General features: G+C 40.1%; 2 protein-coding genes across 2 annotated transcripts; both read left to right on the top strand.

Moving 5' to 3' along the window:
- Positions 1–49,327: 49,327 nt before the first annotated feature.
- LOC107781299 (calcium-transporting ATPase 4, endoplasmic reticulum-type-like) lies at positions 49,328–56,735 on the top strand. Its single transcript, XM_016601986.2, has 9 exons — positions 49,328–49,633; positions 49,918–51,401; positions 51,810–51,882; positions 51,974–52,095; positions 53,179–53,460; positions 53,569–53,946; positions 54,449–54,558; positions 55,554–55,782; positions 55,895–56,735. The coding sequence occupies exons 2-9, from the start codon at positions 49,986–49,988 to the stop codon at positions 56,471–56,473; spliced, it is 3,189 nt and encodes a 1,062-aa protein (XP_016457472.2). The 5' UTR covers positions 49,328–49,633; positions 49,918–49,985; the 3' UTR covers positions 56,474–56,735.
- Positions 56,736–58,456: 1,721 nt separating this feature from the next.
- LOC107805087 (chitinase 1-like) lies at positions 58,457–59,657 on the top strand. Its single transcript, XM_075236407.1, has 2 exons — positions 58,457–58,463; positions 58,899–59,657. The coding sequence occupies exons 1-2, from the start codon at positions 58,457–58,459 to the stop codon at positions 59,537–59,539; spliced, it is 648 nt and encodes a 215-aa protein (XP_075092508.1). The 3' UTR covers positions 59,540–59,657.
- Positions 59,658–72,089: the final 12,432 nt, after the last annotated feature.

Raw genomic sequence — 72,089 nt, 5'->3', positions numbered from 1 at the left:
AAGAGGCCTAATTCCGACTTTCTTTATATTTTCGCTCTCTTTTCTTCTTTTATTTCTCTAAAATTAAATTATAAAAATACTTAAACTATTATTAAGAACTAAATTAAGTTATAAAAGCGCAAATTAACTCCCAATAACAATTAACGCCCAATTAAGCAATAATTAAGCATAAAATTGTATATTTGGACATTAAATGCTAAAAATGCAAATGATGCCTATTTTTGTAATTTTTAATTTTTGTAAAACAAATTTAATTACTAACAATTGTAGAATTAAATCCTACATGCAAAATGCGACATATTTTTGTATTTTTTATTAATTTAGCAAATAAACACGCACAGACAAATACAAATAATTATTCAAAATATCACAAAATATCACAGAAATTCCACACCAAGGAAAATTATTTTATTTTTGAATTTTTGGGAGTAATTATCATATTGGGCAAAAATCACGTGCTTACAGCTGCCCCTCTTTGCCCGAAGACACGAAGGGTTTTCGTGCAAAGATAAAGCGACCGATTTTTGCCCATCCGAGTACTCCGTGTGAAGCATTTTTTGAAAAAGATTTGACCGAACCTTTGCTTCAAAGGTTTCCTACATATCCTGGGCTAAACAGGAATCAGGTCAATGTAGTTCGGGAAGTTTTGGTAGCTGGGACTACCGTGGGACTGCAATGTTACTATTGTTGCATGCTATTACCATTGCTTACCGATCTCCTTGTTACACCATGCTTAAAAGAAAACAAGAAGCTAGGCTAGAGTACAATTTGTTTTTGTTGCCTTGCTTCCTTGTCTGCTTGCATTTCTTCCGGTGCTTTTCTTCTTTTGACACACGTACTTGAGTTTGTACTGTGACCTCTTGTTGCAACCTTCTGTTTCCCGGTGCCGGGGAATTTTATTGTTTCCTGCTGGGGATTCCTATTGTAACCCTCTGTTTTATTGTCCTTTGACTTGATCTTGAAATGTATGCCTCTGTTCTATGGGCGGGCTCCCAACTTCAATACTTGAAAATTAAAGACTGAAATGTATTCCTCTGTTATATGGGCGGGCTCCCAACTTCAACACTTAAAATGAAAATACTGAATGTATGCCTCTATTCTGTGGGCGGGCTCCCAACTTCAACGCTTGAAATAAAAAGACTGAAATGTATGCCTTTGTTATATGGGCAGGCTCCCAACTTCAACACTTGAAAGGAAGAGACTGAATGTATGCCTCTGTTCTATGGGCGGGCTCCCAACTTCAACGCTTGAAATGAAAAGACTGAAATGTATGCCTCTGTTCTATGGGCGGGCTCCCAACTTCAACACTTGAAATGAAAAGACTGAATGTATGCCTCTGTTATCTGGGCGGGCTCCCAATTTCAACGCTTGAAATGTAAAGACTGAAATGTATGCCTCTGTTATCTGGGCGGGCTCCCAACTTCAACGCTTGAAATATAAAGACTGAAATGTATGCCTCTGTTATCTGGGCGGGCTCCCAACTTCAACGCTTGAAATGTAAAGACTGAAATGTATGCCTCTGTTATCTGGGCGGGCTCCCAACTTCAACGCTTGAAATATAAAGACTGAAATGTATGCCTCTGTTATCTGGGCGGGCTCCCAACTTCAACGCTTGAAATATAAAGACTGAAATGTATGCCTCTGTTATCTGGGCGGGCTCCCAACTTCAACGCTTGAAATATAAAGACTGAAATGTATGCCTCTGTTATCTGGGCGGGCTCCCAATTGCTAACTTTGAAATGGAATATCTCTATTCTCCAGGCAGACTTCTGACTTTTAAAATTTAAACTATGTGTCTCTGTTTTTCAGGCGGACTCCTGACATCAAACTTGAAAAGTATGTCTCTGTTCTCCAGGCGGACTCCTGACTTTTAAAATTTAAGTTGTATGTCTCCGTTTTTCAGGCGGACTCCTGACGTCAAACTTGAAAAGTACGTCTCTGTTCTCCAGGCGGACTCCTGATTGCTAAATTTGAAACGAATGTCTCTATTCTCCAGGCGGACTCCTGATAACTTGCATTTTATCCTGATTAGTGCTTGTTTTTCCCTCCTGGAGAATTCCTCTTCAACAACTAACTTTTCTTCCCCTGCTCAATCAAAGAAAATTTTGTCAGTTTAAAACGGTGGTTAGTTGATGGCATTCTTACTGAAAAATCCTTCCACTGCCTTGCTTTGTGTTGACTAATTTCCACGCACTGACCCTGAACCGCTTGACTTTCTGACCAACTTTTAAATTTCCCAACCTCTGGCGACCTAAATGTTTTACACTCCTACCGTTATTTCGCTTTTCTGACCTTTTTGTTTGAGCTTTCGCCTTTCCCACGACATTCCCCAATCATTTCACCGATGAAACTTCCGTTAATTCCCTGTATTCCACTTGACATCAAGTTATTTTTGATATGCTCTGACCACATTGTGCTTTACAATTCTAGAAGTTGGTAGTGAACTTTGAAGTCCTTTCTGCTTGCATTGAACAAAACTGGCACTGAAACATCTTAGCTAGATAAAACCCTCAAAAGAAAAATGAAATGCCATGATTCTTGAGTTAAGGATAAGAAGAATCCAAAACCAGATGACTGTTTGAAAGGAGAAGGAAAATAAACTTATATGAGCGAGACAAACTAGTACCAATGGTCATGACATGCATTTTGGATTAATCAGCCCAATCTGTCCAACCAAAAAAACTCTCAATTATCGTACCTCATTACCCAGAACTTCCATCACTTGTTTGATTTATCCAGACCTTAACCTTGTTTCCCTGCGGTACCGCGAAACGATTTCTATCAACAGACCTTTCTCAGTTTTCCATTTCTTATCTCACCTTCGCCTTGAGGTGCCCGTAAAGGTTTTCACTAACAAGACTCTCTCATTTATTTTTCTCTCAGCTCCCGTCGCCTTACGGTGCCCGTGAGGGTTTTCACCCATAAAACTCTCTCATTTATTTTTATTCTTCTTGCTCGAACCAGAGTGTTGCCCCTGTCATGGGTTATTCCTACCTATTCATCTTGGCATTTCTCAAAACTGATCATAAGGTCTTTCTTTGGTCCGTAATGTAGGCTTTTGGATTGATTTAGAAAGAAAGGTATAAAAGGCTCAAAACAATTCAAATGGGGTTCAAATTACAACTTTCGGAATCCCACTTTCATAACAATCACCACTTCTGCCCCAGTTTCTTGCTTGGGGATTTTTGGATTTCTATTTGATATGACTGAACCTCGGAGTAAGGCTGCCTACGTACCCTTTCGGGATCAAGTCAAACGTAGTTCACTTTATAGAGACTACGTTGTTATGTTTCTCTTCTTTCCCTTTTTTTCACTTTTCTTTCTTTTCCTTTTCTTCTTTTCTTTTTCCTTTTTTTTTCTTTCCTTCTTTTCTTTATGTTCGTCACATGTGTTCTCTTATAGTGCCGCTGATTCCGAAAGAGGTGTATGAAAAATAAGTAAGGCTCGAAGGGGATAACAAGGGATAAGAGTGTTTGGATAGCAGAACAAAATGCCTTCATCATTTCAATCTTTAAGATATGCCAAATACGAACAGATACATTCAGAAAATAAAGAAATCATACATAATATCTCTTGACCGCATCGGAATTGATGGCCATTTCTACACATTCTCCTTCCATATCTGTCAAATACAACGCTCCGTTAGACAACACTCTGGTTACTACAAATGGTCCCTGCCAGTTTGGGGCAAATTTTCCTTTTGCCTCAGCCCAATGAGGCAAGATCCGCCTCAGTACTGATTTCCCGACTTCAAATTTCCTTGGACGTACTTTTTTGTTGTATGCTCTTGCCATTCTTCGTTGGTACAGTTGGCCATGACACACTGATGCCAATCTTTTCTCATCGATCAGACTCAACTGCTCAAGACGGCTTTTCACCCATTCATCATCATCGATCTTAGCCTCTGCAATGATTCGCAGAGATAGGATTTCCACTTCTGCGGGTATTACTGCCTCGGTACCGTATACCAATGAGTAAGGAGTCGCCCCTACCGAGGTACGCACGGTGGTGCGATATCCTAACAATGCAAAAGGCAATTTCTCGTGCCATTGTCTAGATCCTTCAACCATCTTCCGGAGTATTTTCTTTATGTTCTTATTGGCCGCTTCAACCGCACCATTTGCCTTGGGACGGTACGGAGTAGAGTGCCTGTGAGCAATCTTAAACTGCTCACATGTGTCCTTCATCAAATGGCTATTAAGATTAGTCCCATTATCTGTGATGATTACCTTTGGGATCCCAAACCGACAGATGATATTTGCATGCACGAAGTCAACTACAGCCTTCTTGGTCACAGACTTGAATGTATTCGCTTCCACCCATTTGGTAAAATAATCTATAGCTACCAAGATAAACCTGTGCCCGTTTGATGTTGCTGGATCAATTGGCCCAATAACATCCATGCCCCATGCAACAAAAGGCCATGGCGCGGACATCGTATGTAATTCTGATGGTGGAGCATGAATCAAATCTCCATGTATTTGGCATTGATGACACTTACGCACAAAACTGATACAATCTCGCTCCATCGTGAGCCAATAATAACCTGCTCGGAGAATCTTCTTTGCTAGAACATACCCATTCATATGCGGTCCGCAAACTCCGGAATGCACCTCAGTCATGATAGTTGTGGCTTTCCGTGCATCTATACATCTCAACAAACCGTGCTCTGGCGTTCTTTTGTACAGTACTCCCCCACTAAGGAAAAACCCACTTGCCAACTGTCGAATTGTTCTTTTCTGATCACTGGTGGCCTGCGTTGGATATACTCCCGCTTTGATGTACTCTTTGATATCATGGAACCACGGCTCTCCATCAATTTCCTCTTCTATCACATTACAGTAAGCATGCTGATCACGGACTTGAATCTGCAATGGATCAACATAGGCCTTATCTGGATGGTGCAACATTGACGCCAAAGTAGCCAAAGCGTCAGCAACCTCATTATGAATCCTTGGAATGTGTCTGAATTCTATGACCTGAAAACGCTGGCAAAGCTTATGCAGAAACTGCCGATACGGTATAAGCTTCAAGTCCTGTGTTTCCCATTCCCCTTGAATCTGGTGTACCAGTAAGTCCGAGTCACCCATGACCAAGACTTCCCGTACACCCATATCCACAGCTAATCTCAATCCCAATATACACGCCTCATATTCTGCCATGTTGTTTGTACAGTAGAAACAAAGCCGAGCTGTAACGGGGTAATGCTGACCTGTTTCCGAAATAAGTACCGCACCTATTCCTACGCCTTTCATATTGGCGGCCCCATCAAAGAAAAGTTTCCATCCCGACTTCTCATCTTGTTCTAATTCTTCAATGTGCATTACCTCTTCATCAGGGAAATAAGTTTTCAAAGGCTCATAATCTTCATCAACGGGGTTCTCAGCCAAGTGATCGGCTAATTCCTGTGCTTTCATGGCAGTCCGTGTCACATAGACAATGTCGAACTCTGTAAGTAAGATCTGCCACTTTGCAAGCCTTCCTGTGGGCATGGGTTTCTGAAAAATATACTTCAACGGGTCCAAGCGAGATATAAGGTAAGTGGTGTAAGATGACAAGTAATGTTTCAATTTCTGTGCCACCCAAGTTAGGGCACAACATGTCCTTTCCAGATGAGTATACTTGACCTCGTAAGATGTGAACTTTTTACTGAGATAGTAGATAGCCTGCTCCTTTCTGCCCGTAACATCATGCTGCCCCAGTACACAGCCGAATGAACTGTCCATAACTGTCAGATACAGAATCAAAGGCCTCTCTGGTTCTGGTGGGACCAACACAGGTGGGTTTGACAAATACCCCTTTATCTTATCAAAAGCCTCCTGGCATTCATCAGTCCATTTGACCACGACATCTTTCTTTAACAATTTAAAAATTGGTTCACACGTTGCCGTGAGCTGAGCAATGAACCTGCTGATATAGTTCAGTCTTCCTAACAAACTCATCACCTCGGTTTTGTTTCTTGGAGGTGGCAACTCCTGAATAGCTTTGATCTTTGACGGGTCTAATTCAATACCCCTCCGGCTAACTATAAATCCCAACAACTTCCCAGATGGCACCCCGAAAGCACATTTCGCAGGATTGAGCTTAAGATTGTACCCGCGAAGCCTTTGAAAGAATTTTCTCAAATCTCTGACATGGTCGGATTGCTGTCTAGACTTCACGATCACATCATCCACGTATACCTCGATTTCTTTATGTATCATATCATGGAAGATAGTTGTCATGGCCCTCATATAAGTTGCCCCAACATTTTTCAAACCAAACGGCATGACCCGATAATAATACGTTCCCCACGGCGTGATGAATGCCATCTTTTCTACATCTTCCTTATCCATTAGAATCTGATGATAACCCGCATAACAATCCACAAAAGAGCCAATATCATGTTTGGCATAATTGTCGATCAGTATATGGATGTTGGGCAGTGGGAAATTATCTTTTGGGCTTGCCTTGTTAAGGTCTCGATAATCGACGCACACCCTGGTCTTGCCATCTTTCTTTGGCACATGCACGACATTGGCTAACCAAGTGGGGTACCGTGTAACCTGAATGACCCTTGCCTCAAACTGCTTGGTGATCTCTTCTTTGATCTTCACACTTATGTCTATTTTGAACTTTCTCAACTTCTGCTTGACAGGGAGGAGTGCTGGATCAGTGGGCAATTTATGAACCACCAAATCGGTGCTTAGACCCGGCATATCATCATATGACCATGCAAAAACGTCTTTGTACTCATGCAATACTTTAATTATCTCCTCCTTGAGTTGTGGCTCCAAATGAACACTTATTTTAGTTTCCCGTACATTGTCTTGGTCCCCTAGATTAACTGCTTCTGTGTCATTTAGGTTAGGTTTGGGTTTTTCTTCAAAGTGACTTAATTCTTTACTAATTTCCTCATAAGCTTCATCATTATTACAATCCAACCCATCATCACACTCGATCTCTTGTATTATTACTTCTGAAATAGATTGGCTTTTAAAACTGGGCCGAAGATTCCTCATGCATGTCATGTCATTGATATCAGCATAAAAAGAACTGTACAAAGAAAAGAAAAGAAAATGGAAAGAGAATTAGGGACGAAGAAAATTGCATTTCATTAAACGTAAAGACAACAAGGTTTTAAACTCATCCAAATGGACGGAACATAACAACTGGATTACAAACCCTGGAATAATCCAGGTGACAAAAAAGGAAAACAAAACCCACTACCACGACTCCCTCCGAACTGGAAGAGGAGTAGCTTCCCAATTGTTGATGTTAGCACGTGGTCCGATGTACTGTATGTCTGCTCTGCTTGACCCTTCCCCGGCCTCAACCATGTTTACTTCAGCAAATACTTTCTTAAACACCTTATCCAAATTCCCATCCGCCTCAATTAACGAACCTGACATCTTTGCCAATGATTGTTTCTTAATACTCGGTCTGACGAAGGACCTGGACAATCGAGGAATTGGTTTAGGGAGCACCCAAGCTTTCTTCTTCAATTTACGGGCCTTTCTGACATCTGCCGCTGTTGGTTTGAACCCTAACCCGAAGGTGTCCAGATTTTTGGGCAAAGACACAGGTTGAGTAATGCCCTGCAGTTCAACCCCCAAACCCTTCCCGGGCACGAACCCGTTATTCAACATTTCTGACACTACCATGACGGTCGCAGCTGACACCCTGGGACATGGCATGCTTTTACCCTCAGGCACCCTGCTCACCGGAACCGTGTCGAGGATCTGATACACCCATGGCCCCTTATCATCTTCGGTCTCTATAAAGGGTACAATGGCATCATTCATGGCGCATGTGGGATCTTCCCCATGTAACACAATTTCTTGTCTGTCCCACTCGAATTTGATCATTTGGTGCAGTGTGGAGGGCACGGCTTTTGCCGCATGAATCCACGGTCGACCCAACAAAAGATTATAGGATACTACAGCATCCAACACCTGAAATTCCATCGTGAACTCGACTGGGCGAATAGTCAATTCGAGTACAATATCTCCTACCGTGTTTGTTCCCCCTCCATCGAATCCTCGAACACAAATGCTATTTTTGCGGATTCTATCCTCATCAATCTTTAACTTGTTCAATGTGGATAACGTGCAAATATTAGCGCTCGACCCGTTATCGATCAGTGCCCGAGTAACCATTGAACCTTCACATTTGACCGTCAAATAGAGAGCCTTGTTGTGTTCTGTGCCTTCCATAGGCAATTCATCATCAGAAAATGCTATCCTGTTCACTTCAAAGATCTTGTTGGCAATTGTCTCTAAATGGTTTACTGAGATTTTGTCTGGCACATGAGCCTCATTCAATATCTTCATTAAAGCTCGGCAATGCTCATCAGAGTGAATTAATAATGACAACAATGAGATTTGGGCCGGTGTTTTTCTCAATTGCTCAACAATGGAATAATCTTGTCCTTTCATCTTTTTCAGAAACTCTTCTGACTCTTCTTCTGTTACAGCCTTTTTAACTGGTACCGGATTGTCTTTTGCGCCTTTAGCTTTTCTCAACTCTTCGGGGGCGAAACAACGTCCCGACCGGGTCAGTCCCTGTGCTTCACAACTTTCTTCCTCAATTTCCTTTCCTTTGTATGTCACCACTACTTTGTCATATTTCCAGGGTACGGCTTTGCTATCAACCATGGGTAACTGGACTACCGGTTTTATGACAATCGGTTCTACATGGATTCCCTTCACAACCACCACGGGCGCGGATACTGACCTTGGTACCACTATCTTGACTGGCTCCTGCTTTTTCTCGGCCGCAAACGGTCCCTTTCCTATTACTAGCACTGGCTTGTCTTTTATTGCTTTCAACTGAACCACTGGCCTTGCACTCACTGTCTTTTCTTTGGTTTCCGTAGAACGAATCACCATAACCACCTGCGAAGGTTTCTTAGGCTCTGCCCCCTTATGTATCAGTTCGATCATGTTGGCCTCATAATGCGCTGGTAACGGATTTTGATTGATGTTCGGGGCCTCTGGAGCCTGTACCTCAATACAACGATTATCAATGAGCTCTTGGATTGCGTTTTTCAACTTCCAACATTTTTCAGTATCGTGCCCCGGCATCCCTGAGCAATACTCGCAGCTAACAGAGTGGTCCAGGTTTCTGGGAAGAGGATTTGGTGCTTTGGATTCGACTGGGGTCAGCATCCCCAACTGTTTCAATTTGTGGAAGAGAGAAGTGTAAGATTCTCCCAGCGGAGTAAATGTTTTTTTGTTTGGGGCCTTCTCATTTCTAAAAGATTGGTTTGGGCGGAAGCTGGTTCCTGGTCTGTTAGCCCTAGGAGGTGGATAGGTGTTTTGTGGGTGTGGCTGTGTATTTTGGGGACTTGGTGTACGCCATTGCGAGTAAACTGGGGGTTGAGTGTAGGTTTGAGCGTGGTGAATAGAAAAGTGTGGTTCTAGTGGTGGATAATAGTGTTGTGGTGGACCATATGGGGCATATTGATAGTTTGGGTGGTGGGGTCTGGGTTGGTTGTAGTAGAGTGGACGATTATTGTGCCTGGACCAAATATTAGCTTCAACTGTAGCAACTTCTTCTTTCTTCTTCTTCCCTAGCACACCACCAGTACCGCTTTGGATGGCCTGGGTGGTTGCTTTCAACGCAGAATAGCTCAAGATCTTGTTAGATTTCAATCCTTCTTCAATCATGGCTCCCATCTTTACCACTTCATTAAACGACTTCCCGACAGATGTCACTAGATGACCAAAATAGGTAGGTTCCAATGTTTGCAAGAAGTAATCTACCATCTCACTCTCCCGCATGGGAGGATCAACCCTTGCAGCTTGTTCCCTCCAGCGGAAACCAAACTATCTAAAACTTTCCCCAGGCTTCTTTTCTAGTTTCAACAATGACAGACAATCAGGGACTATCTCGAGGTTATATTGGAAATGGCCAATGAATGCCTGGGCCAAATCATCTCATGTATACCATCGGCCGGGGTCTTGCCTCGTGTACCATTCTAGTGCTGACCCACTCAGGCTTTGCCCGAAATATGCTATCAATAACTCATCTTTTCCCTCGGCCCCACTCATTTTGCTACAGAAACCATGCAGATGGGCTACTGGGTCACCGTGCCCCTCATATAAGTCAAACTTCGGCATTTTAAACCCCGCAGGCAACTATACATCAGAAAAAGGGCACAAATCTTTGTATGCGACACTAACTTGGTTTCCTAAACCATGCATGTTCCTGAAGGATTGCTCCAGGCTTTTGACTTTACGAATCACCTCCTCTTGTTCTGCAGTCTTAACCGGTTTCTCAACTTCTCCCGGGATTTCAAAATGGGGAGAGGAGGTATATGGCTCAGGCGCTTTGAAAGTGGGTTCGGGAGGGTAATATTGGGTGTCGTGGGCTTGGAATAGCGGCTCACTGGATGATCTATGTAGTGGAGCTGGGGGAGGTGCCACAAAGACGGGAACCATGGGTGGTGGAGGGTTTTGTTTGGAGGGTGGAGCTGGGGGAGCGTATGACGTGGTACCATAACCCTGGGCCTGATAAGGGAAAACTGAAGATGCGTGGGGAGTGATAGGCTCCTGAGCTTGAGCCAAGGGTGGGATGTAAGATGGGTTGGCAGGATATAGTGGTGCTGGGTGTCCCTGCGACCATGCCTGATGCATTTCAGCCATTTGTGCTTTTAATTTCCTCATCTCTTCTTTCATAGCACCCACATCTGTTACCTCAACCTCATTCGAAGGGTCTACGATGCTGATTTCCGAATCCTGCCCTGTCATTTTTACTTGATCTTTCGACCGGGTGTTGTATGGATGAGTTGCCAGAATTGCCAATCAATTAACCACCTGCCTGGTATCACACATTTAGACAACCACTTTGTTAGCGATTAGGTCTTAACAGATTTAACAACCACACGTTGGCATGAATGCACTTATACAGTTATTCCTTTCTATTATGCGTTTACCCGATTGCATGCGTCATCCCGTCATTTCATTCCTTGTTTCATTTTTCTTCTCCTCGCCTTATCCCTCTCTTGTGCTTTTTCTTTTCTCTCTCTTGTTTTTCCGCTCTTTTCTTTCTTTCTATTTTTCTTGGTTTTCCTTATATTTTCCTTTTCATTCTTTTTGTTTCCTTTTTGGTTATGGTCGAATCTTATGGAGATTGCCTACGTATCGTGACCCCGCACGAATCAAACCAAGCATAGTTCATGAAGATAAATGTAAAAATAAGGGTGGAAATAAAATGCTCAACTTTCATTAATAAACAGACTCTTACAAACTCGACATCTTTTGTTTTGGAAAGAAACTAACAAACGCAATCTGAAAGCAAACAAAAACTCTAAGTTGCAAACATACTCAATCCAGAAAGATAACGGACGTACAAAAGACTGACTCGAAATGGTAGACACTCACAGACACGGACTATGCATATTCTAGTGCTTCAAACTTAGGTATCCGCGGGGCGTCGTTCGGCCTCGCCGCGGGTCTAGGATCCAAATCCCTTTCAAGCTGCTCTAACTCATTCATGGTTCGCTTCACATAGATCATCACTGCTGAGATAAAAGTAGTACGGGTCATGTCTTCACAAACCCGGCATCTCCTGACAATAGCATGAGCAATGGCTCTAATCCTATCTTTTGTTTGCTTCTTTTCTATGAGAAAGCGTCTTATCTGATCGCTGTACGTCTTTAAAGCTCGGGAGTCTTGCAAGTGCTGGTCTTGTAGCTGTTGCACTTCTGCCTCCATTTAGGCTAACAAGTTGTAACAATGTCCGCTTTCAGTTTCGAAGTCTCTAGCCTGCCTAACCGCTCTACCTTCAAGGGCAACTACTTTTCTCTTTAAATTGGCAACAATTTTCTCATGGTCCCTTTTCAACTGATTCAAGTATTGGCGACGCTCTTCGGTTCTTGTCGCCCATTGTGCTTTAAGTTCTGCCATGACATTTTCAGCTTTTCCTAGCTCATCCCGCCATTCTCTGACTTCGCTTTCCAATCTTTTTACCAATTGTTCATCGGATCGGCTCCTCGGTTGCTTATCGATGGTTATCTTCAACTGTCGGACTTGGGCTTTAAGAGCGTCATTTTCTCTGGCTAGTCTATTCTTTTCACCTTGATCTTCGGCAACCTGTACACTGCTCTCGAATTTCAGACTCTCGACTTGTTGCTTTAATTTACCAATCTCAACTCGATAGCTTTCTTCCTTTGCTAACCAATCCCACTGCTCTTGGGACGACTTGGTGAAATCTTCGAGATGAGGTCTTTTAGCCGGTCTTCCATATGCCACGTCACCTCTGAACCATTCGTGATACCCTGGAGCAATTTCCCCTCTGACCCTATCAGACACACAAGTGTTTGCCATCAGATATTGACACTCACTCCAAATTTGACGAACCTCTTCCTCGGGGAATCGACCGTCAGGACTAATTTCGACCACTTGGGTACTTAAATCTTCATCTCTTGGTATTACTTGATATCTACCGAGTTGCCTCAGAACCCGATACGGTGCATAAGGTTGTATGCTTTTGAGTCCCATTAACAAAAAATGCGGTCGGGCTGCTGGCATATATATGACTTCCTCGACAGCAACCATCCAAGCACCCACTGTATTTGGATAGCCTCGAGGTTCCGAAATAATAATGCCCAAGCCGTGACTCCTTCAGGTAGACTAGCCCCTTTGATTCTCGTACAAAATTCTCCTATACAAGTTTTCTCAGCCGAGCCATAACTCAATAACTGAGAGCGCGGGCACAAATGCTCAATCATCCACATTTGTAACAATAAGTTACATCCCTCAAAAAATTTGCCCCCAGCTTTGCACGCAGTGAGAGTTCTGAAGATATCAGCCACAATCATAGGTGCTAAAGTGTTTTTCCCCATGGTTTGCAAAGTACTGACGACGCCTGCTACTTTCAAATCAATATTACCATCTTTCCTTGGGAATATTACGAGACCCAAAAAAGCTACCATAAATGCCACTCGCCTGTGTTTCTCCCATTTTTGTCGGTTATTTCTGCTGCAAAGTTTAAAGTCTGGATTATTGAACCCGCCCATATGGCCATATCTATCATACACGAAGCGGAAACTGCAGAAACCCTTTGCAAAATCTGGGTGATGAACTGTCCGGGGTACTTTCAAGGAATCCAGGAATCGATGTATGGTAATGGCTCTAGGAGCAATCAAGTATTTGAATCTCAATGGAGCTTGGTCACTTCCAATGTACCCCACTATTTCTTCTATTGTTGGGGTGAGTTCAAAGTCTGAAAAATGAAACACATTATGTGCCGAATCCCAATGGGCGACCAATGCCCTGATGATATCCCCCTGAGGCTGAATGTCTAATAAATCCGGAAGGTCTTTCAAATATTTTCTCACTTCGTCTTGCCCTTCTTTGCCCAAATCATTCCACCACAATTGCAGCTCAAAAGGGATTTTGGTCATTATTGAAAAAGGCTCATTTATTGTCGTGCTCATCCTGCACATTTATTAAAGCGTTTAAGCAAAAGAAAACTTTTATTTAACTCCAAAAACTACTATCTATATTATCGACTCAAAATTAACCCTATATTTCAAATGAAGAACTCAATTCTTAATTCTAATATTTTTAGATAAAAGACCCGATATTGCAACACGACCTTCCTGCGCCTCAGGGGCGAAAATTTTAAGGCTGTGAGGGTCAAAATCAAAATACGACCAAAGGTGGTTGTTTATGCAAAGTCAGCCCTCCGGTGCCCCGTTTGGGAATATTTGGCTATTTATGACATAACAACATCACCTGACTTATTTATGACTCTTTTTTTATCGTTTTTCAAATTAGGAAACTCAATATTGCAAACACGGCCTTTCAACGTCTCGGGGATGAAGATTTTTAAGGCTGTGTAGGTCAACTAGACCAAATCTTAAATATGACCCAAAAGTGGCTGTTTATGCAAAGTCAGCCTTCCGGCGTCCCCTTCGGGAACATTCGACTATGTCTTCATAAAACAGCGTCACCCGACTTCTTAGAAATTTGACATATATATTTTGACACCACCCGACTTATTTATGGCAAAATTAAAATTCTTGACATGTTTTTTTTTTGTTTTGTTTTTTTTATTTGTTTTTTGGCTTTTTTTTTTAGCAAAAAGGGGGGTTGGACCCGATGAGGGTTGCCTACGTATCTCACATCCGGTGAGAATCAAACCCGCGTAGTTCGGGCAAATTAACCGAACTATTTTAAAACATGACTCTTTTCCGTTTTTATTTTTTCCTGGCAAGACAATCTATTTTCCTTTTCTATTTTTGAAACAGACAAAATAACAATTTTTTTTTTCATTTTCAACAAACAATAAAACAATCTATTTTAAAAAAAAATAAAAGACTCTTTTTTTTCTATATTTTTTAGTAAAATAAAATATTTTCCTCCTTTTTTTTTCAAAATTTCGGCAGAGTTTCGCCAGTAATTGGTTATTGATTTTTTTCTAAAATAATCAATTAATTCCCTAACTGATATATTCTTTTTTCCTTTTTTTTTCCTTCAATTTTCCAACATTCCAGAGATTCAGAAACCGGTCAACATGCAAGTTCGAAACAAATATATGTACAGAGCAAGTAGGATGCATCAGAATGGTCTTTTCATTTCAGGTTGCTAGTCCTAGACGGACCCAACCCCTGTGTTGAGTCCCCTAAGTTAAATGCAACGTGATGCAAATAAGCGTTCCTACTAGTGATCCGGCATGAAGTCACGTTATTCTATATTCAAAACCTGGGTCAGTGTACTAGATTGTGTACCCGAGCGGACAACTCGAGTCGAGGAGGGGGCAACTTACCGAGAACCAAAAGGCCATCCGGCTTCGTAACTTGTCCGACCTCTTTTTTATTTCAGGGTATAACACTAACAGAATAGGGAGTCTCAACCAGTAAGCACATCCCCGGAGGTGAAGAGAGAAGGGTTCGGCACAGTTTATATATACAGTCAAATAATATCAAAGCGGAAAAAGCAGCATTTAGCACATTAGGCTCAAACATGTAAAAATCAGATAAAGCCAAATATAACAATTTATCTAAGCTCGAATCTCTAACCCCGAACCAGTGGTTCTGGGTTACCACACTTTTGTCCCCAGCAGAGTCGCCAGAGCTGTCACACCTCCTTTTTCCGCCCCCGCGAGGGTACAAGGGAGTTTTTCCAATTAAAGGACGATCGAAACGGGATTTATTTATTTATTTCAGAGTCGCCACTTGGGAGATTTAGGGTGTCCCAAGTCACCAATTTTAATCCCGAATCGAGGAAAAGAATGACTCTGTATTACAGTCCGCGAACCAGAAATCCGGATAAGGAATTCTGTTAACCCGGGAGAAGGTGTTAGGCATTCCCGAGTTCCGTGGTTCTAGCACGGTCGCTCAATTGTTATATTTGGCTTGACTATCTGATATAATACGTATTATAAACTTATGTGCAAATTTAACTTTTAAAAAAACCGCTTTTATCATTATTTATTTTATACAAAATTGCAACGTCGTGAAAACGCATCTCGAGCCACGCCACAACCAGTGCACGCGTGATTTGTTGATGCATTTTGACTTCGTCAAGATCGTGATTTGGGTTACATAAATGTACACCCGTATTCAAGAAAATAACCTTATTAAATATGCGCCAAAATACTACGCGTTATGATATTATTAGGTAAGACCGTGAATTTTACTAAATCGCCCATCTTGAAATCTAGGTAATTTCTTATATAAAAATAAATAAATAAATAAATAAATAAATAAATAAATAAGATTGGAGGACTGCAATTTTTTATATTATTTATATGTATTTATTTGTTAGCGAGATCCACCCTTATTTTATGAATACCCTTTAATGACTATATCTTTATTATTACTAAGTTTGTCCATAATTATGAAGTCAATCTCTACATACTTAAAAATAACATATTAATTACTAATTCAAAACAAATATTAATGGAAAGTAATATTACTAAAATGATAATTACGAACAACATGGAATTGCCCAAAAAGTAAAAAAAACTAATTATCCCATAGTTGGATTAAAACATATTGTTAGTATGACTTAAGCTTATTGAAATTAATTATTTACAAATACTGAAAATTAAAAAAAACTTGATTACTAAACCATATTTCTAGAAGTTAAACAATTTAAACTTAACTAACTTTGTTTTAATTCACATCATGTCTTAATACTTGATTCGCAAACTAATTCATGTTTTAACTGAAATTAACTACATGATTACAATTAACTTAATGTTGACAAAAAGAAAACCTTATGAATAATGAATTAATCAATTTTTACCCAAACTGATTCAATAACGCCATTTTTACGTTATTTCTTCTATTTTGATTATTAAACAGTTTTAATTAGTAATCCGTCTTGAATATATTTCCTAATAATCCGGTTAAGGCGTTATTTAATATATCGCTATAACATGTCTAATTATGCCAAATGACAGTGATTGACAGAATAATAATACATGAATAATCTAAATACAATACAAAAAAATTAAAACTAAATTAAAAATTTAACATTCCGTTCTTCATTTCAGCTTACAAAATGCCAAAATTACAGTTGTGTACCTGGTATTGCCAATATAAGAAGAAGAAAGTCAGCCACGCAGTAATAACAATACAGCACAACAACAAAAGTCCAATAGCAGTAACAACCCAGGAACAGAGTTTGCAAACCGGTGGAGTATTAATCTCAAAACAAAAGCTTCAAGCTTTGATGAAAAACAATTAATTCTGATTTCAAACAATGAAAGAAAGCAAAAGATTTTTTTTTAGTTTTTTTTTTAAAGTTTAAATATTTTTCGGAATTTTCTCTCTCTTAAATGTTCAGCCCCTTTTTTTCTCTCTCTTATTTTCTTTCTGTTCAGATTCGTTCTTTCTTTTCTCTATTCTCTCGTATCTGTCTCCTTATTCAAATTTCAAGACTTCTACTTATATCTCATCCCATAAATCTTTTAATCAATTAAAATCAACCCATTTTCTCTACCCAACCCATTATCTTCTCACTCATCCCCATTACATTAAATAAACATATCACACCACCCCATTATATTTTGTCCCTCATGCCTAACATAAATAAATGCAAGATTCCTCCCCACTAAATTTTGTCTTGTCCCCCCTTTATATTAAACAACTATATCACAACCCACCCCATTACATTTTGTCCCCCATGCTTCATATAAACAAATACAAAATGTACAATTCCTAAACTACCCCTCCGACCTTATTACAAATTACTATTTTACCCCCGAAAGTACTATAAAGTACCAAACTACCCATCAGCTATAACACATCAATTAATCAAACTTAACCAAAATATAGACAATATGATTAATTTCTAACAATGTTCAAACAACAAATTTCATGAACATGATTTCTTCAACATTTCAACAACAAATCACATGAACATGATTTCTTCAACATTTCAACAACAAATCACATGAACACAAATTGAACAACAAAGAACAACTAAAATTTGATTGAACAATATTTTAGCAACAAACAATCCTATTTTCGGATTCAACAACAACAACAAACAAGTATATTTAGATTTCTAAATTCAATAATATTGAACTTAAAATCAACTACTCTAAAAACATTACAACAAACAATTCCTATATTAAACTTAAACAAGATTATGAGACAAATTCAAGAAATAATCATAAATGATAAACAAGAAATCAAACTATACAAAATTCGGATTCAAGATCATCCAAACAAAGTATGAACATGAATGAATCTATTTTAACACAAAAAACATGAAGGATTAAAACGATTAAATCAATATATTTCCTTTAACACAACTAAATTCTGTTTAGACAAATAACAAGATCGACGAATAAACAATTATGACCTTAAGCTTGAACTTAACAATATTAACAATTTCTAACAATACATAAACACATGAAACAAATTGAAGAAATAGTTAATTAAATTTCAATTTGAATCTAACAAACATCAAACTAACAAATATTCACTTAAACAATAATACAAACATGAAATGAATATGAAAACAACTAATTAAACTTCTATTTTGAAATCTGAAAATTAATTTTAACAAAGCACATGAACATGAACAAACTAGAAAAATGATTTCAACGATGAACAACGAACAAAACAAGAATTGAATTCTTTAACGATTTTGGATCCGGAAAATATCAAACAAAAATATGGACAAAAATAAAACTCAAAAACAACTAACCGGAGATGAATCAACGACGAACTTTGATTGTAAACAAATCTGTCCGAGCCTCGACCAAAGCTCGAACGAAGGACGACGAAGACGAAGAAGAAGTAGAAGCAGCCCGCAGCTACTGCCGCGGCGAGCAGCAGCAACAGTCCGTCCAACACCTGCTGCGACAAGCAGCAGCAGTACGACGTCGAGAAACAGAAGCAGCGGCGGAGGAAGGAGGAGCAGCGGCAACGGCTGGCAGTGTTCGCGGCAACGGAGGAGCTGGAGCAGTTGGAACGACGAAGTGAGCAACATCGCGGCAGCAGTAGTTCGTCGAGCTCCAACTCGTCATACTGGTCTACTTGGACGTGAAGTTGAGGGCAGCTATGGTCGAGCTTTGAGCTCGCCATGGATGACAAAGCTCGATGGAGCTTTGGTCGCTTAGGTTCTTGAGGTCGTTCATGGGAGGTCAGCTTGGAGGTGTTTGGTGAGTGTGTGTGTGAGTGTGACGTGGGGATGAAGGGAATGGGAGAGGGGCAGCCATGGTTGGAAGGGAGGTGAGCTTGAGGAAGAAGAAGAAGATAGGAGAGGGGGGTGGATGGTTTAGATTTTTAGGGTTTTCTTGGTTTATTTTTTTTTGTTGTTTATAAGATAATAGGGGTGTTGGGTTAAGGACTGGGTCGACCCACTTCGAAATAGACTGGGTCGTAGGGAAGATTGGGCCATTTTTTGGGCTTGTGGCTTGAAATCGAAGAAGAGACCCAATTCCGACTTTCTTTATATTTTCGCTCTCTTTTCTTCTTTTATTTCTCTAAAACTAAATTATAAAAATACTTAAACTATTATTAATAACTAAATTAAGTTATAAAAGCGCAAATTAACTCCCAATAACAATTAACGCCCAATTAAGCAATAATTAAGCATAAAATTGTATATTAGGACATTAAATGCTAAAAATGCAAACGATGCCTATTTTTGTAATTTTTAATTTTTGTAAAACAAATTTAATTACTAAAAATTGTAGAATTAAATCCTACATGCAAAATGCGACATATTTTTGTATTTTTTATTAATTTAGCAAATAAACACGCACAGACAAATACAAATAATTATTCAAAATATCACAAAATATCACAGAAATTCCACACCAAGGAAAATTATTTTATTTTTGAATTTTTGGGAGTAATTATCATATTGGGCAAAAATCACGTGCTTACAAAGGCTTATAGAAGTAAATTCTGCCAAGCTTCCCAGGGACTCGACGAGCTCGGGATGGTGTGGCTGTCCAGTTCCTGAGAACAGCTCCCTTCTTCACGGTCTGAATAGTGAGGCCTTCTTCTTCCTCCTCCTCAATTATGGAATTGCGATCCATGTCTTCATCCTCCAAGAACTAATTCTTCAACCTAGCTAGTGCTTCTTCTTCTGTGGTCCCCCATATCATACCAGCTTGGTAAAAATCTTGTTCCAAGCATGACACTGGTTTGTTGAGAGGGTAGTATGGTCCACGCCATAGAGGCGACGAATCCATGTACTCTTTCCATGTGTACTAGTATCCGAGCCCGAAGGTGGTACCATGATTTTTCAGCTGTATTGGTTTAGTGATACCTTGAAGGTTCTTTCCCAACCCTTTGCTAGGTTCATATCCATACCATGCTAGTATGCTTTCTATTTTGTTACTCCACCACTTATCCTTCTCGGCGACATTGACCCATTCAATGTGATGATAGGTTTCTCCTCTTAGCCTCCTTCTATGTCCAATGACCATGATGGTTTGACTAGTGTAAATGGGGTTACTCCCATCTCCGTGAATGATCACCTACTGATGATTCCATTCGAATTTCATAGCTTGATGTAATGTGGAAGGTACGGCTTCAGTGGCATGGATTCATGGCCGACCCAACAGAAGATTATATGAGGCTGGTATGTCAAGCACCTGAAACTCGACGTCGAACCAAGTTGGCCCCATCTACAAACAAAGGTTGATTTCCCCGATTGTGGCCCTCTAGGACCCATCAAAAACCTTCACATTCATGCTTCCTACCCGTATTTCATGGAAACCTTTGTCCAACCTTTTCAAAGTGTCCAATGGACAAATATTTAGGCTTGAACCTCCATCAACCAAGACCTTGGCAATGAACTTGTCTTTAAATTGCACCGTAATATACAATGCTCGATTGTGATTCAGCCCCTCTGATGGTAGCTCATCTTCGTGGAAGATGATCTTATGACTTTCTAGTACTTGCCCAACCATGTTGGCCATTTCTCCGCCAGTGAGTTATTGGGTACATAAGGCTCGCTCAAAACTTTCATCAAAGCGTTCTTGTGTGCCTCTTAATTTTGCAATAGTGACAGGATATATATCTGAGTAAGGACTTTGTTCAGATGGTCAACAACAGAATACTCCTTTGCCTGTACTTTCCTCCATAGGTCATCTGGCCCGGTCTCAATGATAGGCTGCCTAGTAGTGGCATCCTTGATTGATCCTTCCAAATGTTTTGGTGGATAGACTGTTCCAGTTCTAGTCATTCCTTGTGCGGCGTTAGATTCCTCTACCTTGTCCTTCCCTTTTCGCCGAGCCTCGGCAACATAATCCCAGAGTATTGCTTTTGAGTTGAATGGAGGTGTGGTTGATACTATCACAGTGAAAGGTGTGACCACTTCTACTTCAAATAGGGGGGACTGCAGGCGGAGCCACATCTACCTCGAATGGAACTGATGCAGTTACCTCAACCTCGATTGGTGCCTGAGTCTGTACCACAATAGAAGTAAGTATGACTGCAACTTTAAAGTCATCTCCTCTCGAATAAGCCCAACCGACCCCTCAGGGTCCCATTCTTCATTTGTCTTTATCACATGTACCCCATCACCTCTATGAACAGGGAGGGGATTGTCGTGGATATTAGGTGTGGCTTCCTTTGCCTGTATGATCTTGTTGTCAATTAGCATTTGGATCTTATCCTTCAATGTTCGGCACTCAGCAATGTTGTGCCCCTTCATACTGGAGTGGTACGCATAAGTTTTGTTCGGATTGACCCATTGGGATGGATTTTCTAATGCCAATGCAGGAACAAGAGTGATGTAACATGCGGGTTTCAACCTCTCGTACAACTGGTAGATGAGCTTAGCAATGGCGGTGTATTGTCTGCGTAGCTTGCGGTCGAAGTTGGGTCTTGGTCTTGGATAATTATGGTGAGCTAGTGGTGATTGGAAGTGGGATGGTTGGGAGCTATAGGTGTGATGGACAGTGGCCAGTTGGGAATATCTGGGAGATGAAGGTTGATATGTAGGCGGTGATGCTTGGTATGTGGGTAGAGGTGCTTGATATGTAAGTGGAGATTTTGGGCCCTGGGCCACCATTACCGCCCCAACATCTCTCTTCTTCGATATGCTACCTGATTGTAATGCCTTATTTATGGCTTGCAGCACCTCGAAGTTCATTACCATCCTACTCTTGATTCCTTCTTCAATTCTTTCTCCAAGTTTGATGATGTGAGAGAATTTGTGATTTTCGATAATCATAAACCTCTCATAATATTGTGGATCTTGTGCCCTGACGAAGAATTTATTCATCTGTTCTTCGTCCAAAGAGGGCATAACCTTGGCCGCTTCCGACCTCTAACGAGTAGCATATTCACAGAAAGTCTCAGTAGGTTTCTTCTTAAGGTTTTGAATGTAGAAGACATCCGGTATGTTCTTTGTGTTGAACCTGAATCGGTCCATGAAATCTGATACCATACTTACCCAATTGGACCATTTCTTGGGATCTTGGCTGATATACCAAGACAAGGCATCCCCAGTAAGACTCCTCATAAAATGCTTCATCCGGATCTTTTCATCTTTCCCGACCCCGACAAGTTTGTCACAATAGGTCCTTAGATGAGTGATAAGTTAGGATTTTAACAAGTTTTAAGCCCCTACTTGCCTATGCTTTGATCATATATTGTTACAAAATAGTCCTAAAAGGCTCACAAGTTGTGCTTGATCGCAGGTTTGATCGACAAAGTGACGAAATGTCAAAGATCGGCTCAAAAAGGAGTGAAGCCTGCTCAAGTATCAAAGACCAAGAAATATTAAGAAAAGAAGACCTAGTGCAGACCACACAAAGTGGAATACGACCACACTAGGTGGTTCAGAGAGTTGGTGAATCAGGACTAGAAGAAGCGCAGTCGCGATGCACATCTCGCGGTCCACGGTGAAGGCTCCGCGGTCGCACTACTCTTTTGTGCGGTCATGAGGTTCAGAGAGATTGAGTTTACAAAGCTAGTGCCATGCGGTCCGCGATCGTGGTTGCGCGGACCGGGCCAGCTCCCTCCGCGTCCGCGGTTCGTTCTACGCAGTCCGCGGAGTCCAAGTTCAGAGAAGCAGGAGTGAGCCCAGTGCGGCCGCGGTCCATTTAATGCGGCCCACACTGACCCCGCAGGGGTATTTTTGTCCAATTTTTCTAGCCTAGTATAAATAGAACATTTTATCATTTTTTAGGCAATCAGATACATCAGTAGAGAGTTGCGCTCGTGATAACATATTTTATAGCCATTTTTGGCACTTTTGCTTTACATTTACGATAAATTCTTGAAATTTAATTTTATCAATTAATTAATATGCTTAGTTCTTCATCTATTTCTTCAATTTCTTTATCTAGCATGAGTAGCTAAACCCATTAGCTAGTGTTGTGGCTCAACCCTAGTGTGAGTAATTGATAAGTGTTGTCATCTAGTGTTAAATTGACTATGGATGTTTGCTATTTGGGTTGATTTTATGTTTTAATCTAGAATTGGTGGTTGCAAACATTGATTCAAGCTTTGTGGGTTTAACTCTTCTTGAGAAAGAGAGTCTACAACCCCAAAATTGACCCAACAAGGAATTGGAATGTACTCATGAGAAATGATAGTCCCAATTAACGGGTTAAACCTCGAGAGAGTAATTACCCTACTTGAACCCTAGTTGCTTGGTCTAATTTGCCTACTCATTTGGTCTCGAGAGAGTCAATTGGGCAAAATCACTTTATCTACTGAGAGGTGTGAGAGTGGGTAAAATTGGGCAACGGTTATAGTATAAGCCCCAATTATGTCAATCGAACCTTAGTAACATCTACCCATCAATTATCCACCTAGGTAGTGTCACGACCCTAGTGCCCGACTTCTCATAGATACAACTTAGCAATATTCTAGTAGCATAATTTAGTGTTAATCAATAGTTTTACAAAAATAGTTATAATTTGAAAATCCAAAAATGTTTGAAGTGACATTAGGAGTACAAATATCTCTAGGATAGACAGACAATCCAACTCCACTACTAGCTCCCTGAGGAATTCGATCCTGACCCTCATATCGGGTAAAAGCTATTGTGACCCGCTCTTCGTACCTTAGTGTAGTGTTGAGTTGGCAGTGATCACTTTTTGGCGTCGTTGATGGGGAGCTTACGGTGTTGACTATCTGTTTATTTAGTTTTGTGTTTTGCTTCTCTTTCCTACTTGTTTACTAATTTTGTTTGTGTCGATCACTCAGGTACAAATGGCTCTTAATGCAAATAACCCTCTCGGCAACATGATAACGGGAGAGGAGGTAGAGGATCTAGAACAAGATGAGTTCTTACCTCAAGTTCCACGGAGGGGCCGAAATGCCAATATAAATGCAAATGAGAACAACAATATTCCAGACCCTCCTCCGCAACCACCGAGAGTGGCTCCCAGAGTTTTACCAAATCAAGGATACGCCGGTGCTATTGTGCCTCCCCGAATCCGGGCGGGGAACTTTCAAATCACAAATGTTATGTTGACCTTGCTCGAGCAAAGAGGGTATTTCACGGGCGCCTCCGATCAAAATGCCTACAAGCACTTGAAGGGGTTCGTGGATACATGCCGGGGTACCAAGCAGACAAACGTGTCTGAGGATGCATTGAGATTGAGGCTTTTCCCGTTCTCTCTTCGAGGTAAAGCATTGGATTGGTTAGAAAGGCTCCCCAATCATTCTATTACAACATGGGATGAATTGGCGGACAAATTTATTGCCAAGTTCTTTTCTCCAAGTCATATAGCGGCTCTTCGGGATGAAATTCTAGCCTTCAGGCAAGAGCCAATGGAACCTTTTCACGAGATATGGGAAATATATAGAAAAATGGTGAAAGAGTGCCCTAATAATGACATGACCGAGGCTATGATTCAACAAACCTTTTATCGGGGCATCAACACCACGAATCAATGCATTGTGAACCAATTGGCCGGAGAGAAATTTATGAAACTTTCTTACCAAGAGGCATGTGATGTACTTGATGAAATGGCCGACGCCTCTTCGGCATGGCAAAGCCGAGCAAATGTGCCCCAAGGTGACCCTACGGTCATCTATTTGCACAAGGAATTGCACGATCATGGCCAAGCTATTGTCGAGCTTACAACAACTATGAATCAATTGGCAAAGGAGCAATTGCAACAAGTCCAAAACCCGCGCCAAGTCAATGCAATGGAAGGTGTTTCTATGTTAAAAAGGAGTCAAAGAGGGCAACATCCTCAAGGTAATTGTGAACAATATGACAACAACAATGATGGTAGTGGTTATTCAAATGAGTGTTATGATGACCAAAGTGAAGAGGTCCAATATGTCAATAACTACCAAGGTAATAGAGGCAACTCTTCGAATCAACAATGGCGTTCTCAAGGAAATTGGGGCAATCAACAACAAGGTGGAGGTAATTGGAATAACAACAAGGTGGTGGCAATTGGAATAATAACAACCAAAACAACAATTGGGGTAATCAAAGCAACCAGGGAAATTGGAATGGTAGTAACAATAATTGGGGCAACAACAATAATCAAGGAGGGTGGAACAATAGCGGGAACCAAGGCAACCGGGGGCAAGGCTTTCAAAGGCCCCCATGTACCAACAACCGAACAATCCACCCCTTTCCTTCTCAAGGTTCGAGTTCCTCCGGGAGTGATATGGGGAGAATTGAAAGCATGTTCGAGCAAATGATGAAAAAGAACCAAGATTACGATGCCCAATTAGCTTCTCATAATACATCTATTCGGAACTTGGGGGTGCAATTAGGCCAAATCTCTCAAGCATTGAATACTCGTCCCAAGGGTGCGCTACCGCTAATACGGTAGTGAACCCGAAGGGTGGGAATAATAATCATGTGATGGCGGTTACAACAAGAAGTGGGAGAGGCGGTGATGTGAATGCCTCAAAGCAAAAGCAAATTATGAAAAAAGATGTTGAATTGCGGGATGATGATGTACCTTTGATTGTTGATGATGTGGTTAATCAAAATGTGAACAATGATGTGCGGATTGATATTGATGATGAAGCCGAGGTAGAGACTCAAGATGCCGTGAACCCGTCTAGGGAACACGTGATTGACATGCCCGAGCTGGTTGTACAAAAGGCCAAGGCACCTTTGCCTAGACCAACTCCACCTTATCCTAAACGGTTAGCAAAACAAAAGAGTGACAATCAATTCAAAAAGTTCATTGACATGATGAAAAGCCTCACAATCAATGTGCCTTTGGTGGAGGCGCTTGAGCAAATGCCGGGGTACGCTAAGTTCATGAAAGATTTGGTAACAAAGAAGAGGTCGATGGAGTGCGAAACAATTAAAATGACTCATCAAGTGAGTGCCATAGTGCATTCAATGGCACCCAAGCTTGAGGATCCCGAAGCTTTTACTATCCCTTGTACTATTGGAAGTGCAGATTTTGCCAAGGCCCTTTATGACTTGGGGGCTAGCATAAATTTGATGTCGTACTCGGTCTTCAAGACTTTGGGAATTGGACAACCTCAACCTACCTCAATAAGACTTCAAATGGCGGATCGATCGATGAAACGACCTTTGGGCATAATCGATGATGTACTTGTCCGGGTGGATAAGTTTATACTGTCAGCCGACTTTGTCATATTGGATTGTGAGGTGGACTTTGAAGTGCCGATTATTCTTGGTAGGCCTTTCCTAGCTACGGGGAAGGCATTGGTTGATATTCAAGAGGGTGAGTTGACTTTCCGAGTGGGGGATGAGAAGGTGGTATTCCATGTTTGCAAATCAATGAGACAACCCAATAGCATGGAGGTGTGTTCATTTGTGGATATTGTCATAGCTGTGATAGTGGATGACACAAGTTCCATGATCCATGTTGAAGATCCCCTTGAGGTCGTGCTTCTTAATATGGATGTCAATGATGATGCTAGTAGAGTGGAGTGCATGAATGCATTGCATGGTATGGGTTCATATTCATATGAGCCTAGGAGGCTATCCTTGGATCTTGAAAACCGGAAAACTCCACCAACAAAGCCATCGATTGAGGAGCCACCGGTGTTGGAGTTGAAGCCACTTCCTCCATACCTCAGATATGAATTCTTGGGTTCAAATTCTACTTTACATGTTATTATTTCTTCTTGACTTACTAACATGCAGGTTGAGGCCACCTTGGCGGTTCTTCAAAAGCGGAAAAGGGCAATCAGATGGACTCTAGCTGATATTCGGGGAATAACCCCGCATTTTACATGCACAAAATCATCTTGGAGGAGGATGCAAAGCCTTCCTTGGAGCATCAAAGAAGACTAAATGAGGCAATGCAAAAGGTGGTGAAGAAAGAGGTTATCAAGTGGTTAGATGCTGGGGTGGTTTATCCTATTTCTGACAGTTCGTGGACTTCGTCTTGCGGGCCGGGCTTTCTATTGTTTTCTGGATGGTTACTCGGGGTAATCAAATTCTAATTGCCCCGGAGGACCAAGAGAAGACCACCTTTACATGTCCTTATGGCACATTCGCTTTCTCTAGAATGCCATTTGGATTGTGTAATGCTCCGGCGACCTTCTAATGTTGCATGATGGCTATTTTCACCGGCATGGTGGAGGATATCTTGGAGGTCTTCATGGATGATTTCAGCCTGGTTGGGGATTCTTTTGAGGAGTGCTTGGTAAACTTGGATAGAGTGTTGGCCTGATGTGAAGACACCAACCTTGTTCTCAATTAGGAAAATTGCCATTTTATGGTAGAAGAAGGTATAGTGTTGGGTCACAAGATCTCGAAGTGAGGAATTGAAGTTGATAAGGCCATGATTGATGTTATTTCGAGTCTCCCTCCCCCTACTTCTGTCAAAGGGGTGAGGAGTTTCCTTGGGCACGCAGGTTTCTACCGGAGGTTCATAAAGGATTTTTCTAAAGTGGTACATCCGTTGTGCAAGTTGCTAGAGAAAGATGCAAAGCTCTTGTTCGATGAGAGTTGTATGCACGCATTCGAGCTTCTTAAGCTCAAGTTGACTTTTGCTGTTTTGGGCCAAAGAATCAACAAGATGTTTCATCCGGTGTACTACGCAAGCAAGACCATGAATGAGGCTCAAAGAAACTATACAATCACCGAGAAAGAATTGTTGGCTATTGTGTTTGCTATGGAAAAGTTTCGACCTTACCTTATGGGGGCCAAAGTTATAGTGCACACCGACCATGTCGCCCTTAGGTATTTGATGACCAATAAAGACTCCAAGGCGAGATTGATGAGATGGGTGTTACTTCTTCAAGAGTTTGATCTAGAAATTGTTGACTAGAAGGGTGGTGAGAATCAAGTGGCGGACCACTTGTCCCATTTGGAGGAGGAGGGGAGGCCTTGTGACGGCCTTGAGATCAATGATTCATTTCCCGACGAACAACTCTTTGCGATGTCAATGAAGGATATGCCATGGTTTGCCGATGTTTCCAATTACCTTGTGACCAGAATAATCCCGTGTGAGCTCTCTTCTAACCAAAGGAAGAAGCTCAACCGGGATAGTTTGGATTTCTATTGGGATGAGCCATATTTGTTCAAGATTTGCACGGATGGTGTGATTCGATGATGTGTCCCGGAGGAGGAACAATTGGGTATTTTGGAGGCTGCCATTCCTCTCCCTATGGTGGCCATCATGGCGGGGCGAGAACGGCGTCTAAAGTGCTTAGTTGCGGATTTTACTGGCCTACCTTGTTTAAAGATGCAGGCAATTTGGTGAAGAGCTGTGATGAGTGCCAATGAGCCGGCGGAATTTTTAAAAGGGATGAGATGCCCCTCAATACAATTCTCAAAGTGGATATTTTTTATGTTTGGGGCATCGATTTCATGGGTCCTTTTGTAAGCTCTTGTGGGAACACTTACATTCTCGTGGCGGTGGACTATATCTCAAAATGGGTTGAAGCCGTGGCTTTGCCCAACAATGAAGCCCGGAGTGTTGTGGCATTTTGGAAAAATAGTATCTTCACAAGGTTCGACATTCCTCGTGCTATCATCTGTGATGGGGGGTCCCACTTTTGCAACAAGGCTTTCGACACGTTGCTTTCTAAGTACGGTGTCAATCATAAGGTTTTGACCCCCTATCATCCTCAAGCTTGTGTCTAAGTGGAAGTCTCCAACAGAGAAATTAAGAGTATCTTGTCTAAAACTGTCAATGCTAATAGGACCGATTGGTCGAAAAAGTTGGATGACGCTCTTTGGGCTTATCAGATGGCTTACTAAAATCTGATCGGTATGTCACCGTACCGGTTAGTGTTTGGGAAAGCTTGTCATCTTCCGGTGAAATTAGAGCACAAGTCCATATGGGCTTTGAGAAAGTTGAACTTAGAATGGGATGTTGCGGCAAATTTGCGGGTTGAACAACTTAATGAGCTTGATGAGTTTTGATTCCATGCCTACTCCAGCTCGTCCTTGTACAAGGACAAAATGAAGTACCTTCACGACAAATATGCTCGGGGCAAGGAGTTCAAGGTTGGAGATATGGTTCTCTTATTCAATTCCCGGTTACGTCTGTTTCCAGGTAAGCTCAAGTCAAAGTGGAGTGGGCCGTTTGAAGTTGTGTTTGTGACCCCATTTGGTGCTCTTGATCTAAAGAACAAGAATGGTGAAGTATTTAAAGTCAATGGACATCGGGTCAAGCATTATCTTGGGAAATTTGATGATAGCCACGTGGTGGCACTTCTCCATCTAAAGTAATGTACTGGTAACATGCGTCGTGCCGTGACGTTAAATCAGGCGTTGTGTGGGAGGCAACCGATGTCTTTTTCTTTTTGTTGTTTATGTGTTTTTCTTGGTAGTGTAGATTTGATTTTTGAGCTAACTGATTGTGAAGTGTTGCGGGGATTGAGTTGATGTAGTGCAAAATAGCTTGAATAAAGTTGAACAGCCTCTGAATGTTGCCAGTGCGGCCGTAGTGCACTTTGTGCGGTCCGCACTGGTGATGGTGAAAAGTGGTAATCTCTAAAGTTTGCCACCACAACCGCATTCCATTTAGTGCGAACCATGGTGGACCTCTACGGCCGCGGTCTGTTTTGTGCGGACTGCGGAGGTTGCCTGCTCAAGCTTCATTTTAAACAAACCCAGCGCGGTCCGCGGTCGGTTTTGTGCGGCCGCACTGGTAGGTAAGGCTGGGTCCCACTATTTTTCTATAAATAGAGCCCAAGGGTCACAACTTACACTTTTCGAAATTTTAACACTTAGACCCCTAAAATCTACTGTTCACTCTCTCTTCTGTTAGTAATTCTTGCTTAGCCTGATTAATTGCATCTTATCATCACAATCTGGTAACATTTCATCATCTTTCTTTGTTTTATATTATAATTTCGTTTTGTTTTTCATGCCCAGTAGCTAGAGTCTCTTCTTCTTCCCGTTTTTATTTCATTTGTTAGCTTAGGAAAGTGTAATGGTTGGATATTGTGTGTTTAGAGACCTTTGTGAACTGGGTAATGAGTAGGGACAAGTTAGGTGGAAAACTTGAACAAAAATAGTAAAAACTTAAACACTAACTTAATGCCTGTTCAAAGTACTCTCTGAGGCCCGCGGTCGCCTTTGTGCGATCCGCGATGCCCTGACGTGGTACGCATTATCATTTTGCGCGGACCGCAGTGCCCAAGTGACTGAAATTGAAGTTATGCCTAGCGCGGCCGCATTGCACTTTATGCGGTCCGCGTTGGCCCACCGCGGCCGCGGTGATTCTTTGTGCGGGCCGTGATGGTTGGATTTAGAGAGGTAGTGTTACAGACCTCACCTTAGCGCGGATCGAGGTTGCTTTTATGCGGTCCGCGGTGCCCCAACACGTCCGTATTACTTTTTGTGCGGGCCACGGTGGGGAGAATCAGAGAGATATTGTCCAAGGCCTTGTCCCAATGCAGACCGCTGTCGCTTTTACGCGGTCCGCGGTGCCCCCAGTGCGGCTGCACTCCTATTTGTGCGGGCCGCAGTTCCATGTTATGCAACTATTTCAGCAACATTTAACCTGTTGTCTGCAATTCAATTTCAAGACTTGTTTCACTGCATGTGCTGATACTAACCATGTTAGATGTGTGTGCTTGCAGATAATGGTCAAACAACGAGGTAAAGGTGCCAAAGAACCCGGCCGAGGTAATTCCTCCCGGGGAGGGAAGCAACGGATGGTAAAACTCACTCCCCAGGCTAGACAAAACATAAAGGACATGAGGAAAGCAAACAAAGCGGCTGATAGAGCCCTTGACACCTCGGGGAGTGAGTACGAGCCCTCCCGAGAGATCTCTTTAGATTTAGTCCCTCTATACATCCCATATCCGGAGAACGCCATACATTGAGACACTCCCCTATCTTCCCCCGATGCTCGAGCCTCAATCAACATTTCTTCTGGGTTATCTGAGGGCTCAGCGACAGGTAGTGGGGATGAATGCTCTACCTCTCCCACAATATCAATATATAGAGATGGTGCTAGAGGTGATGAGGGATATGGGGAGTTACCGGGGGTGGGGTGCCGCAGGTTAGGGGTGTTGACCGGACTAGGAATCCCGATGTTTGGGAGGATAGATTCGTCAGCCAGGTGGTGTTCCACAAGTTTAGGGAATGGTGGCCGGCACGAAAATTGATTCTTGAGAGGAGTTTCATTGTCAGAAACCTCCTACCCCTACACCCCAATGTACATAGACAGTTTCAGGCTCGAGTGGGTTGGGAGTTCTTTAAAGATAATTGTGTGAAGGCGAATGAGAATATGGTCAAGGAGTTCTATAGCAATGTGGGCCACATCTTGAAGGGCACTAAGGTGACCAAAGTGAGAAACAAAAATGTGGTATTTACCGGGAAGGTACTAAATGAATACCTGGGGTTCAATGATGAAGATGAGTCCCTTTACAATGAAAAGTTGGCAATGGGCGAGGAGGTTCGTCCGTGGTTAGCTTCATACCTGGCAATCCCGGGTACGGTTCCAGAGTGGTTGCAAGCAGGGGCCAAAATACTTTGGAGAACTTTCAACTTTGAGGCTAGAGAGTGGTTGAATTTTGTGTGTAGTCGGCTCGACCCCACTACCCATGATCAGACAATTCCACTTGCCCGGGCTGTTCTTGTTGTTTCTATTATGGCAGGATATCCTATCAACGTGGGCAATGTAATGTCCCGCGTCATTTCTGTAGTGGGGGTTGAGCATGACCGGAACTACCCCTTTCCCAGCACCCTCACTATGTATTTCCGGGAGCTGGAGGTGGAGAAGAGACCTTTTGACGTAAAGGTCTAACCTGTGGCTCCGTTTTCATGGTACAGTTTGAAGGGGTCAGACAACCCCAAGGACAAAAATTACAAGCCGCCTGCTTTTGCCCCAACCGACCAGTCTGAAGAGCCGGTTATGTTAGAGCCCTCCACTGAGCCTACTTCCACAGTTGCTGACATGCCTCCCGGACCTTCCACTTCTGCTGGCCTCTCGAATTCAGCTAGCCCGGGGATTCCATCATCCCGGACCCATCCTATCACAACCCACTAGCTAAGCCAGACACTTCATAGCTTGAAAAACTGGATGGCGACTGCTTCATCTAAGTTGTCCACCTTGACTTCTACCATTGCGGCTCAGTCGGCACCACAGCCAATGCAGCTGCCCCAGTCTATCGAGGATTTACTTAAGGAGATTCTTGCCAACCATCAAAAGATCCTCGATTCTCAGGCTGTCTTGGCTAAGGCAGTGGATTCACATGGCAAGGCCCTGAAAGAGCTTGGCTAAGGCAGTGCGCCCTACTTTTTATCTAGATGATTGTATATATTAGTTGACTTAGTTTATATTTCTGTTGATTTTTTTTATTTGGTCTGTATATAACTTTACATTTAGTTACTTTTATCGCACTTTTTATCTTCTCTTTGTTCTATATATAAAGTTACATTTTGTATATATACTCATCCCCCGTTGTATATTCTAATCCCCTATTGTAAATATTCATTCTATTTTCTATTTTCATACAAATTTTACATTCTTAGCTTAGTAGATAGGCTCGCAACCTTTTTGTTTCGGTTTTGGTGCTTTCAATAAACCCTTGGTTTTCTTAATGTCACAGTTCTTTCCAAGGGTGGAGTATTGTGCGAACCGGGTGGCTCTTCCCGATGATGGATGGCGTGACAACCTTCTTAAGGGTTTGAGTCCGTTTTTGATTTTTCCCTCATTTTTAGTAGTTTATAGTTAAGGGTACCTCAAGCAAAGCTTCACTTGGGCCTAACATATTTGCCTTTGATCTCATGGTCAAAGACAAGTGGTTGTGTTTAGGATGGTGAAAGTAGTGACCTTGAGACTCTTGTTTTGACCAAACAAACATCATGTGGTCTTTCGGGACTATTGTGTGCTCAATCGTGTCTAAGGTTGTTGTGGGCCCCCGACTCTATGTCTTTAGCAATCTTTGAGTGTGTGTGGTGAGAAATCAAATTGTGAGTCCAAGTCCCGAGCCAATGGTCTAGAACTTCCCCTGAATGATATAATCCTTAGCTAACCATTTTGAGCCTTAAACCTTTTTCTTTCAAGAACCAATGCTACAAGCCTATACCCGTTCTAAATTATACCCTCTCTTGGCACCCAAATCATCCCTTAAGTAATGGCAAAAGTCTAAGTTTGGGGGGGAGAGACAAGAAAGGAAACAAAGTGGTAAAAGGAACAAAAGCAAAAGGAAAGGAATGCGATGAAAAGAAAGAAAAGAAAAAAGACAAAAAGAAAGCCCAATGTGCAAAGAATAAAACGGGATTCAAGAAAAACAAAAGTGAAAAAGGTGTGAAAAAAAAGTAGAAAAAGGAGAAATGCTTTGAATTGCATAAGAAAGAGTGACAATGTGTCTTTCTAACCCCTTGAAAAGAAGTGAAATACTCAAAGAGTCAAAGAGCATTGTGCCAGAATGAATCAAAAGAAGTGCTTAAGGGAAGATGGAACCCATATAGACCAACAATTTTTCCTACCCTGAACCAAAAGCCTTCACATTGACTCCACAAAAGCCCTATATGATCTTGAGTTGGATGACGCTCGCATTAGTGGATACTTGCATGAGGGTCAAGCATATGGTACTTAGAGCCAGACTTGTGACCTTTCCTTGAGAGAGACGAGTGACTTCCTATTAACCCTGGTTTGCGTGCTTATACTCTAAAAAGGTGATGTTTGCTTAGGGAGAGTTGAGGATGTGTGAGTTTGGGGTCCACAGCGACCAAAGTAATTGAGAGAGTTCTTTGATGTAATGAGTCAATTCTTGATGCTCTTGTGTCACACTTGATCTATAGTTTTTCAAAGTTTAAATTTTGTTAATGATCCATTCGTATTGAGGGCAATTGTTAGTCCCAATTGATGCTTGTTGAGGTTACTTTAGGACAACTGGAATTACTTGGATTTTCTTTTAAGGGGTGGGTCTTATTTTGTTTGCTTGAGGACAAGCAAAGGTTTAAGTTTGGGGAGTTGATAAGTTAGGATTTTAACATGTTTTATGCCCCTACTTGCCTATGCTTTGATCATATATTGTTACAAAATAGTCCTAAAAGGCTCACAAGTTGTGCTTGATCACAGGTTTGATCGACAAAGTGACAAAATGTCAAAGATCGGCTCAAAAAGAAATGAAACCTACTCAAGTATCAAAGACCAAGAAATATTAAGAAAAGAAGGCCTAGTGCGGACCAGGCAAAGTGGAATGCGGTCGCACTAGGTGGTTCAGAGAGTTGGTGAATCAGGACTAGAAGAAGCGTGGCCACGGTACACATCTCGCAGTCCGCGGTGAAGGTTCTGCGGCCGCACTACTCTTTTGTGCAGTCCACGGTCATGAGGTTCAGAGAGATTAAGTTTGCAAAGCTAGTGCTATGCGGTCCGCGGTCGTGGTTGCGCAAACCGTGCCAGCTCCCTCTGTGGTCGCGGTCCGCGAAGTCCAAGTTCAGAGAAGCAGGAGTGAGCCCAGTGAGGCCGCAGTCCATTTAATGTGGCCCGCACTGACCCCGTAGGGGTATTTTTGTCCAGTTTTTCTAGCCTAGTATAAATAGAACATTTTACCATTTTTAGGCAATTAGATACATCAGTAGGGAGTTGCGCTCGTGAGAACGTATTTTGTAGCCATTTTTGGCACTTTTGCTTTACTTTTACGATAAATTCTTGCAATTTAATTTTAGCAATTAATTAATATGCTTAGTTCTTCATCTATTTCTTCAATTTCTTTATCTAGCATGAGTAGCTAAACTCATTAGCTAGGGTTGTGGCTCAACCCTAGTGTGGGTAATTTATGGGTGTTGCCATTTAGTGTTAGATTAACTATGGGTGTTTGCTATTTGGGTTGATTTTATGTTTTAATCTAGAATTGGTGGTTGCAAATACTGATTCAAGCTTTGTGGGTTTATCTCTTCTTGAGAAAGAGAGTGTACAACCCCAAAATTGACCCAACAAGGAATTGGGATGGACTCATGAGAAATGATAGTCCCAATTAACGGGTTAAACCTCGAGAGAGTAATTACCCTACTTCAACCCTAGTTACTTGGTCTAATTTGCCTACCCATTTGGTCTCGAGACAGTCAATTGGGCAAAGTCACTTTCTCTACCGAGAGGTGTGAGAGTGGGTGAAATTGTACAATGGTTATAACATAAGCCACAATTGTGTCAATCGAACCTTAGTAACATCTTCCCGTTAATTAGCCACCTAGGTAGTGTCATGACCCTAGTGCCCGACTTCCCATTAGATACAACTTAGCAATATTCTCGTAGCATAATTTAGTGTTAATCAATAGTTTTACAAAAATAGTTATAATTTGAAAACCCAAAAATGTTTGAAGTGACATTAGGAGTACAAACACATCTCTAGGATAGACAGACAATCCAACTCCACTACTAGCTCCCTTAGGAATTCGATTCCGACCCTCATATCGGGTAAAAGCTATTGCGACTCGCTCTTCCTACCTTAGTGTAGCGTTAAGTTGGCAGTGATCAATGAGCCCTGGGATCACCTGGGCCGTCGAACATCTCGAATTTAGGAGGTTTGTACCCCTCAGGCAGTTCCACATCTGGTTGTATGTACAAGTCTTCATAGTTTAAACCTTCTATTCCTCTATCGCCTTCAACACCTCGAACCTAGCTTGTTAACTTCTTGAGTTCTTCAGCCATGTTTTTAATGAGTAGGTCTTTCTCATAGGATTTCGGTGCATATGAGATTGGTTGGGTAGAGTGAGGTACAATTTCCACATATATAGGGTTGCTCTGATGGGTGCTAGGGACTTGGGTGTAATGATGGTCATTGGTGGAGTTTTGGGGATGAGGAATGGGTTGTGGTGTGTTTTGGGGAGTGTGGTAAGTGGTAGTTGGTGGGTACTGAATTAGTTGATGGTGATGTTGTGGTGGAGTTGGGTAGTGGATTGATATTTTGGGGTGGAGTTGTGTATTGATTTGGTGCAGGGGGATTTTGGTTTTATGTGTTCTGAGGAGGTGCTGGGTTCTTTGTATTTTGTTGGTGGATGTCGGGGACATTAAGGGTGAGTGACAGGTTTGCCAAGTTGCGAACATGCTCAAGTTCTCCTTGTAATTCCAGAATCTTTTGTTTCATTCTCAGGACTAGATCATTTGGGGCCGGAGTACTACGACCATCTGAGGTTTCTGCGTTCTCGACATTCTCCTTTCGGATTCCACTTAAGTCGTCCATTTTGCTTTTCCTTTGCCTTTTGTATTGCTTAGAGAAGGATGAGATGGAGGGCCTCTGGATTTGGTATGATATGCTGATGAGGCCAGTATGAGTGAACCAACCTAAGGGGATGGGAATAATAATAAAAATAAGCAAAAACAAAAAGGTAACAAGTCAGTGAGGATTTTGAAACGTTTGTAGTATTTAAACACATATTGCGGAAATGTAAATTCGTGTCTTAATTTGGGAGCCTCGTTGTTCCCAAGGTAGGCCTAGCGACAAATATATTTGGAGAACTTTAAATGCCAATGAATGCTTCATTTCAACAACAACAACAACAACGACCCAGTATAATCCCACAAGTGGGGTTTGGGGAGGGTAATATGTACGCAGACCTTACCCCTACCCCGAGGGCAGAGAATGCTTCATTTCATAATATAAAAATAGACGAATCCCAAAATGACACTAAGATAATAGAAAAGTAAGTCACTACTAGCACTTGGCCTTATTACATTTGAAAAGCGAGTAAACATATTCTATTTGGTCTCAGAAGGACCTTCATCAGGTTGAATGTTCTCGTTGATCAAATCCTCCAGTTCGCATAGGTTCATCAGTAAGAATGTCTTTGCTAAATGTCCTCTTTCGTTCCCCTTAGCGTTCTGGCAGTCGGTGACTCTCTTCCTCATTTTTCCTTCCAATTCCAGCAGACTGTATTCTAGATATTCAACTTTTTGCTAGATTTGAAGACCCTCTCTTTCCATTCATTGATTTGGTCACTTGATGGAAGATTCCTCCACCAGTCTAGCAAGTGTGAGGGTGTGCTAACCATACCGAAATTGGGGACCCCGTTCCTTATTTTCTGCAAAACAAAAAGTGTTAGGCATTTCTCCCCCACCAGACTCGACTATTTATACATTTATGATCAACATATCGTCATTTAGTTCTCCAAATTAAGGCATAGAATGTGGTTGTGTCCTTGGGATTATGAAAAACCCGATGGACTTTTGGATAAGGCTTATCTTAAAGGATCATCAGGTGGACAGCATATTGATCCAAGTAGGTTTGACCATGATGCATGCACAATTTTAACCAGAGTAAGGCTACTATGGGGTTTTAGACTGGTACCCTCAAGCGGACAACTTGAAGGAGAAGGCACGGAACCATCGACTGCACCGCTGATCGACTGGTTTTACCGCAAATAAGTCTTTCCGAATTTAAGGGTAGTAAAGAGGAAGAGCGCAACCACTCATTAAAGCGTTGCTATAGGATTTGATATGCACGAGTGGAAAATGATGTGGAGCAGGATTTATGTACCAATTAATAACATGTAGTCAAGTATTTGCACGTAGGAAAAATAAATACAGTATTTAAAAAATTGAAAGACAGTTATAGGAAAAAGAAAACAAGGAGACAAGTCAGTTTCAGGGATAAAGAATCATAAATGCTTAAAAGGAAATGGACAGTTAAGTTCAAATAATGGAGAAGGGTACGGGATAAAGCATGTTTGGACTAATTCATAAAATAAGTTCGTTATGATAAGAGACTAAAAGGTATCCCCAACAGAGTCATTATGCTGTCGTGCCCCTTTTTCCCTCCCCTTTTGTACGGGGAGGAAAAGGTCTGGGTTTCGACATTTATTGGAGGTAATAACTCATTTCCTTTTGGGAATTAGGTATTTTGAAGAGTCACCACCTAACAAATTATGGTACGTTAGGACACCTAGAGCGATTAACTCTTGGATTGGTTTGCATTACCAGAGATTAGGGTAAGAGCTCGAAATAACATTGAGGGGAAGGTGTTAGGAACTCCTCTGGGTCCACAACGGTGGGTCCCGGTCGAACTTATACTTATGAATTAGTCCTTTAAAAGAGAAGTAGTTAAAACAAATAAATAAAGCATGTTGGGTATTGTATGACTAAAATAATAAGACCCAAAATTTGAACAAGTTGTGTGAAAAGAAAGTAAAGTTTTTAAACAAATGGAACTTGGGAAAGAGGGATCCTAGGTTGGTTAGATTACAGGATCACCCCACACAATGTCCAGTAAACACTCCTTAATAAGGGGCTACACGTGACATTAGCACGCAATCATCATATCTCGTTCTACCCAAGTCCCTCCCCTTGGTCATAGACTAAAGCGTTCTAGTAACCTTGACAATGACTATGCGTGCATTACCCGCCCCCTTCTTATGGTCCTGGAGGTATTTTAGGACCTCTAAATATCAGCAGTTCTAAACAACCCCTAAGGTGCTTAAAAGGAGAAAATTCTAGGCAACAGGCAAGAACAATTTAGGACTGCATATAAAGCAAGTTAGAGGCTCACAGTTACCTCCTCAAGCATATCACATAAGTGCACGTCTTCAATCAACATTCAAACATTTAAGAAAACAAATCCTAGAACATGATATCTAAGTGAGCAGAGGTTATAAAGTACTGAATTAGGCCAATATGTGAAGGATCCTATTTAACTTGCCTACTGATTAAACTTGTTAAATTTGAACAACTTCAAGTAGTAGAAATACAGTTTCAGGGTTGCAGAATTTAAACTCGCCTTATAGGCTTGCCTAAACACTGAATAGTGGTGTCCTAAGAGCATGATAACTACGTTTGATATAGTAAAATAGTGGGCAGATTTTAAAAACGGACTCTTGAATTCTTGTAGGCATGCTTTCTAATAGTAAATTAGGCAGTACTCGAAAGAATTCATTTCAGGAAAACAAACCACTGATTAGACCAGTTTCGAAGTAAACTAACATGAACTGACTTATCTAAGCTGAACTGATTTTAGATTTATAGGCAGAATTTCTGATGTTGCTCTTTATAAGCATGATATCTAGTTGTTAAGAGCTGATGTTAGAAACTTGTAGGCATGATATCTAATGAAAACAAATGTAAATACATGTTGTAACAGAACTGAACCTGATTACATTCTATAAGTATGCTATCTACTTATGAAGTTGATTTTAAAACATATAGACATGATTACTAATTTACTATTATCGGAACCACTTGAAACCTATAGGCATGATTTCTAACATGGTAAGGCAAACATAGCAAATATAAAATCCTATAGGCATGGTTTCTACCCATATTGCCCCACAAATATCTAACTACCCACCCCTTTTCCACTAATCACCCCAATATTCGTTTACAAATTATTACAAACTAGATGGATGAATTACATAAATAGATAAAAGAAAAAGAAGAAGTTACACTATAGGGAGCCTGGAGCAGGCCCAAGTGATTTCCCAAACTTCAATAGCCTCAAATGCCATTTTCATAAACAATAGCATTGTCTAGGTGCATCAGAGTTCCCTAAAGATCTCAAGGATCCCGGACAGTGCTCACACCTAGACTTTGTAACCAAATTGAGTAAGTGCAGTGTGGAAGGGCTAGTCTCAGTGTGCTAGAGTTCAGAAAAATCTCAAAGATCCCAAGGAAGTACACACACTGGAGGGGGTATAACCTAGGGACTTAGGAGTAGAGTGAGAGTGTTTGACATAGTTTGAAAGGGTTTCAGTAGGAAAATAGTGTTAAAAGAGATTTGCTTGAAATAGTTTTGTAAAAACAACATAGGGAGTCATTAAATAAGACAATTTTGAAAAAAGGGTAAGGTGATCAACAATCAACAAACCAAATATAGAACCGGAAGAGGTTCATCAGCACTTCAATACATGGAATCAAACAGGTACACACATTCACTCAGGGGTAATGGGGGATTTGGGGTAAGTATAGGGCACATAGTAAGCACAGATGCACATAGGTACAGAATTAGAGAAACCTTAAAAGGGGTTTAAGGGATTTTAAGGTACAGCATGAACTTCAGAGTTAATACAGAATCAAACAGACTTAGGATAGCCAACTACTTTACACAGGAAAGTGCATGCTAGAAATCCGAGAAACATAGTCACATTGGGGTATACTAGAAAGGGATTCATGAGTAGGTTAATCCTAAGGGGGTATATCCAGAAGCATACAGTAAAGAAGGCAATGAAGTAGACATGTTAGTTGCAGGTTGAACAATAAAATCATAGATAGAAGCATATTAAAAACATGACAAATTGAAGTAGTAGGAGAAGCATATTGTTTTGGGACTTGAATTGAAATTAGAACATACCAGTAAAGAGATAATAAATACAAAGTGAAAGAGAACCCAGTAGTTAACCTTGTCTTGCAACCGGCTAACTTAGAACGGTAGTAAGTAACACAAAAGAGAGCAGAAAGCTTTAAGTGTGTGAGAGAGAGTTTTTTTAACCCAATTTTCATGTCTGTGTTAATGAAAGAGCAGGGTATTTAAAGTTTGAAAAACAGGTAGAAAATAAGGCAAGAATCAAAGTTCAACAATAATTATGGAACCATGTACTAATTAGAATCAAATCAATGCAAGTACTTCCCTAATTAAGGGGTAATCAACCAACGGTAAAGAGCAGGACATGTTTTAAGGAAAGAAAATCAAGGCATTAGGTACAAAATAGACAATTAGGGGTAAATACACAAGGGTTCAATTAAGGAAACAGTTAGTGAAGAATCAGCAAATAACATGATTAACCAAATAAGGTAAGAAAACTAAATAAGATTGCAAAATATGGAAATAATTGAGAATCAGCATATATCAAATCAGTGAATCAAGGATTCGAAATAATATCGATTTAAGGAGAATAAAATAGGCCAAGTTTAAACAGGAAGAATCGAAGGTCTAAAAGAAAGCTTTTCAAATCAAGATAGGAAATAGGGAACTCAGAATCAATCAAAGAGAGAGTCATGAGTCAGTGTTCAACATATAAACAAAGTGAGACAAGGATAACCAGAGGTCGACACATAACTCTAGCAAGCATGAAAGTTAAAAGATACTGATTCGATTAGAAAGAGGCAAGTATTGAACAGTCAAGATGAACACACGCACATAGAACCGATGTAAGTTAGGCTAAGAAACTCAATAGAAACATATTCAAGGCAAGATGGTCAAAGAAACTCAAAAACGAGAACCAGTCAATCAGGCTGATACACGGAACCAAACGAAGAAACCTAGAAAATTAGGACTTTCAACATAGACAAGTTAAAGATGTTAGTAAAATCATAGAATCAGTCTAAATGTGCAAGAAATAGAAGTTTAAACACAAAGATTCGTTAAACAAGGTTTTAAAAGAAGTTCTGAAACCCTAGTTTTTTTAGAAGAAGGTGAAAAACACTTTTTTAGGAGAAAAACACTTGAAATCAACGATTCTTGTAAAGAGTCTCAAGGACAGTGTAAAACATTAAAGAAACAAACTCAAATCGTCTTAGATCTACTAGGAGGTGTAGAAAAAAATTAGGGTTTCGAAAGAAACCCGTATAGAGATGAAGAAACATGTCTAGAAACCCAAGGATCGTAGCAAATACAACATGATTTTGCTTGAAATCACACTGGAGTAGCCAAGAACAGGCGGGTGACGAACCCTAGATGCAAGTCGTCATGGCCCTGGGTCCTTGAATACCTTAGAGAAGGCAAGCATGGCGTGAGAGAAGCCATTGGAGGCTTAAGAGACGATGAGAGGTTACCGGAGATGACCGGGGATGGGAGGTCGGCGGTTGAAGATTAGGGTTAGGTTGAGAGTGTTTTGAGAGAGGAGAGGATCTTAGGGCGGCGGATATGGAAAAGTGATTAGGGTTAGGGGTCGTTTGGAATTAAAAAGGAAAGAATGAATGAGGGTTGTTGATCTTTTAGATCAACGGCCAGGATCTGATGGGTTTTGGGTCGGGTAGGTGTAATTAGGGCTTGGGTCAGGTATTTTAATCCGAAATTGGGTTGGGGTATTGGGTTTAATTGAGGCTAAAATTGAAATATAATTTGGCTAAGTTTTAAATAGCCAATTTAACCCTATATAATTTATAATAAATAATAGATGATTTCTAAAAAATAATTTCATGTACTAAAATGATTTAAAATAGATATTTAATGTTTTAAAAATATAGAAGATTATTTTATGCATATAAAACGTAATTGTACATTAACAAGGCTAATATTGCAATTATATGCAAATTGGCTTAAAAATATAAATGCAATTATAAAAAATACACAAAAAATATTTAAGCAATATTTTGGAATAAATATAGGATTTAGATGATTAAATTATCACAACAATAATTTGAAGGATAATTATTGGAAATTTTATAAGTAAAAAGGGGAGAATGAAATCATTTTAAAGCATTTTAAAATTATAAAAAAATTATAAAAATCTTGTGCATGCTTATATATGCATATATATGCTATTTTAAAAGTAAGTACATATATAAAATATATATATAAAAATTGGGTATCAACACTATTGAAAGAAGTACTTTTTCCTTATCAGATGTTCCATGCCTTACTGAAATTTCTACTTTACAATTTCGTACTTACGATATATCACGGAAACCGACTCAAGATCCAATCGCAACTAAGGCTCGAGCAATTAACCCCGTACTCGGGGACTATCGTCCGAAAATCGACATGCTCGAATTATTAAACTTCGAAATCTTATGACCTTAAAAAGGCAATCCTCGATTTTATAGGCCAGGGCCACCCCACGCGGGGAATGATACTTGAACAAGTTTGAAGTATAATCAAGAAATAAGCCCAATGGGTAAATATCAAGTTAAATGCTACAGCTAAACTAACACGGTTTGGAGACGTCCGAATTTCGTAATCAAACAGGCCTTCAAATATTTTCATAAAACCGGTTCAAAAAGGGCTACCCTCAGCAAATTTACATAGGGTTTCGATAACATCAACCCTTGAAAACCTTAAGAGGTACCAAATTGTTCGAACTCTCGAACAAACTTATGTTGGGGCATAACAAAAAATTTCGATAACACTGAATCCTAATAGGTACAGATTTATCTCATGCTGAGGCATAACAAATTTTTATATGATTAAACTTTTTAAGCCGAAAAAGGTAAAAACCCACTCTTTTAAGGTCGTATCGGCCTAATTCAAGAGCCTAAAGGATGTTTTATTTTTGAGTTCGAAAATTTGTCCTCACTCAACTAAAACCTAAGGGTCATCATACTTCGAGTTCAAGCAAATACTTGCTCGACTATAGAGATTGCACTAGTCCAATTTTGATCAAACTGCCCAAGCCTCACACTTGTGAAAATTTCCAAGACATGGTCAAAACAAAATTTGTACGAAGCGGAAATTGAAATAAAGCAAGTTAAGACAAAACAAGGGAAATTCAAAAAGGAAAACTTTTATATACCAAAATTTTTCTTACAAGCACCATTTGGTCCGATCAAAAACTTCTTACAATGGCAGCCTTAAAAGAAATACTATTAATCCTAGGGGCCTAGTTTTCTTCAGAGGCATCTTCTTCGCCCTCAGAATCTTCTCCACCAGGCCTGCTCGCATCCTCGGAATCCTCATCGGGGAACGCAAATTTCTGAGTCGTTGCTTCCTCAGCCTTGGCGATCTCAAGCTCAGCGGCTATGTTGACACTGCGAACTAGGATGTCCTCGAGAACCTCCCTTCGAGCCTGCCACTTCGAATGATTGACCGTGCCTCCGGCCTGCTCGAGGGTGGACCCATGCCCCAGCATCAGCTTTGTATCGATCTGCGATAGCTTGGGCCTTATTACTGGTCGCAACAAATCCGAATCTACGACGTCGAGTTCCTCGACCAACTTGGCTAGGTTGGCTTTGAGTTCCTCAGCCTTCTTCGCTAGGGTCAAGGATTTGTCCTTTGCCTGACGAAGTTGCGACTTGGCAGAATCTAGCTCTGCCTGAACGGTCTCCTTTTGTGCAGCCAAGATGTCCATACATCCCTTAAACTGCTCGGCCTCAGGTCACACCTCGTCTATTTGCCCTTGAAAGCCTTTGATCTTTTTGAGCCTCTAATGAGCCTGCATAGTGGGTTTATTAATCGTTATCTCCGATTTGTTATCACTATCATGAAGAATTCGGCATTCCTACTTGACCATCTCTTCATGTGCGTTTCGGGCCTCCAACAGGTCCACCTAAAGCTTTTCACTAAGAATCTTATAAGTGTTGCGCTTCTCGGTAAGGCCTTGAACCTCGGCCTTGCGTTCCTCTTGGGCTCAAAAAAAGTCCTCATGGTGCAACACCGAAGCCTGCAAGAAAAGAAGTAATGTTAGGAATATTTACAAGACAAAAATCATAAAAAGGCAATGACCTTTGAACTTACCCGATTAAGGGCATGATGGGCCTCGTTGAACAAGCAGGCAACATCCACCGCATCCATTTTGGCTTGATCCTTCTCAATGACCAAACATCGAAGGTAGCTTGCTACCCCTACGGGGGCAGAAAAAACTTGTGTATACTCCGGGATCGAGATGATCAAAGGCCATTTCCGATCTGGATCAACGCTGGGAGCCGAGAACTGATTGGCCAATATATAGCTTGAGGAAGCCTCATTTGAGCTTTTCTTTGGTACGACTGAAACACCCAAACCAGTGACATCTTCCACGTCGGTAAAATAGCCACGAAAAAAGTCTTCCTCCCCCGAGCCCCCTGACAAGTCTCCGCAGAATGGGCTTCATGAATCATCGAATCTGAGACTAGAGGGAATAAGGAGGAATCCCCGACCACTATTGCCCCAAGTGGATCTTTGGAGGCGTCACCTTCATTCTGACTAAGTATGCCGGGGCGAAGCAGATTCGACCCCTGCCTGTTCAGTGGTTCTTTGAACCTCGGTGTCATCCCGCACATGACGTACCAAATCGAAATCTTCTTCTTCATCCTCATCTTCGATTTCATCCGCTAATTGGTGGACAGACTTCAGAGTTAAGGGGATGACCTACCCCTTATATTTGTGGGGCCTTCTGGCTGGTTTTTTCTTCTCCGAGCTTGAGGAGCTCTGAGCCTCTATTCTTTTCTTCTCCTTGCCCTGCTTCATGGCAGATGCAGAAAGAAGCACCATTTCTTCAGCAGAAGGGAGCCTCATCGGCACATCCTTCCCAAGACCTGCAAAAAGAGAAAAACGAATAAATACAAAAATAAAGCACGAATGGAAACTTTGCAGAGAAAAAAGGAAATTACTGTGATTTCGAGCCTCCCATCAACCTCTCGACAACTTTATCCGAGCACGCTCGGAGTAGACTTTTTGAGGCACTAATCCCTCAACCTATTACCTCATGTTGGGGATCACTTCTGGCACAACAACCTTGGCTGCAACACAAAAATATTTCAGATGAAGGAAAATGAAGATAGTAGGAACGACAATAATAGGTACTCGGAAGGCCAAACAAACACTTACGTTCCATGTTCCACCTCTCGAGGAACGACATATCTCCGGCGAGGATCAGATCCGAGGTCCTTATTCGCACAAACCTGCCCATCCAACCTCGGTCTCGAGTCTCGTCTATACTCAAGAATGGGGGTTTGGTAGCTCGACGATAAAGCTTGATCATGCCTCCTCAATAAAGCCGAGGGCCATAAAGGCGCATGAGATGATCGAGGGTAAAAGAATGCCCCTCGATCTTACTTATGAAGAATCGGTGGAGGATCACGTTCCTCCAAAACGACGGATAGATCTGGCCCAGAGTGACATTGTACCTCTTACAGAAGGCAATGATGATAGGTTCCAAGGGACTTATCGTGGAGAGGAAGGTGTAGACGGTCAAATACCCCTCCTTGTAAGTAATGATGGATTCTTCAGGGCTAGGCACTGTAACATCCTTGCCAATCCAATTGCACTCCTCTTTTACCTTATCGAGGAGTCGCTTAGTAATTGTACACATGTACCTCGACATGTTCTCACATCGCCTCGGTGTCGAGGGTGTGTTTTCCACCTTGAAATTGGAGGCAGTCGCACATTTCATCGGAACAAAGTCAGCGAGAGGATATTCCATCGCATCGGCGGTGCCGACGGGTTTTGATGAAGAGGCTTTTTCTTTATGAGGGACAGTTTTGGAAGTCTTAGCCATTTTTAAGAATCGGTAAGAACTCAGAGTGGGAGATTTGGCGTATTAAGAAGAGGTTAGCAAAGAAGCTTGAAGATTTGTAGAAGAAGAACTTGGAAAATGCAAAGATTTCTGAAAATTAGAGCGCAAGAGATTGAACATAAAAGTGAAAAAATGGAAAAGGGATCTATTTATGGGTTTCACAGCGACGGTTCAAGGTTGCTAATGGTCGACCAACAACTGACACGCCTTAAAAGCTTTGGAAGTTGAATCGATAGGACGTTTCAGTCATCTCTGCCACATGCATCACGATGCTTACATCACGGTAAATCTGAGAGCGAGTTCGAAAGCCTCAATTCGTTTCTTGTCATTACATTCCAAAAAACGAGGGGACTATTTGTATACGATTAAAACCTAGCTTACCCAATTAGACTATTTGGTCGAGACCACAGAACCTGTCGAGGGTCAGTCTCATAATAGATCAGGTCAGAACATGAAGGTAAGAATCAAGCTCGAGAATTGAGGTGCTCGTCAAGATCAAGGCCAATAGCGATCGAGACCATATATGATAGACTTCGGGCGAAGCGTAATAACGAAAAAGCGAGATATCCGTAACCGATCGAGGATCACGACTGGGTTCCCAGACAGATCAGATCAAGGGCGGTTGTTTAGGCTAACCGTGGGATTTACTTTTGTAATTAGAGTTGTACCATAATTAGGATTCCTCTACTTTATAAAGAGGAGTCTCTATCATTTGTAGACACCTGACATTAACACACACAAAAAAAAGCAATACAATAATCTCTCTTTAATTTACGCTCTTGTTCATCAGTTCGCTGTTTTTTAATTGTTCTTTCTCTACTAGCTCGAGGGTATTCCAACTCAAGGTCTCTGTGGTTTGCTTTACATTATTATCAATTTCTATTTCTTATCTTCAAGTTTCTTAATTGATATTAAGTGAAATCACGTATCCTTAAAATCACATTACAAGTTTAATTGTTATTCAATTTTTAGGGTAAACAGGTTTGTACACCCCTAATTTTAATAGTATCAATGTAAATTTTATTTTCTAACGTAATAGATTTTTTAAAGAAAGGTCATGTGGGCTTCAATGTAATTGAACTATAAATTCTTTCCTAATGTCTATTAATTGGAGTCTAATCTCCGTAAACTTGCCGTCTAAATATTTTAAATTTATTTAGTTAATCAAAAGTCAACCACATATAACTATTATTACATTAAGCAATTGTAATTGGTAATCAATAAAATATTTTAAGCGAGTACCGTTGATTGTATATTGATCAGCTTATTTTAGCCGGATCAAAAAGGCTATGAACACGATAGGTGGACCTAGGATTTTAATGAGACGGAGTAAGGGTGTTAGTTGATCGATACGGTACGGTATTTAGTCATTTTAATTTGATATTTTTGGTATTCGATTACTTAAAATGCTATATCAATACCATACCTAATTACATTTGATATGATTCGGCATTTCTCCTTCTAGTTTCTGTTTATTCGGTTCGATAATCTTGGTTTATTCGACTTGAATATTAACTAGTGCATAGAGCTATATATTGTAATATTCTTAATGAAAGTACTCAATAAAAACGTTCTAAACTCACTTGACTGTTGATAAAATCTTCGTCCAAAACCATCAGATATCAACTAAGAGACAAAAAAGTACATAAAAGAATATATTTAATCATTAGAAATATCATGTTATTTGCGTAGATTGTTGAAATTAAAGAATACAAGAAGGACTAATCTAACATATACAACAACAATACAAGAGTAACGGAGTAAGAGACATCCCAAAATCATTGAAATATTACATTAAACTGCTTGGCAATTTAAAGAGTAATAATTAAAATCTACATCCTACCTTATTTCTCTATTTTTCTAAAGAAGTATATGGGCTTTACTGCCAATCTCAACATGAATACCAACAAAAAGTATTGTGTAACTTAGTATGTTAATTAATAATAATTTAATATATATTTCGGTAAAGTATTAACATTTTGATATTTTTTCTTTAAATACCATACATAATATCAAATTATTTTAAAAATTTAACCAATACTAAAATACCGAATATCATATACCAAAATTTTCGATTTCAGTACAATAATTCGATATTTGCCATATTATGCACAACCCTAAGACGGGGTCCACTAGTATTCTGCTTAACTAGTTCATCCTAATGGCTTTTAATATTCAGGGTTAATCATTTTCAAGAATATACATATACATATACAAGATTTCACCTGAAATTTATAAGGTTTGGTAATCCCTCGAGATAGGTCCGCATCTGAGCAACACATTCTTAGCGTAGATAGTTACTTGCAATCGACTTATAACTGATATTAATTTTCTTTCTCCCTTTAGTAAGTAAACATTAAACTCTTTTTTTATTTTTTTGGAAAAGGAGAGCTACCATAGATTCAAAATAATATAAAATAATAAAATAGAATAATAGTATAAAACACAAATAGTAAAAGTATAGAAAGAAGGAATATGCTGTATCCCTAGGTATCCCCAGTCATCACTCTTTGTATTATTCTATTCCCTTTTCTTTAGCACAAGGTAAGCACCTGGAAATTTCTCTTTTCATTAAATATGATTAATTAGATAAATTTTAAAATGAATTAACTTAATCATATAGTAGTTGATTCACTGTCCGACCACGAAATAGTTCTAAACAACGTGCATCCACTAATATCTTGACACGTCATCTCAAGGTCGTAAGCACAGGAAATTTCCAACCGTTTGATTACGTGGCGCATTCTTATTGGTTCAGCATATGATGACCTCCCACTTCTCCCCTAAAACGATTTCGCAAAGGGTCAAAGCATTTGTGAGCGAATAGATATGGCCGCTTACCTATTAAATGACAAAATAACCCCTGAGCACTCAGAAAGTGATGGATCAATCATTTCCTCTTTTTTTTTTTTAATAATCATTTCCCATTTTCGTTAGTCTATTTTTTGTCCCCTTTCTGGCATAAGTTATTGGAAAAGAATTTGATAATTTAATTGTTGAGATTATAAGTATAATGTGCTATAAAGTCCACAATAGTAAAATTGAATAGATGTGCTATATTAGTAACAATGCCAATTTTTTTCTTAAAAATAATATATTTATTTCGATATTCAATAGCATAAAAAATCCTACAAACTTCAAAATCAGACATAATAATATTTCAACAATAATTATGCCATTTTCTTGTATGAATTTATTCTTTTTATCCTTTTAGGACCACTCTACATCTGATATTTGTCATGCTAATAAATTAAACTCTCCAAACTATTGTCGTTCTAAATTCACAAGTACTGGTTTTTATTATATCTAATAATAATTTATATTTCAGTTAAGTTTCGCTATCAAAGGTCAAAATGGTCAATTCACAAAACTATGGAGCTTTCTAGACATTTTTTCAGGAGTGGAAATACCAAAAAGCACGAAAGAGTTAAAAAATAAAACAATAAAATAAATCAGAGTCCATTAAAAGTGAGAAAGTACGCAGAAGCTAATAGCAAAAGCCGATCTGTAAGCGCTCCGCTTTTTCACCTTCTCTTCCTATTATCGTTATTTTTTTAAATTTATTTATTAATTATCTCTCTGTTTGTTAGTAGTATTATAAAGTAAAGGGCAGAGATCTCTTATTTTTCGATTCTCTCAACTCTACAGTTTCCCGAGAGAGATATTGAGGGAGAGAGAGACCCATACCATAACTATCCTAAGTCCGCTTGCACAGTAACATTTCTCACTCTCTCCTCCAAATCTCCACTCTTCTGGTAAATTCCGCTTCCTCAAACATCTCTTTCGTTTACGTATTTGTGTTTATTTTTCTTCTAGAAGCTTCGATTGTAGTTGCGATTGTTCTAGATCTTTATTAGGGTTAATTTTTGTTACCTGTTTGGAATTTTGTGATAATGGAGGTTCTATTATGGTTGCGATTGCTCTAGATCATTGTTAGGGTTAATTTTTGTTACCTGTTTTGAATTTTGAGATAATGAAATGGTCCGATCATGAGATTTAATTGTGAGTTTGAACTTTCTCGATTTGTTTTGAATTTCAGGTGAATCTGTATTTTTTAGAGATTTTGGCTGGGTTTTTACTAGATTTTACTGATTCTGGAGGTTATAAATGGGAAAAGGAGGTGAAAATTATGGGAAGAGAGAGAATATAGGTGGTAAAAGTGTGTCGGAGAAGGAAGTTTTTCCGGCTTGGTCGAAAGATGTGAAGGAATGTGAGGAGAAGTTCGAGGTGGATAGGAATCACGGTTTGAGTGAGGATGAGGTTGTTAAAAGGAGGCAGATCTATGGTTTTAATGAATTGGAGAAGCACGAAGGGCAGTCGATTTTGAAGTTGATTTTAGATCAGTTTAATGATACATTAGTTAGGATTTTGCTTGGTGCCGCGGTGATTTCGTTTGTTTTGGCTTGGTTAGATGGAGAAGAAGGCGGTGAGAAGGAAATCACTGCTTTCGTGGAGCCTTTAGTGATTTTCTTGATCCTAATTGTTAATGCTATAGTAGGTGTTTGGCAAGAGAGCAATGCCGAGAAGGCATTGGAGGCATTGAAGGAAATTCAGTCTGAGACTGCTTGTGTGATCCGTGATGGTAAAAGGATTTCTAGCTTGCCTGCTAAAGAGCTTGTACCAGGGGATATTGTTGAGTTGAAAGTTGGAGATAAAGTACCTGCTGATATGAGAGTTTTGAGTTTGATCAGTTCGACTCTTCGGCTTGAGCAGGGATCATTGACTGGTGAGAGTGAGGCAGTTAGTAAGACCACTAAAGTTGTACCAGAGGATGTTGATATCCAGGGGAAGAAATGTATGGTATTTGCTGGAACGACTGTGGTGAATGGAAATTGTATTTGTTTGGTTACTCAAATAGGGATGGATACTGAGATAGGGAATGTGCATTTGCAGATTCATGAAGCGGCACAAAGCGAGGAAGATACCCCATTGAAGAAAAAGCTAAATGAGTTTGGAGAAGTTTTGACTGCCATAATTGGTATCATCTGTGCTTTGGTTTGGCTGATTAATGTGAAATACTTCCTCTCTTGGGAGTTTGTTGATGGATGGCCAAGGAATTTCAAGTTTTCATTTGAGAAATGCACTTATTATTTTGAAATTGCGGTGGCATTGGCAGTTGCTGCCATTCCAGAAGGTCTGCCAGCAGTCATTACAACTTGTTTGGCGCTTGGCACACGCAAGATGGCTGCTAAGAATGCACTTGTTCGTAAATTGCCTAGTGTTGAAACTCTTGGCTGTACAACTGTTATTTGCTCTGACAAAACAGGAACTCTGACTACTAATCAGATGGCTGTGTCAAAGCTTGTTGCTATGGGTGCCAAGGCTAACACAGTTCGATCCTTCGATGTTGAAGGGACCACATATGATCCCTTTGATGGAAAGATACAGGACTGGCCAATGGGTCGGATGGACTCTAACCTAGAAATAATCGCAAAAATTGCTGCTGTCTGTAATGATTCTGGAGTTGAAAAATCTGGCCAGCACTATATTGCCAGCGGGCTGCCCACTGAAGCGGCACTGAAGGTACTGATTTTATATTTGAAGTGGATTGCTTTGCTTATCTTAATAGATTAGTATCTCTGCCGTCTATCAAGTATGTTATTGTATTATGCTAAACCATTATTCAGTTACTCTAAGCTTTATTTATTAGAAACGGTCATTTATCATTGTCTGGAATGTGGATCCTTGATTTATCAATGGCATTTATAGAAGGTAAAAATCAGATTTCTGACCCCTACATTGTTTATTTTTTGTCTCTACATAGTTTCTGCTGGCTACCACCCCTTCCCTCCCAACACAAACAAAGAGTGAATTAAGTTAATTATCTCTGATGTACATTGCTTGATATTGTGTATATACTTTAAAAACAGACTTATTCGCTTTTTTAAAGCTTTCCGTTGACTGGTTTAGAGTTTCTTGATTTGATTTAAGGTTCTGGTTGAGAAAATGGGACTTCCTGATGGCCTCAGATCCAGTTCCTCTTCAAGTGACAAAGATGGCCTCCGTAAGTTGCAGTTTCTGTTATATTGTTGTTATGTCCATAATGGGACTTCATTGGCACGGCACATGGCCTGACTTCAATTGGCTGAATGTAGGCTGTTCTTACGCATGGAACAAAATTGAACAGCGTATTGCTACTCTTGAATTTGACCGTGATAGGAAATCCATGGGTGTCATCACGACTTCCCCCTCTGGTAGAAAATCATTACTTGTGAAGGTATGTTCTTTATTCCCTTGGATTCTCTATTACGATTGCCTACACTTTTGATTTGATATTTCTTGGCACTATGGATTATGGAAGCATAATGATTAATGCATCAGCATGAATATTTGGTTCTGTGCAGATTCTGATTTGGCTGCTTGTGTTGCAATTTTTGTTTTTTTGGCACTTCACTTTTATGCTCCCTTTTAATTTTTTCTTTCTATGGAACTGCTACTATGGATCTGTTTGATTTTTCACTTCAGAGTATTCTCATGGTAACCCTAAATATGGAGAATGCACATTATTAAATAGCAGTTTAAGCACCATATGCTTCCATATTGTCAGTGTCTTCTTCATCGAGGTCAACAGTTGTCAAAAGTTGCAAGATGTGTATTGTGTCTGGTATTTGAACTTCATACGCTCGGCCTCTATTGCTATTTAGCTGTTGTTGAAGCCATCAACAAGTACACCTCAATCCCAAACAAGTTAGGCCAGCTGTATGAATCCTCACTTCATTTAAGCTTAACTCATATCATCATTATATCAAATAATATAAAAAGAACATATATATATATATATATATATGTAGTAATAATAATAATATTAGAAGAAGTTACAACTGAGAGAGGCAGCCCAGTGGCTAAGGGTGTCCAAAGTGAGGTGGAGTTCACGGGTTCGAGTCTTGCGTTAACATATCTATATGCCAATTTGTTAATAAACTTATTTACCTTAACAAAAAATATAAGTAAGTTATCTAACAAGACTAAAACCTATTCCCAACTAGTCGATATCACCTAGGTCTTTCGTGACAACTTCCTTTCATGTGATTTTAGGTCTACCCCGTTCCTTTTAACACCTTCATGAGGATTCATCATGAACTGGCAAGTTTGTGCGGGCTGCCAGCGTACCCCAATACTGCTCCGTCATCCAGGATTGGTTTAACTATTCAACTGAACTTTTTACTCTTTTTATTCTGTTTGTGAGTAGGTGCTCACGGGTTAGTATAGACTCGTTCTAGATATTTTATTCCTGGATGACTCTTTGGTGATGTGTGCTTTTTGGGATTTATATATCTAACATATGGTGCTTCATTTTCAGGGTGCGGTGGAAAATCTATTGGAAAGAAGCTCATATGTGCAACTGCAAGACGGTTCTGTTGTAGAATTGGATCATTCTTCAAGAAATCATATATTGCAAAGCCTTCATGAAATGTCCTCCAAGGCATTACGTGTCCTCGGTTTCGCATACAAGGAGGATCTACCTGAATTTTCAACCTATAACGGTGATGAAGACCATCCAGCTCATGAGCTTTTACTTAATCCTGCTAATTACCCTTCCATTGAGAGTAAACTCATATTTGTTGGCTTGGCTGGGATAAGGGTAAGTTAACTTGCTGTGGACTGTTTGTTTCATTTTTGTTTTACAACCTTCATCTACTTTGAACATCAAGATATTGAATGGACTGCTTTGCTTTTCATCTTTTCTAAGGATCCTCCTAGAAAAGAGGTACGCGGAGCAATTGAGGATTGCAGACAAGCCGGAATTCGTGTTATGGTAATTACAGGAGATAACAAGAATACAGCAGAAGCTATCTGCCGTGAGATAGGTGTCTTTGGAAGCCATGAAGATATCAGTTCGAGGAGCTTAACAGGAAAAGAATTTATGGAGCTTGCGAACCCCAAAGCACATATAAGGCAAAGCGGAGGTCTCCTATTCTCCAGAGCTGAGCCAAGGCATAAACAAGACATAGTGAGATTGCTCAAAGAAGATGGTGAGGTGGTTGCGATGACCGGAGATGGAGTGAATGATGCACCTGCCCTGAAATTGGCCGATATTGGAATTGCAATGGGAATTGCTGGAACCGAGGTAAAATGACGATACTAGTACTAGTTTTTGTGAACCATGTCAATGGAGGCATGTATCTAGAATTTATTTCCTGCAGTACTTGCATAAAGTATGGTTTCTGTCTGCCAATTATTGATATACCCCTGTTGGCAGTCATCTGACTCTGTTCCTGGATGATTGTATACCTATGCGTGTCTACCCAGAATGAGGCTAACATATCATATTGTATATACTCGTCTTATTTTGGGTTGTTTACACTGTCCATTGATGTGCTTCCTGATAGAAACTTATCTTCATTTTCCAGTGATAGCATGTATTGTAGCAGATTCTCGTGTCAATTTGATTGTTATTTTCAATGTGCAAATTCCTGTAGTTTCTGATGGGGTTGGGGGACAAAATAGATCCTGTGGATATATACATGTATATTTACTGTCAGGTTTTCTATTCTTATTGATGAGAATCCTGAAGGGTTTTTGAAGCCAGTCTTCTAGTCATGGTGCTTATGTTAGATTTTTGGTCTCAGGTGGCAAAGGAAGCATCAGATATGGTTTTGGCAGATGATAATTTTAGTACAATTGTATCTGCTGTTGGTGAAGGCAGGTCCATTTATAACAATATGAAGGCTTTCATCAGGTTTATTTTCTTCCTCGTGTCCTTCAGTTGGCAATATTTCTATCAGCGGTACTCTTGATTGGATGATAGTTTACTTCTATCATGAGGTCGTAGCCGTAGGTTTAAATTCTAGCGGAGGCTAAAATAGAACTAGGCGATTTCTTCCCGATCTGGCTAAGCCTTGGTGGATAGTGCTTCGTGGTACCTGCGTTGGTTGGGTGCAGCAGGTACCTGGTGGAACAACGAGGTGCACACAAGTTGGATCGGACACTATTATCAAAAGAACAAAGAAGAAAAAGAGACTGTACTTTTATCATTTTGGGTTCGAAAATTTAATATTAGGCTATCCGAGATATGTATTCAACTTTTGTTACTTGGCGTGATTAAAGTTGAAATTATTGTTTTACAAAATTGTGCAGAGTCAGGTAGAGTTACCCGGTACCAATATTGGTGCTTGTGAGAGGTAGCAGGTAGGGCTCTCTAAGAGGTGGGTTCTGGGTACTCAAGGGGACTGGGCACGGGGGCAGTACCGGAAAAAGGGGGGGGGGTTCCTTAAAGGGACTTTGGTTAAGGGGATTTAAGGGTACGGGGTAAGGGATCTTTAGGGGTACCGCACCAGTACCCCTATAGGTCCTAAGGGGGTACTGGTACCCGGTCCCCCCCCCCCCCCCATTATCCCCCCCCCCCCCCCCAAAAAAAAAAAAAGAGGAAGAAAATTGTGCAGTCTTAAAAGTTATTTATCAGGGAAAGATAACACCTGCTGCTTTTGCTTACATGTGCGCAATAACTCTTTTGGGTTTGACATGCTTTTGGGTAAGCTTTAATTCTTTTTATTCAGTTGTATGAGGCATTCTTGAGTTATGTGATTTGGATAAATTGGTTATCATTTTTTAAAGGGGAGTAAATCATACGTGCAATCGTTCCAACATTTCTTTGATCTTCTTGTATGTTATTAGTCTTTAGTCCTTGTAGTGCATCATTACAGAAGTGCATATATCGATACTTTCTTGTTGCAGGTACATGATCTCCTCAAACATCGGTGAGGTTGCCTCTATTTTCCTTACTGCTGCGCTAGGCATTCCTGAAGGTCTTATCCCAGTTCAACTCTTGTGGGTCAACCTGGTCACTGACGGACCACCTGCTACAGCATTGGGATTTAATCCACCAGACAAGGATATAATGAAGAAACCACCAAGGAGAAGCGATGACTCATTGATCAGTGCCTGGATTTTATTTCGCTATCTGGTTGGTTTTACATATTTCGTTATTTGTTTATTTTTAATTTTATTTCCCAATTCCTGCTTTTGTATGTGAGAATGAAATCCTTGTGCTTATCATTTCTAAATGCTTGATGCAGGTGATTGGATTGTATGTTGGAGTTGCTACTGTGGGAGTTTTTATCATCTGGTTCACACATGACTCTTTTCTTGGCATTGATCTAAGTGGAGATGGCCATAGTCTCGTTACCTACTCCCAGCTTGCTAATTGGGGTCAGTGCAAAACCTGGGATAATTTCACCGCCTCACCTTTCACTGCAGGGTCACAAGTGATCAGCTTTGACAAACCATGTGATTACTTCGTGGAAGGCAAGGTGAAAGCCATGACCCTTTCCCTCTCTGTATTGGTTGCGATTGAAATGTTCAACTCTCTTAATGCCCTTTCGGAAGATGGAAGCCTCTTAACAATGCCACCATGGGTCAACCCATGGCTTCTTTTGGCCATGTCTGTCTCATTTGGTCTGCACTTCTTGATCCTCTACGTGCCTTTCCTTGCTCAAGTATTTGGTATCGTTCCACTGAGCCTGAACGAGTGGCTGTTAGTATTGGCTGTTGCACTGCCCGTCATATTAATTGACGAGATTTTGAAGTTTATTGGAAGGTGCACGAGTGGTATTCGAACGAGTGCAAGGAGACCCACAAAGTCGAAGGAAGAGTAGAGGTAAAAGCAATGGACTTTCAGCTGGAGCTGCTCAGAATACCACAAATGTTTTGGGACTTATTATTAACAGAGTTTATGTTATTCGTACCCTCAAGTGGGTTTGATTAGCCTATACTCTTGGTCCTTCTTTAACCCAGCCCAGTCGCTGTTAAATGATGAGGGTTGCTGTGGACCTTGCCAAATTTAATTAGATTCATTAGACATTTTGTAACACTCAGATGATAGTATTAGTTTTAATATTGACATATCTTCTGGATGAATTACTTTTCCCCTTGTTTAACAGGATGATAGCAATGATACGATCTCCTAGCTGATCTCTGGTCTTAGAATTCAGAACCAAAATCACCCATCTTAAACACCAAACAAATTTCAAAACATGTAGCCATAACATCTTTATTTCAGCCTTCACAACATATAGCCTTCCCAGAAGCTTGGCAAAAAAGGCTAAAAGATCTTAACCTATGTATTTACAACAATTGGAGAACTCACAGAACTCGTTTTCGCTTGAACAGACTATTCCAATTAGAATAACAGTAAAAGCCCAAGCAAATATTTGTCACTGTCTGGTTATTGACCATCTCAACTCTAATACGATGACCAATTTACTTAACCAATAACATATTCAATTGCATTAGCAAGTAAAATACAAAATTCTAATATTGCTTCATGCCTTCTATAAGTATTTACCATATTCCGATAAAATTTTATGTACCGCTTTGTACCATTGAAGGCAATCCTAATTCAACTTAGAGTTAAATGTAGAATATGAAACCTAATTGCATGGCCTCGTTTATGAAACGGAATCGGAAAATCTCCTATTTTCAAGGAATTTAGATCCTCTGTCCAATAATTCTGGCGCTATATAAGCTAGGCAATAAAACAAAGAGAGGAAAAAAAGAGATTTCATATTGCGCTATATTAGGGACGGATTTGACGCAAACACACGTCTTTTTCTAATCGACCAAAAATTCTTTTAATTTAACGATTTGGTGAAGTGAGGAATCTTTTGAAAGAGATTTCATATTGCGCTATATGTGCGCTTTAGGGTAGTGTGCAAGTCATAGTTTTCCTTCGTATCCAACAATTACAATGCACACATCAATTCAAGTGAACTTCCTCTGTTAATGATCTTTAGACATCACGACAGCTGGATCACTAATACAAGCTTATATAGTGTAACCAAAGATAAAATACTATTGGATTTCAAGTTACCATTACATCGGGTTGATATATGTTGTGGTTCGTCTCATGGTTGGTTGGTTTATCAGTGTAACATCCAAAATCATGTGGGCCTTCTCAATCAAATTGGCCTTTTCAATCCTTTCACTTTCACTGGTGAGATAATCAATCCTCCTTGTTCTACCTTTTATGCTTTTAAAGTTATTCTATCAAAGAATCCTTCAACCAATCCAAATACATTTGAGGTCGTCGTGCTTGTGGCAAGCATGTGGCAATTGGCTATCCTAAAACCTGGTAGTAAAACTTGGATTTTTACTTGTTTTCAACTTATTTATGACGTTTGTGATATATGGTGGGAAATACTACATTGTGAATAACAAAGGTGGCGTTTCATCTAATGATAAACCAAAACCATTTACAAAACAATAGATCTTAGCAAGAACTTTATGTACCTTGCAAGGACCAAACACATAGATGTGAGATATCATTGGATTCGTGAGCAGGTGGCGAACGAATCTTTACAAGTCAAAAAGATTCACACAAGCGAAAATCCTGCGGATATGCTGACCAAAGTGGTACAAAGAGACAAGTTTGAGCTATGCAAAGGACTTGTCTGCATACACTCAAACTAGAAACTGCGGTGTTATCCCCTTCAGGTGAATGGGACTGGAGGGGGAGATTTGTGGGGTCCAGCCCCTTAATTTAAGGAAGAAGTTTTCTTCCTTGCTTCAGTTTTCAATATAGGCAGCAGCAGCCCACGTTTTCTTTGTCTGTCAAAGAAAGTAGGCTGCAGAACATTGAAATGTCAAGTATGGGAGGCTCGTTTTTGCCTATAAAATGAGAGCTTCGGCTCTCATTTTTTATCATCACAATCTCAGAGGAAAATATATCTGAGAGCTAGAAAGAAAGAGTGAGGTTTCACAGACAGTGTATAAGAAAATAGCCTGTGAAGAAAATAAAGAGTGTGAACAATATTGTAGTGAGGTGAAATATCAAAAGAGAGTTATTTCTTTTGAGTATTGTAGTGGTCTTTGTAGTATTTTTACTCGGACCTACAAAGTGTAAATTCCTTATTATAGTGATATCAGTTGCTCCTCTCGGGGTCGTGATTTTTTCCCTTATTCAGAAGGGTTTTCCACGTAAAAATCTTGGTGTCATTGTTACTCTTTTATTCTTGTTAATTACCGTATCTCGGTGCTACATTATTATTCCGCTTTTATTACCGTGAATATTATTTTGGTAAGGGGTTTATTCCCAACAAACCCAACACTCGAATGTTAAAGTAGCATTGAGTTTAGGAGGAGACAGTGTTGGAGGAAGTAGCGCCTATTTCAACCCTTCTTCTGTTGATTCTTGGGTTTCAAATGCAGTCTCTTCTCTTAGTGATATAATTAAGCAATACAATTTGGATGGGATAGATATCGACTATGAACATTTTCAAGCTGATCCTGATACATTTACAGAGTGCATAGGCAGACTTATTACAACACTCAAGAATAATGGAGTCATTTCCTTTGCCTCAATAGCTCCATTTGATGATGATGAAGTTCAAAGTCATTATCAGGCGCTATGGAAAAGCTACGGTCACATTATAGACTATGTTAATTTCCAATTTTACGCGTATGATGAGGGAACTACTGTGTCTCAATTCATGAACTATTTTGCTACACAAAGATCCAATTATGAAGGGGGAAAGATGTTGGCTAGTTTCAGCACTGATGGGAGTGGGGGATTATCTCCAGATAATGGATTTTTCACAGCGTGTAGTAAGCTGAAAAGTAAAGGAGAATTAGCTGGAATATTTGTGTGGAGTGCTGATGATTCTAAGTCAAATGGTTTCAAATATGAGAAGCAATCACAAGCGTTACTGGCCATACCCCATTAATGCTTTAATCTTTGTTGGCATTTCGTATGCAATATTGTAATGGTCATATAAATCTAAAGTTATGCTCCTCTTTGTTTGTACAAAATTATGAGTATTTGATATATACTACTATGTGGTTTATGAATATTTTGTGCTTAATCTGAAAGAGAAAGAAACGCTGATATTGATGAATAATTAGATAATGTCATGAGTTTAATTTTGTGTGGTTGACTCTTACAGAGTCAGGACCAACTGATGCTATGCTTATAATTAGTGTAGAATATTTGGTGGTATATCAAGAGGAAGGATCTATAAGATTGCAAAGGAGTCCACAGGCAAGTCCACGTATAGCCATTCTCAGGAATGCTATTAAAGATTAGTCAATACATATTTGGTCATAAAATTTTAAACTAATAATCTTAACTTCGAGACAATCCGGGACAATTTTTGTTCTGAAAAATTGAATTGAAAAGCTAAAATTCAAGGCGCACCGGCTAATTCCTAAATAGCAGCCCTTTAGAGTGGCTACCTAATGTCATTTCTACAAGGAGTCAATGGGACTAGGATAGCCCAAAAGTCCAATATAGTTAAGACGAAAGTGAGGTATAAATATCTTCAGCCCTCTTTCTCTTCCTCCTTCATTTTCTTCTTCTTCTTCTTTCGGTCATAATATATCTCCAACCCGTCTTGTTTTTACAGAACAAATTTATCCAAATGCATTTATATCAGTTCTTTGAAGTTTTTTTTTATATTATTTAGCATAAAGATGAGACTTGAACATTAATTGTAATTGTAATAAATAGGACCATGAATGAATTGAGGGATCCTGTGATCGTAATTGTTTCCATTGTATTTTCCTGAAACAGTTACCATGTTGCTACTGAGTTGCAGGTAGTTGAAGTTCTAACAGAGTCCTGAAATTTTACAAATGAATTAAAGAACTTCAGCTTTAGAGCTGAAGTTCGACAGTTACAAAACAAAAACTTCAGTTCTAGAGCTGAAGTTTGCCAGTTACAAAAACAAAAACTTCAACTCTAGAACTGAAGTTTGTTAGTTACAAAATAAAAACTTCAGCTCTAGGTCAGTTACAAAACAAAACTTCAACTCTAGAACTGAAGTTCGCCAGTTACAAAACAAAAACTTCAGCTCTAGAGCAGAACTTCAGGTCCGCCTACTAGAAATGCTGAAGTTTTGCGTGATTGTCTTTGCTACTCCAGTCTCGTATGCTGAAGTTATGCGAAAAAACAGGTACGCTTGCAATTTTTTTTGCAAAGCGGACATAAGTTAAAACGTGACACAGAAAGCGGGTATAGATACAAATGCCCAAGTGAGGTGCCAAAAAATTAAGCGAGGTCTTTGCATGAAATATTAAGAGAACTTTAGGCCAATAACTAATCCATATTCATACCCTTTCCATCCAATTACATAAGGGATTTTTACCTACATACACACTATTTAAAATTTTATTACGAAAAATGTTTATGTTTTGGTATTTATCCGACCTAAACACATTTTAGTTATAAAATATATACAATCCACCTTAAAAGACTCTCAATCTATTATTTGTACCTTCAATCAAGTGATTTAGTTACACCATTTTCCTTTTTTCTCTCATCTTTCCCCTCTTCTCTCCAAACAAGTGCAATTTAGATTATTTTATTACTGGGTATGCTTCATTCATATATATGAACAACATCCGAAACGACAAAAACCGGTAAAGAAAGTGAAATTAAAGGCAACATCAAGTTAGACAAATTCGATACATTGTCAAGCTAATCCAACATCAAACATTCAATAATACTCAAATGGATGCCAAATTTTTATACAAATTTTATACGATATGTCTTTTGTATATTTTGTGTCTGATTTATACATAATAAAAATAAATTTCATACAACTTATACAATTTATTTACAATTTATCTACAACTTTCATGCATTATTTCTACGCAACTATATACAACTACAATACCATACAACTTAAATATAATTTTTATACAATATTGTTCAACTTTCATACAATATTTAAATTATATATATATATATATATATATATATATATATATATATATATATATATATATATAAACACACACACACACACACAACTACAATTTCTACAGTATAATGTATGTCATGTCTTCTTCGTCTTCGAGTTTCAATCTGAAATTCAACCAAAATCAAGTCTAATCTTCATCAAAACACCCTCAAAATTGAGATATAAACTCCAAATAATATTCTCAATTATTTGCAACAACATCCAATCCAAACAAATAATGGTTTTTGAAAATCCAAATTCGAATTCAAAGCTTCAAAGTTTTTTAATGGTTGTCAATGGTGGAATTGTTGCTCTCTTTTCCTTTGCTTTACATTACTGGAATTAAGATTGAGAGATAGAGAGAGACGTAGAGAGAATTCTCAATTGTTTGCAACAACACCCAATTCAAACAAATAATATATTTTGAAAACCCAAATTCGAATTCAAAACTTCAAAGCTTTTTAATGGCTGTCAATGATGGAATTGATACTCTCTTTTTCTTTGCTCTATATTACTAGAACTAGGGATTGAGAGACGTAGAGAGAGAGAGGGAGAGGGAGAGAGACGGAGAGAGAGAGACAGCATGAGGGGGAGAGAATAAGGATGGGAAATAATTGATTCCTAATATAAAGGGATACTCATTTAATTCCTAAAGTATATATAATTGGTAAATTTGTATATAGGAGGTAATTAAATTAAAGCTTAAGTAGGGAAGGTAATAAAATTTTCAATAGTGTATAGTTAGGTAAAATATGTCCTAGTTGGAATTAAATCACTCTTCTGAAGTAGCTTGATACCTCCTAGCTAGCTATCTTAAGTATTATTGAACTTTTTAAACTAATAGACAATTCAGACTTTCATGTATGAATCAGGACATGTTTCCTTTCCTAATTATATGAGCTATTATTGTACATTCTTCTTTGTCCCCGGCTTAGATAACAATTGGATTGTGGTTGTAGAAATAAAAGCGGCAAAGTTTGGCAATATGACGGAACATGATTGAATAATCTTTATCAAACTGAATTGAACGGAATCCTTGGAGCAACCGTAAAGTTGTTTATGTGTTACACCCCGTAGTATTACGATGATGTTACACTCCGCAGTATTATATTACGATGATGATATGCTCCGCAATATTATATTACGATGATGTTATACCCTATAATATTGTATGATGAATTTGTCGTGGGATAATTGACATTAGTTCAAGGACAAGATTATTTGGAGATTACAAGTATTATGCTATTTCAAGCAAGTGATAAGTAAATTCGTGAAGGTGAGAGGGGTAAGCGAATCGAAGAAAATGAGTTCTGTCGAAGTTTGACATTTTGAGATAAAATAAGGTCTGAGCTATAATACCCGATATTTATGGATTAGTGTCACACAAGATACCACATAACTATTATAGTAAGATATATAAAGTGTGTTAAAAGTGAGTAGTATTTTAAGTAATTTGAGATAATTCTTAATTATGTGAATAACTAGGTAATAACTTTTAGTGGGAGATCAATTAAAAGATTCGATAAGGCCTACGAGACCCAACGTGACAGCACCCCCATTTCAATTTAGTAACTCTTAAAGTTCTTACATAAGTGTCACACTTAGAAGATTAGTCATCTAATAAATGGGTCACACCTACTAAGAGCTTTCCTACACTAGTAAGGTGTTTCATTTTCGTAATAACTAAGATCAGGAATCCAGGGAGGAATTCATGAGAGATTTTCCTCAAAATTCAATTATTAGGTTTCCTCTTGAATTTCTTTGGGGAATGCTACAAGTAACTGAAATGGAAACAATTATGCATTGAGGAATACTTGTGTCACTATATAAATGTCGTAAGATTGCAATCTGGTCATGATTTGATATTGCAAAGTTGTATTCTGGAGGTGGGATTACATGGAAACTGTTAAATTTTTGCTACAACATAAATGACATTGTTTGTTGATTCCATGCCAATGGATAAACCGTGAATTGCAAATTTTAGAAGAGCGCAGTATAATCTTTCTCAAGAATATTATACGGATTTTTTTCTAATTCGATCTACCGTTACGTATTTTATCACAAAAGACGGGTGTTAGAGGAATTGTTAAGAGAATCGGCTCAGGTATATTAAGGCTAATCCTTCCTTCTTTTGGCATGATCCAAGTAACGATACGCGAACGTAATGCTATTCCATAAATGGTTCTACTCTTAGCAATTAAGGATATCTATGTTTTTCATTCCTGTAAAGTAATATTCAAGCATGTCTAAGTATGTTCCTAAGTCTCTATTGAGGTATTCAATAAAGATGTTAACGTTCATAATATAGTAATACATGCATCTTCATGCATCTACATTTACCACCGTGCTACGGCCGGTTGGGAAGTTACACATTTACTACCGAGCTACGACCAATTGGGCAGACATGCATCTTCATTTACAACTGTGCTATGGCCGGTTGGGCAGTTACACATTTACCATCGAGCTATGATCGGTTGGGCAGACATGCATTTACTATCGGGCTATGGCCGGTCGGGTAGTTACCACCGGTTGGGCAGTTATGTGTCATTATTTACCACCGATTAGGCAGTCATATAATTACCACCGTGCGACGACCGGTTAGGCAGTTATCACTGGTCACTTGGGCAGTCGTGCATCATACGATATGGATAATATAAATAGTCTCAAAGAGAAGCATTATATATGAAAGTATGATAAGTATGCATATATGGTGGCACTTCAGATATTCAGGTTGATTCTTATATGTCTTTAATTAATATTGACTTATTGTTATTTTCAGTTCCACCTTACATACTTGGTACATTATTCGTACTGACGTCTTTCTTTTGGGGACGCTGCATTCATGCCTGCAGGTATAGATAATCAGTTTGACGAGCCCTCATAGTAGACGAGATTGGAATTCACCGAAGGATCAGTGAGACTCCACCTCATTCGGAGTGTAGCCGAGTCTATGAGTCACTGTATCAACAGAAGGGGGGAACATGCTTCAGTGAGACTACCAAATAAACTTGTGCATTTCAAATATATGTATAGAGAAAAAGAAATACGAAAATAAACAAGTAAAGATAGGAGGGGGAAACATGCTTCGGGGAAAAACAGATAAAAATAGAATATCAATATAATATAAAGGAACCAAATCCAACCACTAACAAGATTAAAGAAAACAAAGGGAGATTTCACTTTCTTTTCACATCTTGTTGCAGGCATGCAATCCGATCCCATTTCTCATATCTTGTGGCAGGCGTGCCACCCGCTCCCATTTCATGTATCCCGTGGCAGGCGTGCCACCTGCTTCCATTTCATTATATCTTGTGGTAGGCGTACCACCCGCTCCCATTTTATTATATCTCCGTTGCGGCGTGCAACCCAATCCACATATAATATTGTTGCGGCGTGCAACCCGATCCACATATAATATTGTTGCGGCATGCAACGCGATCCATATACAATATTGTTGCAGCGTGCAGCCCGATCCATATATAATATTGTTGCGGCGTGCAGCCCGATCCATATATAATATTGTTACGGCGTGCAACCTGATCCATATATAATGTTGTTGTGGCGTGCAACCCGATCCACAGATAATATTGTTGCGGCGTGCAACCCGATCCATATATAATATTGTTGCGACATGCAACCCGATCCATATATAATGTTTACAATTATAACAAGAGTCCCGACAAGAGATCAATAAGGTCTACACTGTCCCGACAAGGGATTCGACAGCACAAGCAATCATGTCCCGACAAGGGAGAAACAGCTATAACCAAACTTTATACCACACCTAATTACCCCAGCTATAACCAAACTCGTTACAACATCTAACCACCTCAACTATAACCAAACTCTTCACCACACCTAACTACCTCAGCTATAACCAACCTCATTCTGACACCTAACTACCTCAGCTATACACATAATCCTTATCCAACACGGATAATCATCAACCTAAGCATCCGTAATATCAATTAAGAACACAATGGAAGGGAACCACAACTCAACAATAGGCTGGGAAGGGGACAACATAATGATCTCTTCTTTTTCTCACTCTTACTTCACAATTCACTTCACAACTCGAGTCAATGCTCTAAAAGTTCAATTGTCACTTATACTTTCACAATTTCAATATACAACTTGAGCCAACGCTCCTCAATGTTCATAGGTCACAATTCTTTCCACAAACTTTATACACAATTAGAAATCTTCACCAAGGCATGAATAATACAACGAAATCATGAAAATCACAATATAAGACTCACGGTCATGCTTGACACTAAAGTATAGATACTCGCCACCATGTCTATACGTCGTACTCCACAAGAAGTAAATAGCAAATAGGGCATAACTCCTAATCCCTCAAGTTAAGGTTAGACCAAACACTTACCTCGATGCCTCGAACACAACTCAAATAGCTTTACCCTTTGATTCCACCGCCAATTCGCTCGTATCTAGCCACAAGTTACTTAATTACATCAATAAATGCTAAATGAATCAATTTGAATGTATGAAAATGAGTTTTTCAAAGTTTTACCCAAAAAGTCAAAATTGCCCCCAGGGCCCACGTGGTCAAAACTCGAGGTTCGAACCAAAACTCGATTACACATTCCCCCACAAACTCAAATATATAATTTGTTTTGAAATCGGACCTCAAATCGAGGTTGAAATCCCTAATTTTTGAAAAACTTAGGTTCTACCTAAAACACCCAATTTTCCCCATGAATATCATTGATTTGAAGTTGAAATCATGTTAAAAGATGTTAACGATTGAAGAAAACTAGTTAAAAATGACTTACAATTGATTTGGAGAAGAAAGGTCGTTTGAAAAATCGCCTCTTATGTTTCTGGAGTTTTGAAAAATGAAAAATAACTGAAAATCTCGTCTAAATATACTACCCTCGGATGCCCTGTACGGACTGCACAAAATCAACTGCGGCCGCACAGGCCTCCCTGTGCTCTGCAGTGACAGGTCTTAGTATTTTGGCCATAACTTTCTCTGTAGATGTCCAAATTATTTTTTTTACCTTTCTGGAAACTAGACACAAAGGGCTACAACTTTTTGTATTTAAATCATCTCAAAATTCCTTATGAATCAAAATATATAGGCTTCCAAAGTCAGACCAGTGAAGTGTTCTTCACCGCGGACCGTATAAAAACTAGTGCAGCCGCACAGGCCTCTCCGCGGCAGCAGTCCATATCGTGCGGACCGCATTGGCCTGTTCAGAGGCCTTCCACCTCTCTGAGCCTGCAACAACTCTATTTTTAAGCCTAAGACATCCCGGAACCTACCCAAAACTCACTCGAGCCCTCGGAACTCCAAATTAAATGCACACAAAACCTCAAAAATATCCTACGGACTTATTCGTGTAATCAAATCATCAAAATAACATCATGAACATCAAATTAAACCTCAAGATCAATGAAATTTTCTCAAAATTTCTTTAAACGTCAATTTTTACAATGTAAGTCCGAATCACGTCAAATGACATCCGGTTTTCACCAAATTCCACATAAACATTTTAAATCATATATAAGACATATACCGGGCGCCGGAACCAAAATACGGCCCGATACCATCATGTTCTCAGCAAATTTCATTTCAATTTTCCTTAAACAATTTCAGAAAATAATTTCTTTTAAAAAATTTATTTCTCGGGCTTGAGACCTCGGAATTCGATTCCGGGCATACGCTCAAGTCCCATATTTTCCTACGGACCCTCCGGGAACATCAAATCACGGGTCCGGGTCCATTTACCTAAATTATTGACCGAAGTCAAATTAACTCATTTTTTAACTAAATTGTTATCATTTTTCACAGATTTTCATATTTAATCTTTCCGACTACATGCCCGGACTGCGCACGCAAATCAAGGTGACTCTTAATGAGGTTTTCAAAGCCTCGGAAATACAGAATTTATTTTAAAGCAAGTGATGACCTTTTGGGTCATCACATTCTCCACCTCTAAAACAACTGTTCGCCCTCGAACGTACAGAAGAAGGAAGTACCTGAGTCGGGAAAAAGATGGGGATACCGGCTCTGCATATCAGACTCAGACTCCCAGGTTAATGCCTCAGGAGACTGACCTCTCCACTGAACACGAACAGAAGGAAAACTCTTCGACCTCAACTGACGAACCTGCTGGTCTAGAATAGCTACCGACTCTTCCTCATAAGACAAGTCCTTGTCCAACTGGACAATGCTGAAATCTAACACGTGGGATGGATCGTCGTGATACTTCCGAAGCATGGACACATGAAACACTGGATGCACGACTGATAAGCTAGGTGGCAATGCAAGTCTATAAGCCACATTTACCACTTGATCAAGAATCTCAAACGGACCAATGAACCTAGGGCTAAGCTTGCCCTTCTTCCCAAATCTCACCACGCCCTTCATAGGCGACACTCGAAGCAATACCCGCTCACCGACCATGAATGCCAAATCTTGAACCTTGTGGTCGGCATAACTCTTTTGCCTGGATTGAGATGTACAAAGCCTATCCTGAATAATCCTGACCTTGTCCAAGGCATTCTGAACCAGATCCGTACCCAACAACCGAGCCTCTCTCTGCTCAAACCATCCAACCGGAGACCGACACCGTCTACCATATAAGGCCTCATAAAGAGCCATCTGGATACTCGACTAGTAGCTGTTATTGTAGGCAAACTCTGCTAAAGGCAAAAACTGATCCCACGAGCCTCCAAAGTCAATGACACAAGCTTGGAGCATATCCTCCAAAATCTGAATAGTCCGCTCGGATTGTCCGTCTGTCTGAGGATGAAATGCTATACTCAACTTAACCTGAGTGCCCAACTCTCGCTGAACTTCTCTCCAGAAACGTGAGGTAAACTGCGTACCTCGATCCGAAATGATAGACACAGGCACACCATGAAGATGAAAAATCTCCTGGATATAGATCTCAGCTAACCTCTCGGATGAATAGGAGAATGCACAGGAATAAAATGCGCTAACTTGGTCAGCCTATCAACAATGACCCATACTGCGTCGAACTTCTTCCAAGTCTGCAGGGGTCCAACAACGAAATCCATAGTAACCCACTCCCACTTCCACTCGGGAACCTTAATCCTCTGAAATAAATCACCAGGCCTCTGATGCTCATACTTAACCTGCTAACAATTCAAACACCGAGCCACATATGCAATGATGTCCTTCTTCATTCTACGCCACCAATAATGCTGCCGCAAATCCTGATACATCTTCGCGGCGCCCGGATGAATAGAGTACCGGGAACTATGGGCCTCCTCTAAGATAAACTCTCTTAGTCCATCCACATTAGGCACACAAACTCGACCCTACAATCTCAAAACTCCATCATCATCTAAGGTAACCTGCTTGGCACCTCCGTGCTGCACCGTGTCTCTAAGGACACATAAATAGGGATCATCATACTGCCGAGCTCAGATACGCTCCAATAATGAAGAGCGAGCGATTGTGCAAGCTAACACACAGCTGGGCTCAGAAACATCCAACCTCACAAACTGATTGGCCAAAGACTGAACATCTAAAGCAAGCGGTCTCTCTCCGACCGGAATATAAGCAAGACTGGCTATACTGGCTAACTTCCTACTCAAAGCATCGGCCACCACATTGGCCTTTCCCTGATGATATAAGATGGTGATATCATAGTCTTTCAATAACTCCAACCACATTCTCTGCCTCAAATTCAACTCCTTTTGCTGGAACAAATACTATAGACTCTTGTGATCCGTGAACACCTCACATGCCACGCCATACAGATGATGCCTCCAAATCTTCAACGAGTGAACAATGGCTGCCAACTCCAAATCATGAACTGGATAGTTCTTCTCATGAATCTTCAACTGCCGCGAAGCATAGTCAATGACCTTGCCATCCTGCATCAACACTGCACCAAGACCAATACGAGATGAATCACAATAAACTGTATAAGGCCCTAAACCTATGGACAAAACCAACACCGGTGTTGTAGTCAGAGCTATCTTGAGCTTCTTAAAGCTCGCCTCACACTTGTCTGACCATCTGAACTAGGCACCGTTCTGGGTCATCCTGGTCATCGGGGCTGCGATAGATGAAAACCCCTCTACGAACTGACGATAGTAGCCTACCAATCCCAAGAAACTTCGGATCTCTATAGCTGATGTTGGTCTAGGCCAGTTCTTGACTACCTCGATCTTCTTCGGATCAACCTGAATACCCTCGGCTGATACAACATGACCTAGGAATGCAACTGAACTCAACCAGAACTCACACTTCGAGAACTTAGCATATAGCTGACTATCCCTCAAGGTCTAAAGAACCACTCTAAGATGCTGCTCGTGCTCCTCCCGACTGCAGGAATATATTAAAATGTCATCAACGAATACTATCACGAACGAATCCAAATAAGGCCTGAACACTCAGTTTATCAAATCCATGAAAGTTGCTGGGGCATTTGTCAACCCGAATGACATAACCAAGAACTCATAATGCCCGTACCGAGTGTAGAAAGCTGTCTTAGGGACATCGGATGCCCTAATCCTCAACTGATGGTAGCCAGATCTCAAGTCAACCTTCGAAAATACCTTGGCACCCTGAAGCTGATCAAAAAAATCATCAATCCTCGGCAATGGATACTTATTCTTGATTGTAACCTTGTTCAACTACTGGTAATCAATACACATTCTCATCGATCCGTCCTTCTTCTTAACAAATAACACCGGCGCACCCCAAGGTGAAACACTCGACCTAATGAAACCCTTCTCAAGCAAGTCTTGCAACTGCTCCTTCAACTCTCAGGCGGGACTATACGATACGGCGGGATAGAAATAGGCTGAGTGCCAGGAGCCAAATCAATGCAAAAGTTAATATCCCTGTCGGGTGGCATACCCGGCAAGTTTGAAGGAAATACCTCAGGAAACTCACGAACAACGGGCACATAATTAATAGAAGGAACCTCAGCACTAGAATCACGAACATATGCCAAATAGGCCAAATACCTCTTCTCGACTATACGCCGAGCTTTCACATAAGAGATAACACTACGGGTAGAATGACTAGGAGTCCCTCTCCACTCTAAACGAGGCAAACCTGGTAAGGCTACGGTCACAGTCTTAGCATGATAGTCCAAGATAGCGTGGTAAGGTGATAACCAGTCCATCCCCAATATAGCATCAAAATCAACCATGTCCAGAAGAAGCAAATCTATACGAGTCTCAAGATCTCCAATAACCACTATACATGAACAATGGGCGCGATCCACCACAATAGAATCACCCACCGGCGTAGACACATAAACAGGGTCACTCAAAGAATCACTAGGCTTGACCAAATATGGTGCAAATTAATACTGAAGCTTCTCTACCACAAACCAGAACAGTACATGCACCCCTACCTCTAATACATTTACCTCCACCTTTAATACCTCTATCTCTACCTCCATCTGAAGTCGAATCGTCTGAATAAGTCCCTCAATGAACCTCATCACCCTCTCTCTCGGTGGGAAGTATGATAAGAGCATGACGGGCCAAGTCGATGAATCTGGTCTCATACTAGGTAACAGTCATAGAACCCTGCTGGAGACGCTCAAACTGCCTCCGATAGGCCTCCCTCTGAGTGATGGGGATAAACTTCCCCAGAAATAGCTGAGTAAATTGCTCCCAAGTCAAAGCTGGTGATCCAGCTGGTCTAGACCAATAGAAATCCCTCCACCAAGTCTTGGCGGATCCAGACAAGCGAAAAGTGGGAAAATCGACCCGATTGGCTTCCACGATCCCCATATTCCTGAGAACCTCATGACAACTGTCTAGATAAACCTGGGGATCCTCAGTAGATGCACCGCTGAATGTAGTAGTAAAGAGCTTGGTGAAACTTATCCAACCTCCACAAAGCCTCTGAAGACGTAGCTGATCTATTATCGGTTTGTGCTGCTGCTCGGTTGAAGAAGCAGTACATGACCTCGCCATTCGCGAAAGGACAAGAATAGAGGTTTCAATTTAGCATTGAGAGAACAAAATCACACGACAGAGAAGAATAGAAGTGAAATTTTTCCTAACTCTTTAGCCTTTGGGGATAAATACAGACGTCTTCGTACTGATCCCTCAGACTCTACTAAGCTTGTTTGTGAACTGTGAGACCCATGTAACCAAGAGCTCTGATACCAACTTGTCACGAACCAAATTTCCCACCTCGGGAATCAAATCCAACCACTAACGAGATTAAAGAAAATAAAGGCATATTTCACTTTCTTTTCACATCTTGTTGCAGGCATGCAACCCGATCCCATTTTTGATATCTTGTGGCAGGCGTGCCACCCGCTCCCATTTCATGTATCTCTTGGTAGGCGTGCCACCCACTCCCATTTCATGATATCTTATGGTAGGCGTACCACCCGCTCCTATTTCATTATATCTCTGTTGCGGCGTGCAACTTGATCCACGTATAATATTGTTGCGGCGTGCAACCTGATCCATATACAATATTGTTGCGGCGTGCAACCTGATCCATATATAATATTGTTGCGGCGTGCAACCCGATCCATATATAATATTATTGCAGCGT

The sequence above is a fragment of the Nicotiana tabacum genome, chromosome 18 (assembly GCF_000715075.1).
Source record: "Nicotiana tabacum cultivar K326 chromosome 18, ASM71507v2, whole genome shotgun sequence".
Lineage (NCBI taxonomy): Eukaryota > Viridiplantae > Streptophyta > Magnoliopsida > Solanales > Solanaceae > Nicotiana > Nicotiana tabacum.
The sequence above is the reverse complement of the archived record's forward strand: the minus strand, read 5'-3'. Positions and strand labels throughout refer to the sequence as shown.

Bases quoted from the DNA above. Each gene is read 5' to 3' on its own strand.
- LOC107781299 (XM_016601986.2), top strand. From the start codon at position 49,986: ATGGGAAAAGGAGGTGAAAATTATGGGAAGAGAGAGAATATAGGTGGT. The intron at 51,402-51,809 runs GTACTGATTTTA...ATTTGATTTAAG, and splicing joins CCACTGAAGCGGCACTGAAG to GTTCTGGTTGAGAAAATGGG. The intron at 52,096-53,178 runs GTATGTTCTTTA...CTTCATTTTCAG, and splicing joins GAAAATCATTACTTGTGAAG to GGTGCGGTGGAAAATCTATT.